The sequence below is a fragment of the Labeo rohita genome, chromosome 17, assembly GCF_022985175.1.
Source record: "Labeo rohita strain BAU-BD-2019 chromosome 17, IGBB_LRoh.1.0, whole genome shotgun sequence".
Classification (NCBI taxonomy): Eukaryota; Metazoa; Chordata; class Actinopteri; order Cypriniformes; family Cyprinidae; genus Labeo; species Labeo rohita.
In genome coordinates this window covers 32,764,257-32,836,345 of record NC_066885.1, presented here as the reverse complement: position 1 = coordinate 32,836,345, position 72,089 = coordinate 32,764,257, and positions in this window count along the sequence as shown.

Sequence of the window (72,089 nt, the reverse complement as noted above, 5' to 3'; positions counted from 1 at the left end):
TCTACTGTTTTTGGATAATCATCACTCGCCATTAATCAGTCTTTATACAACTACAAAAATGCTACAATACTTAGCTGTTTTATGGAAATGTACTATTAAAAAGCAGCAACTTCAAATGTCAAACATCCCAGTGCCACTGATATCATCACCAAAAACAATGGCAGTGAATACAAAACGGAAATCATGCATCTAAAGTTTTTTAAATAAAGAAAAAAGATTAACGAAGGTAAAATGTGGTAAAACAAAAAAAAAAAAAAAACAGTACAGGTACACATATCAGTAGTTATAATGACTATGTGACAGTGCCATGACGGTGATTTCTAAGCAATCAATATTATCTGTAACATCTGTGATCAATTTACCAAATGTATATCACCTTTCTGGCTGTCATAAACTTCTACTTAAACTTTTAGCTTCTTCAATTTGTGTAAATATATATCTATTACATGCATTACATTTTACCAAGAGCCAAGTGCTATACTTGGTCAAAATAGCAAACATCACTTTCACAAATTCAATATGAGGTATGAAATATAGAGAAAAGATGGAAAACTGTACAAACTGGACTTCTTCCCTTTTGTCCAGCTTCTTAATTAAATAAATTTCAGTGATATGAGATTTACCAGAATATAAACAAATGTAAAAATCTTGTTTAAAAACATTAACATTGTATCAGTATAGTTTTGATGTGCATTGGTTTGTCGTGGCTTTATTATTTTACAACTGGCTCTTAAAAAAAAAAAATATTGTGCTTAATCTGTAAAAAACAACTATTCTGGTTGCAGTAAAAATGGAAATAAAATTATGCCAAAAATCTGGATCAATGTTACAGTAACAGGGACCAATACTCACTATTAAATAGTTGCTTATTAACATGCCTAATATTAACATATTGGCTGTTTATTAGCAAAGCATTTATTCTAGATGACCATATTCTACACTGTAAAAAATAAAAAAGCTTAAAATAATTTGTTACCCTGCTGCCTTAAAATTTTAAGATCAGTTAACTAAAATAAGTTTAGTTGTACTAACAACTTAGATATTTGTGTTTGCTAAACTTAACAGATGGGTAAGTAACCCAGCTGCCTTAAAATTTTAAGTTAATTCAACTTAAATATCTAAGTTGTCACTTAGTATAATTTAACATTTCAAGTTGAATAAACTTTTTTTTTTTTTGAGTTAACTGAACTTAAAATTTTAAAGCAGCCAGGTTACAAATTATTTTAAGTTGACTCAACAAATTGTTTTTTACAGTGTACATCCCTAATCCCACTCAATATCTAAACTTTTCGTCTACCTTATTAATTATTATTAAGCAGCAAATTTGGAGTTTATTAAAGCAAAAGTCGTACTGGTTTGCTAATAGTGAGAACTGGACCTTAAAATAAAGTGTGACTCGTTTACTTTATTTGAAACGTGATATATACTTCTGGACACTTTGAATAGATGGTCTGTGTAGAGCCACGCGTTTGATGAGGCAGTACCAGAACAGCTTGAAGTCACTGCTTGCCTGGGTGTGATAAAAACTATTTGCAGAAGGATCTTCTGACTTAATGCATATTGCACTCCAAGACAAGAGCACTTGTTGTTTGATGTCTGTGGATCTAAGCATTTTCAGTGCAAGGTTGCTGAATCAATCCAATATATCCAGCCTTATTTCTGCCGGCATAAATGCCATCCCACAGAGAAGAGTCATGTCTGAGATCATTTTCCATATATCATTCACTATCCATAACACTATATCCAGAAAATGACTTTTTTCAAAAGTCATTCATCTAACCAAACCAAATGATATACACCATCAGGTAAACAGAATGAAATTATCATTCAGTTATTCTTTTTGTTTTTCCAATGGCACAGCAAGTGTCTGGGCTGCACTTCCTTGAATATTCTCTTGTAATGTCCATATCTGTCTTTTTATATGACTACTGATAAGGCAGGTGGCTTGGCCTGTGTGTTTTGCTGGGGATACGGCAAAATAACAGCTATAATAAAGCCATAACTCAGCAGAGTCATTAGAGGAACGTTACAGCGGTCGTCACACCTGCTGCTTTCTCTCTCTCTCATTTTTTTTTTTTTTTTTTTTTTTTACATCAGACACAGGCTGTACTTTATGGCCCAGTCTCTCAGTTTAGTTTGGTGAAAGCTGAACAGATCAACACTGTAAAATGCTGCACCGCCAGCCAGTTGTTAAAACATGGCTTTATAGCAATTATCTGTGTTAATGGGTCAGTCAAAATCATGCTGTTATCAAGTATAAAGGCCTCGGTTGAGATTGTTTGAGTATTTTTTTGCTTTGCCGTGCGTTTTTTTTTTTTTTTAATTATTAATTAATTTATTAATTTATTTATTTAGGACATCTGATATCTGTAGAAAATCAGTTGATAGGATCAGATAATTGTATTCGATTTTAAAACCAGATCACTGTAGTGCGTTGTTTTGACTCAGTTTTACCTATTATTATTATATTTATTTTTTTATTTTAGTAACACATTTATGGTCGTCTTTATGAAAATGCTTCAAAACCTAGTGCTCCAAAAATAAAAGTTTTGTGGCGTTGCCCTGCCCCCTTGTGGTAAGATTGTGATGTCAAGTAAGAATTTTAAAGCTAGCGATTAATTGTATTCCTCATTTTTAGACTGATCTGTCAGTGTGAGCTAAAACAAAACTGAGTGTATGAATTATTTTCATAAAAAAAACATGCCATTTAAATAGATAACAATGTAGACTTTAACAACCAACCCATTCATCCACCCACTCAGTGATCATTGCTAAACTGCCACATAAGTTCAGGAAAAAAACGTTTTATTTTTCTGTCACCATAGGGACTAGCATTTGAATAAATGAGTCAGGGAAGTAAAAAACTTGCAGGTGTTAATAACAATGCCAGGCTGAGATAGACAGAAGCATTTATCATGAATAAATTTGACAGTAGTTCACAGGTTATCTCATGTTATTTTACAAGGGCACACCACACATTCACTAGCTTTGAACATTGGTTTAAACATTGGTAAGGACTATTTATTGGTGTTATTAGGGTCAACAGCACATAAGGATGTATAAGGTGAATATATTTGTGTGTGTTTGTGTATCGTTCAAAGGTATGGGGTTGTACTACTTTTGAATGTTTTGGAATCTGAAAGATGCTCAACCAAGGCTGCATTTATTTGATCATAAATATAGTTAAAATGGTAATATTCTGAAATATTATTACAATTTATAATAAATGTTTTCTATTGTAATATATTTTAAAATGTAATTTATTCTGGTTATACGAAGCTGCATTTGGCTGATTTCGTGCTCAGAAAACATTTCTTTTAATTATCAATGTTGAAAATAGTTGTGCTGCTTAATATTTTTGTGGAAACCATAATCACAATACATATTTTAGGGTTCTTTAATGAATAGAATGTACATGTTTATTTGAAATTAATTTTCAGAATGTGACAGGACAGGCTGGAAGTAAAAGTAAGTGTAACTCTTGAGTTACAATTTCTATAAAAAAGCTAATTAAAGTAAATTAAGGAGATGAGACTGAAGGTATTCCCCTTATGAAAAAGAAGTTTATTCAAGTGTGCTATTAGTATAATTCTTTGAAACTAAAAATAGGAAAGTATACTTTGTGTACTTTTCAAGTACCTCGCAGAGATATACTTAAAATGACATTCAAGTATACTTGACTTATACTTCCAAAAAGTCTAAATATATTTAAGCTATGCTATACTAAGCTCTGAGAATCCATGTTTTCATTGTTATACGGTAGGGGGCGCTATTACACGTCTTCTGTACAGAATTTCCAAAAAACAAAGCAAAGAAGAAACCGAAACAACAGATGCTTCCACCTGTAATCTAACGTGATCATCAGACATAAAAAAACCATTAAAACTGTGTAATGTTATGGAATAAAGTGTTGACCCATGAAGAGGTAATAATGCTTGTCAAGCTTTGGGGTGTTGATCGATTCCATTTAGATTTTGATTATCATTCTGAATCCAGTTTAGTCATTTTTTATTTATGAAACTTACCCACATTCAAGTGTTTAAAAAGAATGCATGAAGCTAAAATAAAATGTTTTTGTTCACAAGCAGATGCCCTGTTCTTTCTTTTGATGTTTTGTATGCTCAGATATTCATATAACAAAATATATACAAATTAATATGCAAATAGGCATACTTGCAGTATGAAACTGTATGGGGAAGGAGAGTTACAAGTCCTGCCAAGGATCACCTATCCCTCAAGTGAGAGCAGTATTACTCACTAGGGGTCGACCAATATGTGTTTTTCAGGGCCAATGCCGATAGCGATTATTACAGATCAAGTAGACCGATAACCGATATTTTGAACCGATATATATGTCTAGTGTAAAAATATTAATTAATGTCAAAATTAAGAATAACAAGGGCTCTGATGAAAACTGCCTTCCCTGGTGTTAACTGAGTGTAGAAACTTCCACACTGCACTTCTTTCTCTTGTCTACCTCATCCGTGCATCCATCTACAATAAGGGTAATATAAAGAGAGAGTTAAAAGTGGGGCCACTGTATCCCTGCTGACTGTATGCTTCACGATTAAGCCAATTATACTGTACTACAGCTAAACAGCTTCAGTAATGAACGTTAGAAATGTATGTGTAAAACCGTTACCTCTTGTAATTCCTCATTAATTCTTTTCTGATGACTAAAACATAACCTAAAATAGCAGAGTTGACTATTCAATTCATCTAATGTCTTCATAGCTCCATTGTTGAAGTTGTTAAGAAGACCACTATTTTCATGAAACTATAACAATAATAGCCTATTATAGGCACACTTAGTTCAATAGCCTGTTGAAATGTATACATTTTGTGCCTATGTGACACTAGAAATTTCAGTTAGTTTTATTTTAGAGTACAGTGCAAATGAAGACATAAAACAATTTCATTTATCTTTTAATCAAATGAGAGTTAAACTCTTTATTTTTGACAAACAAATGGGTTTACTATTAAAATGGATGATTATTCTTTTAAACAAAATTGTAAAAATTGTTGTAGTAGTACTAGTATTACATATATTCTACTGCACCACAGTAATATATCTCTGACAAATTATTTAAGCTAAACAGAACTTAAATTTTGACAGGTTGCCATGAGGACCTTTTGAGTTTCTGTAACTATATGTAATTATATGTAATGTAATTATATGAAATGACGATAGATTTACTCACATGAAACGGTCAAATGCTCATGAGGTGACCCTCAGAGCAGATCTGGAGATGTTCATGTATTTATGTCCTCATTTAGTGAGACAACTGACACGGCTGAAATCACCACGAGCATCATCATGCGCTTCCGTATGTGTAAACAAAACCATGCGTCTGTTCCATTCACATTCACAAAGACACGCAGAACATGCAGGATTCATATTTAATTGGTATTTTTGCAGCTTAATATTTACAGACACTAGTCCATATCGCGACTCAATTTAGGCTAAGAGTACTACTGCTGACCTACTTTTGATTAACTCATCCAAACTTTGACAAATTCTGTGACATTCCGCGTTATACAGTAAATTCCATTTATGACTGGATTCCGTGATTCCGGCTGCAGTTTCCGCATTGCGAAAATCATAGATAATATTGAGGTGTTTTGCAACTTCAGTGTGTCGTTAGTGGATTGAGATTTATTGCAACTTCAGCAACGTCTGCTGCTGCCTTAACTTCGAGAGACAACTGATGCGTGAGTGTTCACTGCAGCCTCCGGTTAGCAAGTGCTTTCGGTGTGAGAGAGTGTTCTGTGTTGACTGGTCGGACTCGTGACTCTCAACAAATCAGACTGGCGGTGTGCGGAGATTGCTCTTGGCCACAGAGTGGTGAGTTCTGACAGGCTGCATCAGCATCAGAGCCAAATAGCACGTTTCAAAATTAAATAATTTTATTGGCGAATCAGCTTTAAAAATGACTGATTCTGATAATCATAAAATACCTAATGTCGACCCCTATTACTCATTATATTTAATGTGTCTTTATTGTAGCCTGTTCAAGAATTGCACCTAAATGACTGCACTCAGTTCCCAAACTGGAGCTCTGTGCTGCCCTCACAGTGCTGCCTAGTTCACTAAATTACTGGAGCGAGAGCTTACCTTGCCTTTCAGCCAAACTACCCTTTGGAGTGACTCACACCCTTTGGACCGGTCACACTCCAAGTCCTGGTCTTTGTTGGCACCCAAATGGCAGAAATTCAGGAGCTCACTGATCGATTTTCATGGCAGTATGTTGACTCAGCGAAAATCCTGCAGATGACTTTACTAACCGGTGGCTGTGATTTTAAAACCAGAAAGATAAGAAATGCACTCTTCAATTAGAAAAAAAATTCCTACCTTTAATGAATTATAAGGGCAATAAATAAATAAATAAATAAATAATTATTATAGCTTGCCGAGGACATATTATTATAAATTATAGTAAATAAATAATTAATAGTAAAATAATCTTTCAATAATTGTATTTGAAGTAAAGTGCTCAGTTAATTGAGGTTTTGATTTTAGGTCATATTGTCCAGCCCTAAGTTTAAGACATTGATGCTTACGTATAGACCAGCCACAGGCTGATCTACAAGTGAGCGACATCTTGTGGTACCATCAGAGAGAGGCACAAAATCATTTTTCAGAACATTTTTGTTCACCGGTCCTGGCTGGTGGAATGATCTTCCCACCCCCATCCAGAATGTTGAATCCCTGACCATTTTCAAGTAGCAGCTGAAAAGTCTTCACTTTTGTCAACATTCGACTGCATCCTAAAACTAAAAAGAAGAAAAAAGATTGCTTTCTCTTTCTTTAATCCCTCCCTGGCTAGCTTGTACTACTCTGAACAACGACTGAAACTTTGTATTACAAACATTTCCTGTATTTATTTGCCTTTTTATGATTAATCACTTGTTATATTTCTCAGTTGTAAGTGGCTTTAGATAAAAGCATCAGCTAAATGAATAAACATAAATGTAGACCTGTAGCTAGCCTGATTGTTGTCTCAGAGGTTCTAGATGAAACTGAGAACTGTTCCCAAGTACCAAACTAAGCACCTATTCAGAAACAAATGTACTTCTCATATTTGGGGGCAGCTGTACGAAAGGCTGCACAGATAACTGAACAATCGCAAATGCGCAAATGTGGTGCAGACTGACGCGCTTTAACACAACCTGAGCACAAAACAATAGGCAATGAACAGCACTCTGTTATGTGAGACAAGCAAAAAAAGAGAAGGGAGTGCAGTATGTGGGCTGTGTGGATGAGTTTTCCATCTTAATTTAATCTTCATTTCTGTCTATTTAATAATTACGATTACTGTGTGCTATATTGTAATTTATTGCCAATGTATAGATGATGTGCTGCGGGATTCATTAAACTTCTCCTTTGTTAATTGTTTATGCATGCAGTGTATATTAATGTTTGCCTATGCTTACTTCAGCTGTTCATTAAATACCCTCAATTCAGTGATTGGTCTGGTACTTTGTCACCACTCCTACAAGGAGCATATCACAGAGAAACATCTACATCTATAGTCTCCTAATGGATCATGCAGTCAAAAAGCAAGTGGGCAGTTCTTAATCCACTTTTTTTGCTTATGAATGTGCCTTTTCTCCTACACTCAAGAAATGTTCAAAAACTTGTATTCATGTCCCCATTATCGCCTTCAGCAAGAGTGCTGAAGGGGATATGAGTGGGATCTAATACACCAGATATACAGTTGTGCTCAAAATTATTCATACCCTTGGTACATATGATTAAAGAAGGCTGTGAAAAAAAGTCCACAATGTTTATCCATTTGATCTTTCATTCTAAAATTTCATTCTCATTTGCAAGACACTACTGGAACTTCAAACGGGCCTGCGTTCTATGGTCAGATAAAAAAAAAAAGAAAAAAAAAAGCTTTTTAGCATAAAACACTCAGGATGGGTTTGGTGTGTACAATGAAATATACTGCTGTATCTTTAATGGTGTGGGCCTATTTTTCTGCCAAAGATCTTGGATATCTTGTTCAGATAAATGGCATCATGGATTCTAACAAATACCAACAGATAAAATATTAAAAACTGACTGTCCCTGCTAGAAATCTTATAATGGGACATGGTTGGATCCTTAAACTGGACAATGATCCACAAACAAACAAACATCAAAACAAAAATGGGTCACTGGGAACAAAACCAAGCTTCTGCCATGACCGACCCAGTTCTCTGACCTGAACCCAATAGAAAATGAGTGAGGTGAACTGAAGAGGAGAAGCACCAACATGGAACTGGAAATCTGAAGGGTCTGGAGAGATTTAGTATAAAGAAATGATCTCTGATCTCTTGTCAGGTGTTCTCTAAATGTATGAGGCATTATAGGTGAAGACTCAGAGCTGTTATCTTAGCAAAAGGAGGTTGCAAAAAGTATTGAATAAAAGGGTATGATTAATTGTGGCCAATGAGTATTAGAATTTTTTTTTTTTATAATTGAGATTTATCTCCCATTTTAAATTCTTAGTCTACAATGAAAGGTTAGATTTTTGTCCATTTTTAAATAAAAGATCAAAAGGATTAATGATACAGACTAAATCAACAATGAACTGACTTCAACTGAAAAAAATGACTGTTCGTTTTTGTCCTCTTGCATTACTGACAAACTATTTACCTGTTTGACACTGTAAAGCTGATTTGACACAATCTGTGTTGTATAAAGCGCTATGTAAATAAATGTGATGATTTGCAGTGATAATTCAGCTTTAAAAAAAAGGATGTGTGTATCAGTATTTACACACACACCTCTGTTTTACGTTATCCTGTGTTCTTAATAAAAATTTGATGGTCTGAAGCATGCCTCGATCCCAAAAGCTTAATAGTGCATTACAGAGATGCATCCTGCTGCAAAAGGCTATGAAAGCATCACTAAAGACCTAGTCTTTGTATCCACTATCAAAAAAACACTAAAGGAGAAAATGAAAGGAGAACACTTTGCAAACTACTGCTGTGAAAAAAATACCCACTGAGCAAACGACCTCCAAACGACGTCATTTCAACGTCTTTGTCGTAATATAGACATGATCTGCACGTCGGGTAGACGACTCATGTTTGTTGGGTATTGAGTCCTGGCCAAGCGCACCTGGATGTTGCACACTTCTGGGAAAATATTTTGTGGACAGTTGACACAAAGGATACAGCTGAGGGAAAACGGTACCTCACACCAATAACAAAACCTTGTTCCAACTGTTTTGATGCCTCAGGGTCAGGACAATGAATTCAAAAGCATCAAAGTGTATTGTACTGCAGAATTCTATTTATTTTTATTTCTAAATCCCTAAATGTGCCCTTGTGAAAAAACCAGCATATGCTAGTAGGTATGTTTTGATGCTGGGTTAAGCTGGTCCTTAGCTGGTCTATGCTGGTCCTTTGCTGGTTTATGCTGGTCATGTTGCTGGTCAATGACCAGCATAAACCAGCAAAGGACCATCTTAAACCAGCATCAAAACATACCGACCAGCATATGCTGGTTTTTTCACCAGGGTGAGTGGGAAATACAGCATTTATACAGCAGGTCCCTGATCCTCCTGTCAACATTTTTTATTGCTGGGCATCACAGGAACTTCACTTTGATGGTTTGAATCTTACCTAACAGGTAGATCACTCAGGGTATCCTGGAGAGAAGAGGTGTCCAAATCAAATCACATGCATACTGCTGTGAGGACTCAAATCTTGTCGAGTGGAGTGTGGAGTCAATGCTCTGCAAAGTATACAGAAAGCATTGGTAACTGGTCTTAAATGAGAACAAGAAAGTGCACATTACACCTCTCTTTATCTACTTAAATAGCTTTGGTGCTCACAGAGTTTAAGTTCAAGATATTGATGTTTGCATACAGAACGGCCCATACAGATTTTTATTTAATGACGGTTGCTGCGTCATACCCGTTTTAATGAAATAAATTTTGAAACTTAACAAAACACAAAACTGGTTGCGATTAAGCGGTACCTTGACACAAAGCTCAAACACAATTATTATTAACATGCCCTTACATGGCAGAGAGTGCATTTGAAACGATGTATTAACTTTACATACCTTAATGACCAAGAGAAAGACAAAAGCAGTTCTTTCAGCCATCACTTGTCATAAACATCTGATAAGTGAGAGCTTATGCGCTACTTGTACCCCATACGCCCCCTCGTGGATATTTGCGTACATGACTCAAGAAAATTTCATCAATTTATGCAAAGTTCACTTTTATATTGCTTTTGCACCCTATTGTGATAAAAAAAAGAAAAAAAAAAAAGTCCATCCACTCTGTTCCCCGTTCTGTTTTCGTAACGATTCACAAACAAAATCTCAAAATGAGCCATATAGAAATGTACTCCAATGTGACATCAAATTGGAAAAGACCCTGGCCATGACTGGTACCACCAGTGTCTTGAGCATTTAAATCAGCATTCAACAAAGAAATGTATTCTTATAGAGCTACTAAGGTTATTCAGCCAAGAGCAGTAAATTATTTTCTGTTTTTATTTTTATTTTTTTTAAATGTTATTATTATTATTATTTTTATTCATATTAACAGCATAGTTAGCAGTGGGTACTCTCTCACAAATCTAATGTGCATATGCAATTTCTTTCCCATGTTTCTGTTCACAGATATAACCAATTGTGTTTATGACATAACCTTGCATGTACTTGACGCAAAATGGCCAGCAAAAAGAAAGTCATTTTATATCATCCAGTCTGTCATCCGACTGGTCCTGTCGAAGTTTGCCACTCATTATTGTCAGGATATAAGTATGTACAGGATGTACTGTATGTAAGGAAGTCATGACCTTTATTTCTATAAATGCAAAATGGGGTTCACAAGGGTTTTTTAATGTTAAAAAAAAGTTATGCAACAACCATGAAGCACTTGTACACAAGCTTTACATTTCTTAAAATAAAGCATTTATCTTTACTGAATTTCAAACACGTATTTAATCCCTTTCTTGTGTGTTTGGAAAATATACAATGCTGGGTATTTCAAGATAATTTTAATCTAGCAACCCCTGATCTTTTGAAATGCTATTTAATGCAATTTAAATGATAGTTTCAGTATTTATAACAATACTGAAATAAATAAATAAATAAATAATACATACATACATACATTTAACATGTTTTTTATTTTTATTTTTTTCTTAAAAAATTAAAGACGTCTGACAACAATTTCCATACCTAAATGAGACATACTGTGCACTCCACAAATATTGGCACCCTTGGTAAATATGAGCAAAGGCGGCTGTAAAATTAAATCTGAGTTATTTATTCTTTTAATCTTTTATTAAAAAAAAAAAAAAAAATCACTAAATTCTAACCTTTCATTGAAGTAAAACAATTGAAAGTTGGGCAGAAATCTCATTATGAAATAAGTGGGGTTTTTTTGTTGTTTGTTTTTTTCAATGCATGTTGGCCATAATTATTGGCACCCCTAGAAATTCTTATGAGTAAAATGTCTCTGAAGTTTATTTCCATTCATATTTCCATTTTTAGCACACCAGGGTGATTAGGAGCATAAAATTGTCCAGCCATGACTTCCAGTTGCACAGTATTATAAATATGAGAAACACAAAGGCCAAATTCCGTTAAGGAGTAAAACCAAAGAATAAAGTTCTGATCTGTGTGACAAGATTGCTGAGCTTCACAAAAGTGGCTGTAGAAAAAAAGCTAAAGCATTGAAAATCCCCATATTTTATAATGGGTCATGGTTGGATCTTACATCAGGACAATGATCCAAAACAAACAAAAATGTGTCAATGAGCACAAAATGAAGCTTCTGCCATGCCCGTCCCAGTTGTCTGACCTGAACCCTGTAGAAAATGAGTGGGGTGAACTAAAGAGGGGAAGCACCAACATGGAGCTGGGAATCTGAAGGATCTGGAGTTATTCTGTATGACATAGTGGTCTCTGATCTCTTGCCAGGTGTTTTCCAAACTCATCAAGCATTATACGAGAGACTTAGAGCTGTTATCTTGGGAAAATGTCTTTACAATAATTGGATTCCAATAACTGTGGTCAACATGAACTAGAGAAAAAAAAAACATGTATTTCATAATGAGATCCCCACCCCCCCATGTTCCATTGTTTTACAATATTTGTGAAGGGCACTGTATAAGAAAATCACCACTTAGTATCCTGAGCTAGAGTAACCTCTGTCCACAGAACCACAGACTTGAGAGCAGCACATCAACATCAAGGCACAACAACATCTCAGAATGCAGGACGAGTTTGAATTTAGCTGAAGGTATCTTTATGTTCCTTCTCTCGCAGTTTCACGTCTCGCCTCCTGTCCTCCTACTGACCTGTCCATTAATGGTAAAAAAAACTTTAATGTTAAAAAAACAACCTCCGAGCAAACATTTTTAGTCTTTAAAAAAGATCTCCCATGTTTCTTATTTTGGACTCTTTCTTATGTCTCAATTGTGTATTTTATTTCTCTTAAGGAATTTTAGGAGAAACATCTGAGACACCGATGATACTAAAATAAGAAATATATGAGAATCACAACTAAGTCTCCTGAGCTTAGGAAAAGCAACCACTGAGCAATAAACTTTTCCCCTGGATGCTTACAATTGACAGTAAATCAATACTGCACAAACTGACAGTTGGCATTCTGACTTTTAGCTGCTGTTTGCGCTCAAGTTCATTAGATGTGTTACCAGCACATTAAGTGGAAGCTTTCTGTTTTACTATTCACTACAAAGATAGCACTTCCAGTTTCAATTATAGGCCCATTAAACAGCCATTAGGCAGAGTATTTCCACTTCTTAAATATTTTCTTTATTTTTATTAATTACCTCATCAAGCTGATGAGATACAGGCTGAACAATAGGATTGGAAAAAGATGGATTCAAACATAGGTTTGTCACGTCAAAGTCTAGATCCCCACCACTCCTGTTGTCAGATTTTTATTTTATTTATTTATTTATTGTCTGGCTCAACCTGAGAGTGGTGCGCAGAGTTAGTGCAAATAGCCTTTGCCTACAAGACAGGCTTAGCTCCATGGAGGGTTAGGTTTAGTTAGTGGGTGGAGTTATGGGTAAACCTTATGGTTTAATATGAATTGTTATATGTTAATATGTTAATATGAATAAAAATAATAATAATAATAACATTAAACATTTTTGTATTTCTTTTTCATGAGATGAGCCATGAGCCAGTCCAGAAGATGGTGTCATATACACATAAAGAACTTACATCTTTTATCCTGCACCAAGTGTCAGGATTCAAATGGTTTACTCAAGGCTGAATTTCAACATATTGAAATGAAAAGGAATCAAAATTATTTACTTATTACTTTGTCATTCATTTCTGATTTCCTGATATCCATGATACACAAGAACACAGATTGCAGAGGCTTTCTCTTAACTGAGCTGCAGTCGTGTTTTCTTATGAGATTGCCTTTGTCAACACTATACGGTCTATGAGCTGGTTTCCTTTGCATATCCTCCAGCCAACTGAATTAATCTAAGTGCATTTTTGTGACAGTGTAACACACAAGTCGGTATGGGTGTTTAATGCACAAATTGTATGAATTTTGTGGAAAAAGAGTTCAAAGACATTTCTTAAATACTCATAGTCTGTGCAACTGTAATTTGGGGATTCCCCTATCAAACTCAGTATCCTAAACTTGAAAATACAGTGCAAAGTAAAGCTTTTGACAGTTACAGTCAATACTAGCCATGATGTTGTGTATCAATAAACCAATGTTAGCCTAACAACGATTTACTCTTTAAAGGGGTCATCGGATGCCCATTTTCCATAAGTTGATATGATTCCTTAGGGTCTTAATGAAAAGTCTATAATATACTTTGGTTAAAAATTCTTGATAATTGTTTAAAACAACACCCTTTTTACCTTGCCAAAATCAGTTCTACAAAAATCATCCCATTCTGGTCGAGGCTGCTTTAAATGCAAATGAGCTCTGCTCGCCCCTCCCATCTCTTCTCTCTGTGGATTGACGAGCCTGTTTACTTTAGCCGTGTTTAGTCGCTAAACTTGCTAACTAGCACATTAATAGGAAAGGCGATCGAAAAGATTAATAAAAAACCCTTATACTCACTTCTGCTGTAAGTGAAGCTGGATCACGAATGATTCACGCAAACATAGACGGATATATGTAGATCGGGAGGCGCATTCCCTTCACAAACAAACGTAATCCACTGCATCTTCAGCAGCTCAGATGTTGGGAGTAAATGACAACCACTATGTTTATTATTACATCCAGCAACACAACACCTCAATCGCTCAATTCTTGTCTACCTAACATCCCTGCTCCGGCATCAAAACATGGAGGTTGAACTGTTCCTGCTGATCTTAGGTAAGACGCTCATGTCAGTCAACTATCGTGGGAGCGGCCTCTGTCTGTGTGACGCAACAACGACAGGCATCTGAGAATGTCTCGAATTGAAAAAGGGGATATTATTTTTACAGATTAATTAAAAACCACTGCATTGATTTTTATAGTTATAGGGTACATTTGTACATACACTGCCAACACACATTAATGTTTAAACAACATGTAAAAGTGAACTTAGCATCTGATGACCCCTTTAACAGATCCTACTGTACATACAATTAGTATTGTGGAGCAGAAAGACAGAGTTAAAACACAATACAACAAAAGACACAAACAGTTTTTGCACACACAGTTTTGCCAACACATTATGCCTATATTTGCACATAATTTCAGACCTCCGTATAATTTAATACCTTAGCCATAACATGTGAAATCACATTGTACTTAATATTGCTATATAGCTAAATCTCTTAACTCTTAATGTCTTTTTAATCAGTATGCATGAAATACGCTGTTTTGTTGAAAGACTATGCTAAAAATAAATGAATTGTACATGCTTGGATCATTAACCATAAAACCACATTTTTGGTTTTAAAATGAAGCAGAGCGTTACTCTTGTTCTTTATTTTCAGTGGATTTAGGTCTCCCTAATAGTACTGATCATGGTAAATCTGTATGAAATTACTTTCAGTTCTGATGTCCTGCATATGGTTACCTGTGGGAAATAGTATCCGGCTTCTCACAGACTTCCCACAGATTAGCCAATATATATTAATCCTTCCATTTCTCTTTGTCACCGAATGAAAAGCAATCATTTGAAAGAGGATACATAAAAGCTTGAACATGAGAAAGCTGGAAGAGCTGTAATAAAAAAAAGGTGCTCTGTCCTGCTCTGAATTACAAATAAAGCTTCTTTTATTTCTATCATTACCTTCTTATATATATGTTACATGTTCCTTGTATTTGCCCCTGTCTGCTGTGTGCCTTTTTTGTCTCCATAGCTACCCTAATTAGTTGCCATGGACCAGGGGTCACCAGACATAGGCAGTTTCTTAATATGCGGTCTTATGCGATTTTGCGTCCTTGTGTTCTCGCTCTACATCATCATCAGAGAATCCCTGGCCCAATGCTCTGCTTGTTTCACCCTGGCCTCTCACTCTGCCTGCTCCGCCCCGGTCTCCTGCTCTGCCTATTCTGCCCTGGCCTCCTGCTCTGCTTGCTCTGCCCTGGCCTCCTGCTCTGCTTGTTTCGCCCTGGCCTACCGATTTGCCGATTCCGCCCTGGCCTCCAGAACTGCCGGCTCTGTCCTGGCCTCCCGCTCTGCTTGCTCCGCCCTGGCCACCTGCTCTGCTTGCTCTGCCCTGGCCTCCTGCTCTTCCCTGGCCTCCCGCTCTGCTTATTCTGCCCTGGACCCCTGCTCTGCTTGCTCCGACTTGGCCTCCTACACTGCCTGCTCCGTCCTGGTCTCCTGCTGTGCCGACTCCGCCCTGGCCTCCCGAACTGTCTGCTCCATTCTGGCCTCCTGTACTGCTTGCTCCACCATAGTCTCCTGCTCTGCCAATTCCCCCTTGGGCTCTCGCGCTGCTTGCTCCGCCCTGGCCTGCTGCACTGCCTACTCTGCCCTGGCCCCCTGTTCTGCTTGCTCTGCCCTGGCCTCCTGCTCTGCTTGCTCCACCCTAGCCTGCTGCACTGCCTTCTCTGCCCTGGCCCCCTGCTCTGCTTGCTAAGCCCTGGCCTCCTGCTCTGCTCTGCTTTGACTTGGCCTCCTGCTCTGCCTGCTCTGCCCTGGCCTCCCGCTCTGCTTGCTCCGCCCTGGCTGCCTGCTCTGCCCTGGCCTCATGCTCTGCTTGCTCCGACTTGGCCTCCTACACTGCCTGCTCCACCCTGGTCTCCCACTGTGCTTGCTCCGCTCTGGCGTCCTGCTCTGCCAGCTCCCCCTTGGCTTGTTTTGCCCTGGCCTCCCTAACTGCGATTCTGCCCTGGCCTCCAGAACTGCTTGCTCTGCCCTAGCCTCCCGCTCTGCTTGCTCTGCCCTGGCCTGCTGCACTGCCTGCTCCGCCCTGGCCTCCTGCTCTGCTTGCTTCGACTTGGCCTCCTGCTCTGCCCTGGCCTCCTGCACTGCCTGCTCTGCCCTGACCTCTTGCACTGCCTGCTCTGCCCTGACCTCTTGCACTGCCTGCTCCACCCTAGTCTCCTGCTCTGCCTACTCCGCCCTGGTCTCCCGCTGTGCTTGCTCCACCCTGACGTCCTGTTTGCCTGCTCCGCCCTGGCCTCCGGCTCTGCTTGCTCCGCCCTGGCCTGCTGAACTGCCTGCTCTGCCCTGGCCCCCTGCTCTGCCCTGGCCTCCTGCTCTGCTTGCTCCACCCTGGCCTGCTGCACTGCCTTCTCTGCCCTGGCCCCCTGCTCTGCTTGCTAAGCCCTGGCCTCCTGCTCTGCTTGCTCTGCCCTGTCCTCGTGCTCTGCTCTGCTTCGACTTAGCCTCCTGCTCTGCTCTGGCCTCCCACTCTGCTTGCTCCACCCTGGCTGCCTGCTCTGCTTGCTCTGCCCTGGCCTCCTGCACTGCCTGCGCTGCGCTGGCCTCATGCTCTGCCTGCTCCACCCTGGCCTCCTGCTCTGCCTGCTCCGCCTTGGCCTCCCACTCTGCTTGGTCCACCCTGGCCTCCTGCTTTGCCTGCTCCACCCTGGTCACTTGCTCCACCTCAGTCTCCACGCCCTTCTCCACTCCATGGGCCTGACCCGCCATCCTTCCCCCTGTTCCTACTCCGCTCCACCACCCTCCTGGACTTTTGTTTTGCTGCTTGTTTTGCCCTGGCCTCCCGATCTGCAGATTCCGACCTGGCCTCCAGAACTGCCTGCTCTACCCTGGCCTCCCGCTCTGCTTGCTCTGCCCTGGCCTGCTGCACTGCCTGCTCCGCCCTGGCCTCCTGCTCTGCCCTGGCCTCCTGATCTGCTTGCTCTTCCCTGGCCTCCTGCTCTGCTTGCTTCGACTTGGCCTCTTGCTCTGCCTGCTCTGCCCTGGCCTCCCGCTCTGCTTGTTCTGCCCTGGCCGCCTGCTCTGCTTGCTCTGCCCTGGCCTCCTGCTCTGCTTGCTCCATGCTGACCGCCTGCTCTGCTTGCTCTGCCCTGGCCACCTGCTCTGCTTGCTCTGCCCTGGCCTCCTGCACTGCTTGCTCCACCCTGGCCTCCTGCTCTGGTCACTTGCTGCACCTCAGTCTCTACGCCCTTCTCCACTCCATGGGCCTGGCCCACCATCCTTCCTCCTGTTCCAACTCCGCTCCACCACCCTCTTGGACTTTTGTTGCGTATGTTCTGTCTTGTGCTTTTGGAGTGTCTGGAATCTACTCCTTAGGTGCAATCTGCTCCCCTTTCTGCTGTGTGCCTTGTTTGTCTCCATAGCTACCCTCATTAGTTGCCATAGTAACTCTTATTTCCTATAATAACACATTGGCTGTTGCATAATCATCCTGCACATGCTAAACTTGTATATAAATATGTTAATTTTAAAGAAATTTCACATTGCCCTGCCTTTTATTTTATATTTGTTTGAATTCGTTATAGATTTTCAAAGTCATCATCCCTTTTCAAATAAGGTATTTGACTTTGAGCACATCCCAAATAGGAAGACATAATAATTTGAAGGTAAAACAGTAGTAAAACTTGAGAGCTTGCTGATCTGAATGTGAGAACTTGTCATATTAATATTCATATTTGTAAGTTGAAATCTGCACTTACAGGTCTGATCGGAAAAGCTGAATCTTTCGATTTGCACACACAGACAATAATCAAAACACCCTTGTTTTGAATTCGAAGTTCTAAATGAATAGCTACAAATGCGTAAAATGACCTTCACATAAACAAAATGACAGACGCAAATGTGTACGACATATTTACTATTGCACTTTACTTTCGTTTTGCTATACAACTTTAAGTCGGCACTTACAATCTCTCAGATCTGGCAGTGCAACTTCAAATCGTAGCGCTTTGACTTTTGCTGCTCCTTTTGCGATATTCCTGTAGCAAAACACATTTGTGCACTTGTAAATGCAGACGAGAGAGCAGAGCCGGGGGCGGGGCTGGGGTGCGAATTAAGTCATTTTATTGGTCGATGCCTTTTTTTATGCATTATGTATCAGTTATTTGTAAAACGCTGGAAACTATTTTCATTGAATATCATTAGCTTTTACAGGATTTTAAGACACTGCATTCATCTTGTCATTCAGGTATTATCTGTTACACAAATAATGCAACATATTTTATATCCTACTGCGTATTGCAGAGTAATATCGCTGTATCAGAGCCGCTGAGAAACAGAGTTGCGACATGCTTTGATCTCGCCTCCACGCGGTCGCGTTGTTCATGAAGCACTCAGTAGTTCCAAACTCCCTGCTGTCACTCGGTTTGAATGGGATTAATCAGGACAGACAGCAGTTTCACTATATTCACAGCAATTGCTAGTAATTATTAACACATAATGTGCATTGGCTGTGCATTGATAACTACGCTGACTATGCTTTACAATAGCATTTTATTCTGGGGAATAAGACAACATGTTCTCATACTCCTTGGCAGTCAAATGTGACCAAACACCTTAAGTGTAACTTAATAAAATAATTGTACTACATTTTAGCTCAGTTCTGTTTAGTTAATTTGAGGAGATTTTGGTACTAAATAATATGCGCAATAATGATCAATGAATGACTATTTAAAATATAACATTTTCTAATATGCTTATTATTTATATTACAATTTATGTAGTACTTAGGGTTAAAATAGAGAAAATATTTTTAAATTCCATTGCAAAGAGGCAAGTTAGAGGCATTTGGTGGCCAGAAAGATAATATTCATATGTAATGTCATGGTTTAACCACTAGATGCCCGTATGGCTGTTTAATTATTTAGCTCTACTGTAGTTGCTCAAAACAGTATTGCCAGTCATAACTGCTTTTTTTTAAATATACATTTAGACATTATCAAGCACTCGATTTTTGTGTTTGATTGTTTGATTTGATTTGATTTTTTTTTAAAATGTTGCATTAAAAAAGTTTATTAATGACATCCCATGTTATTTTATGATATGCACATAAGCATACAACACAAGTCAGTATTAATAAAGGCAAGCAAATAAGGAATATAACACAATAAAAAGTTTAAATTATTTTAAAACAAACTCAGAAATAATAAAAACAACAGAGTTATGTCGAAACTCCGGTACAGCGATATTACTCTGCAGTATGCAGGATACATAAACACATATGAAAGATGTTGCATTATTTGTCTAATAGATATTACCTAAATGACAAGATGAATGCAGTGTCTTAAAATCCTGTAAAAGCTAAGGATATTCAGTGAAAACAGTTTACAGCGTTTTCCAAATAACTGATACATATGCGTGATCTGAGAGGTTGAAAGTGCCGACTTGACGTTGTATAGCGAAACGAAAGTGAAGTGCAAAAGTAAACATGTCGTACACATTTGTGTCTGTCATTTTGTCTATGTGAATGTCATTTTACACATTTGCAGCTATTAATTTACAGCTTCGAATTCAAAACACGGGTGTTTTGATTATTGTCTGTGCAAAGCGAAAGATTCAGCTTTTCAGATCAGAGCTGTGAGTGCAGATTTCAACTTACAAATACGAATATTATGACAAGTTCTCACATTCAGATCAACAAGCTCTCGACTTTTGCTACAGTTTTACCTTCATAACATAACCTTATAAGAAGGAAAGTCCTCCATTTCCATTAACCCAGTCACAAGTTCAGTATTTATTATTGTAGCTTGATATGACACACTGCAGTTTACATACAATCTATGCACCTTCTCTGTGCGAACTGAATGTTTCAAATCATGTAAAACCTTACTTTAAACATCATTAAGTTTCCTAGAAGGATTATATTACTTTTTTACAACATGGTATCAGTTTATTAAGGTAAAATAGACAAAAAGGCCAGTAAATCAAATAGGTCTCATTTACAGATATAATATTAACATGAAGGAATATAATATTAATAATTTCTTATTTTAACCCTAAATAATATATTTGTGTTACACAAATTTACAGCTAGGTTGTCAGAAAAATTAATTATTATGAACATTTAATTGACATGCGAGTTGCAGAAGTGTGCTCTGGAAAGGCGTTCAGCTGAGGACAGCTGGTGCAGTGAGGCACTATTTCCTTAGCTCTTCTATTTATTTTCAATTCAGGATTTATAAGCTGCCATCTGCTGTTGGGTGTGCTCACGCTGATTATTTACCCAGAGAAAATATAGCAGTGAAAAATTCATGCGTGCGTGTACTGAGCTTTGTCCATCTGACCCCGTGGTCACTGGCAGAATGAGAAAGCAGGGTCATGGTGCTGTGAGATGAGGTCAGCATTTGAGGCAGTGTGGATAGGGTTCTGATCTCGACTCGTGACATCACCTCTCCACCTCTATTAGCCCTCTTAACAGAACAGATATGAGACAGGAGATCCAGGAGATGGTCTAATGCGTCCATTTTGTGCCTGGATTGGAAAGAAAAAATATAGGGTTTGTCCAGCAGATGGCAGTAAAACATGTATATTTTGTATATAAGTATATACTGTTTTGTTATAACTGCATGTCAAAATATGCCACTGTTTATAAGTTTGCTGGTTCACTGGAGGCCAGTGACCTTAATATGTGTTTCAGTAACTGGACATGTATTTGCATTGCAATATACTGTAATTTGGATTTATTATTATTATTATTATTTTAAAGAAGTCTCTATTATTATTATTTTTAATAATAATATTATTATTAAAAATAAAATAACTGTTTTCTATTTTTAAAATAGAATTAAATAAAATTTCACGTATTCCTGTGATGAAAAAGTTACATTTTGAGCATTATTATTCCAGTCTTCAGTGTCATATGATCCTTCAGAAATCATTTTAATATGCTGATTTTGTGCTCTATTATTAGTAGTAGTATATTATATTATATTCATAATTATCATATCATTGAGTAATATCATAATTATTCAATTGTTAAAGGTGCTTAATTATTAATAATTGTTGTTAGCAATGTTGGATTTCCCACCTTAACATTTCTCTGTAAAAGGATTGATTGATTCATTGATTGATTGATTTAGATCATTTTAATATGTCCTTGTTGAATAAATCTACACTCTTTCTTTCTTTCTTTCTTTCAATCAAACACAACTTTGATAATAATCAGAAATGTTTTTTGAGCATCAAGTATTAGAATGATTTCTCAAGTATCATGTGGATCGCTACTTAACTTTGCCATCATAGGAATAGATTACAATAAAATATACTAATGAATATTAAAATTGAAAACAGTTCTTTTAAATTTAGTAACATTTTAATCATAGTATTGCTGTTTTACTGTATTTTTGGTTAAATAAACGCAGGCTTGGTGAGCAGAAGAGACTTTGTTCATAATTATTCCAAATGTTTTACTGGTAGTGTATATTTGCACATAGCTTTCTCACAGTTTTTTCTTACGTGACTCAGTTGTGTTTTAGAGAATGGAGTATTCTTCTTCAGTCCCCAGAAATCTGTGGTTAGCAATAACTGTAAAGTTCATGTGGAAAGATGGTGTCCAAACAGCTGGTAAAAAGGATCCCTCTGCATCTGGCAGGGAGTCCATACTGCCCTGCCAACAGATTAAGTGGTCACTAAAACCATAAAATGAAATTTTCGTGTTTCGTATGAAAGCATAATTTCCATATCCGTAAGCTCTCTGTTAACCACTTGTCTAAATATTCATAAATCATCACTGAATTCCTGCTTTTATTAGAGAAGTATGAACTTGAAGAAAAATACTAGGTAGATGTGGATGATCTCCACACAAAAGAAACAAGATGATACAATATTACTGTATTATACTGTGTATTCAGTATTACAGAATCACATATCCTTGTTTGATTATCATGAAGATGATGGTGATGAGGATAAAAAATACAATGATTTTTTGAAATTGTAAATGAGGCAAAAATTAGTTTGTGAAGTTTAACATGCTGAATATGACAATTACATTACTTTTTGTGTATAGTACACAGCATATAGTAGTGACAGTGCATATGAAAACTAAAACAAAAATAAATAAATGTTGATAGCTTGTACAAGCTTATCTGTTGTTACATACCACGGGGATAACAACAACAGTTGATCATAAACAGTTACCAACAGTGAGTCATCCAAAACTTCAGAAGTGCACATTGATTTTTCTCTTTTATGACTAGACCCATAATGTTCTGGAATGTTCAGAAAAGCACTAGAATAATACAGAACATTCCAAAATGTTACAGAAAGATCTAGAATTTTCCCATCCTTGCAAAAATAAAGAACATGCAACATGCAAAATTTGTACAAAAACTTATCTGTTTGCTAAACTAATATTTCATAATTAATGACAAAAGACCTAAATATTTACCAAAATATTAATGCTACATGAAAATAAACAATACAATAATAATGAACAAAAACTAATTTTCATTTCATTTTGTTATTGCAGTATGTTTAAAAAAACAACATCATCAACTTAGCAATTTTAATTCAGTGTGTTACTTGCCATTTCTTTCTGAAATCAGTTTCTGATTGAAAATTTAAATCATTTTTTCAGTGAACAGGTACAGAAGCAATTTTGCGATTTTAAGTTTTGCGATAAAAAGACAAGCATTTATCATATATCCGTTACCCTTCTGGATGGCATGAAATAACAGACGCTGCACACACAGGGAATCTCTGCTTTTCCATTAAGCTCTTTTATGTGCCGTATTGTCTTTGGAAGTGAAACACCTCTGTGAAAGAGGGAGGACTCCATTCCCCACCTCCCACATAATGAGGAGACCTTCACAGGTTATATCCTCACCCTCAGCTGGGATTGTCATTTCCTCTTGCCATTGACCTGCACGTCGCATGGCTGAGTCATACAGGAATCAAGGTGAAGAAGAACAAACACAAAGACCGGGAAAAATGGGAAATCTGTGTTGCAAGTGCTGTTCAGCTGTGCTGAACTCAAGTGGACTTTGCCAATGACAGAGGTTTGGAAAACTCATCACCTGCAGCTGGACCGGGGCCCCAGTTAAACATGGGTGGTCACCAACAAAACGTCTCCAAATAAACGGTTTTGCATGATGCGACCGGTATCTGTTGTCAAATGTTGAATGGCGCCCATGCAGTGGCCTTACTGCCACTTCCCTGTTGAAAGATAAAATTATGTATGACGCAACAGAGTGCTATTTGATGACCGCCAGGGAAAATAAAGATGAACAAGCCAATTTGTGTGCAAACTTGGTAGGTTGGCCGGACTGGGACTGAATACGCAGGATATATTTGGAATAAAATAATAAACCCTTCAAAGCCATGGGGGGACCGTATGTCTTCTGCGGAGTGTTTGTTCTTCCTCTCTGTCATTCGCTGACTCAGAGGCTACAATTTAGAACTAACAAACACAGAGAAATATAAATTCAACTGTGTCAGGCTAAATCTTTTTAAAGGACCTGAACAACCTGTGTCCTTGCAATATCCAGTCAAAGTATCACCTAAAAACCCACAAAGAATCAAAGAATTAAAAAGAATCAATCAAATTAGCACTCCATAAAGTAACTAAGTAAGTAATGTATTTATTTAGTCAGTGGTGTGCTTTCACTTATGAACATATACGGGATAGATTTATGCATTTTCCAGATTTATGAAGGTTTATGATTTATGAAAAAAAAAGCAATCAATAACAAGACAAGTGATATGCATTGTGAATAATACAACAAATTAGAAAGTGTGTTTAAAATAAGATTTAAAACACCATGCTCTATTGGTAATGCATGGTTTTGTAATGAAACACAATGAATTAAGTTGATTACAATAAATAATTTTATAAGATTTATAATTATTTAATTATATTAACTTTTATATTACTCCCATTCTTTACTTTGCAAAGAAGTAACACATCACATTAAGATGCATTACTAAACCAGTCCACTAGAGGTCAGAAATATCAACAGAAACTTGTGCATGATGAATGAATGAAATTGACTTTTAAATTTCCTTTCAAACATTTGACTGACTCATAGGTAAAATAACGAAGCCTTACAGCTGTTTTTTTCCCTCTTTAGCAAAGGTGAAATACATCTGACGTAACGCATGTACTGAATTCTGATAAATTCCTTTAAAATGAACCATAGTGCACAAAATCTGTATTTTGCAGTCAGTTGATATAATTCTAAATCCATGAAAATGCTGATAAAATGATACTAGAGTATGAGAAGAGCACAGCACATGTGAATCCTGTGCAGGCAAGCAGTCTTCTCTGTTCTAATTTAGCTGGTTTCGATCAGCATGGATCAGTCCCAAAGGATTTCTGCAGCCTTTAACTTCTGCCTTTCTGAAATAACAGGCAGCCACATGTCTTTCAGAAACCTTAGTAATGGATTCTCCTGAATCACAGCTGTATGTTGCCAGAGTCTATGAGAAACAGTTAAGATTCTGTCTTTAAAGACAATTTGAATTTATTATAGTGCCACTGCTGAATTTACTGTGTAGTGTTTGTAAATTACTTTCACATCGCAGTTGGCAGGTGGAATAATTCAGTGGACATAGAGCAATGTAGGAACTACAGATATTAATATTATAAATATTAAGATTCTCTTAGCATTCTTAGTGAACTTTTTGTACTTGTTTTAACAGGACATTCTTTATGTTTCTGATGGTGAAATCTTTTCTGCATTGATACTGTGACATTCTTTTTATCTATTTAAATATTATTTTAATGTTCCTTATGACATGTTTTATAGCTTCCATATTTTTCATTAGTTTCATTAGTATTGTTTCCTCAGGTTTGGTGTTTATGTATAGTGTTTATATTAGTGTAAAACACAGTTGAACATCACACACATGTACTGTATAGACACAAATATACATAGCATCTTATTTTTGGAGCCGTAGCAAAGTCTTTAGGCCAATATAAGGCTTTCCTCCAACATTATACTGCTTGGCCTCCAATCAAACCGGCTTTATAATATTTAAAGATTCTCCAGAGCCCACAAAGTCAAAAGAGCAATGGAGGGAAAATCATGAGTATCCGCCAACCACACACACACTCTCACTGAGCACATCCTGCTAAACTGCAGTAAATCTTAAGGAGAGCAGAAGTCCATGTGGAAGATACAATCATCTAAGACCAATAAAATACATATCTCTCTAAATGCAACAATCATCTGCATGTCAGAGCTACATTAGAACAAAATACTGGTTTTCTGTTTTATTTTTCTCTATAATTTATTCCTGTGATGCAAAGCTGAATTTTCATCAGCCATTACTCTAGTCTTCAGTGCTACATGATCCTTTAGAAATCATTTTAATATGCTGATTTATTAGTAATGTTGGGAACAGTTGTGCTGCTTTTTTTGAACCTGTAATACTTTTTCAGGATTTTTTGAAAAATAAAAAGTTAAAAAGAACAGTAAATAGAAATATTTTATGACAATGCTGTTCAAAAGTTTGGGATCAGTAATTTTCTTCTTTTTTTAATACTTTTAATCAACAAGGATGTGTTAAATGGATAAAAAAGTGATTAAAGATTAGTGTTGTTACAAAAGTTTTCCATCTTAAACTTTTTATTCATCAAATAATCCTAAGAAAAAAAAATATCACAGGCTCCAAAAAATATTAAGCAGCTTTCAAATTCACCTTTGCATCACAGAAATAAATTCCATTCTAAAGTATTAGAACAGAAAATTGCATTTTTAAATTGCAATATTTCACAATATTGCTTATTTTTCAGTTTTGATCAAATAAATGCAGCTTTGACAAGCATAAGAGGCTTCTTATATATATATATATATATATATATATATACATATATATGCAAAGAGCAAAGCACAAATGAGAATGTAATACCTTGTTATCTTTTTGGACCTGTGAAATATTCACAATAAAAAATAAATAAATGTACACAAAGAAAACAAAGTTGTTTGAAAAATTGAATGTTGAATTGATTCTTTTCATTCGTGGTGGGTGGTAAGTGGTGATCTTGCCTAAAACACATTGTATGGAAGTAAATAAATCATTTGTTACATGAATTCAAACGGCCTGTTTGCTAGTAAGATGCTAATCAGAAGCTACTCTGCAAACAATGTCACTGGTTTCTCCACCCTTACACTTGAAAAAAGGGGGGTTGAAAAAAGGGGTATTTACAGAGAAGCCATTACAAAACAACAACAACAACAACAACAAAAAAAAAAAAAAAAAAAAAAAAAAAAAACCAAAACACTGACCAGTTATTAAAGGAGCCCTTTTTTAAATTGTGAAGAGCATTAAAGCAAGCAAACCTAAAGAACAATTTTTTCCCACTACAGATCTCTTGTGGAATGTAAAATTTCAGTGGATGTTGAAAGTTCCTCGTGGATGCATAGATACCCATAAAAAATTATCTTTGTATCAATGCTTAGTTTTTTAGTTTTGACAAGAATGTACAATATGCTTTAAATTATAGTGGTGCCAGCGTGTGACCTCATGCTGGAAGGTACATCATTACTGTGGCCAGAATTCCGTCCTAAAGCCCATGTGAGAAAGGTCATTTCCGATAGTCCACTTTGACCTGCAGGTTCATAATGAGGCCTGTTTAAACAAGTTCTGTTTACTGTAAATATCCTAAAATAGCCTCATCGCCTGCTGTGCTGCTTTGAATGACAGCTGAAAATGACAGTTTGGGTATGTAGTAATGTGGGGAGCCCAAGTTATTAATGTGTTGGTACACTTTCCATCAAATGCAACGGATGTCTGGAGTCATGTAAGGGCACAGGAGAGTAGTGGCTGCATGGCAGACAGGGTGGGGGAAACATTGCAGTACTGGTCTGGGGCCAGTGACCTCAGCACTCTGTGGTGTTATTGGCCCAGAGGATCTGATGGCTTGTGCGGTTTGGCTGGGCTCTATAGAGCCCACGACGGTGTTATCTATTAGCTGGTTTCTTCAGAATGAGAGGTGATGAAAGCAGTACAGCCTCACGCTGGGTCAGCCGATGGTGAAGAGACTGCTGTGATCGTAGCACATGGTGGAGAACGCGGGCAGATTCTGATGTTTATTCGGAGAGAGAGTTAGAGTGTGTTCGCAACAACATTTACATCATTAGTCTTGTGGGTGGTCTCTTCTGGCCGAGCGTCAACAGATACATGCCCCGTTATGGAAAGGTTCAGCGGAATCTGGATTCAGGCCCCTGAGAAAGTATTGACAACCAGCAAGAGCATGTGTTGCTGACAATTTTGAGTTTGATCGACAAATTTATATTGGATGTCGGTCTGCTTGTATGCAGATTTTCCTTTTCCAGCGCACTCTCGAGCAGACATGAATAAATAATAAAGCACAATAGACTATAAATGACCTTATAATGCAGCCAGTAATTTACTTGTAGTACACTGTTTGCTTGTGTGATCTTGTCCATGTAGAGCGCACTCTTAGAAAAAGGTGCAAACGTTGTCACTGAGTTGGTGCCCTTTCAAAAGCTGCTAATATGTACCATTTTAATATGAATATGAGCCTTTATGGCAATGTTTCCCAGCCCTGTATCTGGAGGCACACCAACAGTCCACATTTTGGGTGTCTCCCTTATCTGACCCATCCATTTCTGGTTTTGGTGTCTGATGAGTTGAATCAGACATGTTTGAAAATGTATACTGTTGGTGTACACTTTAGGGGTAAGGTACCAAGATACAGTGCCTTGCAAAAGTATTCATTTTCATTTTTTTTTTTTTTTTATAACATTTTGTTATATTGCCGCCTTATGGTGAACTGATTTAAATTGTTCTAGTCTACACTCTATACACCATAAATGACAAAGAACAAAACAAGTTTGTAACAATTTTGCAAATTTATTAGAAATAAAACACTGAAATGATTCATAAATATTCATACCCTTTTCTGGGACACTTGAAAGTTAGCTTAGGAGCAATCATATCGCTTGTAGATGTTACTACACTTCGAGTGGAGTTAAATTGTGGCAAATTCATTCGAATTAGCATAATTTGGAAAGGCACACACCTCTCAGAAAAGATGAAAGCTGAAAATGCGTATCAGAGCAAAACCAAGCCCTGAGGTCAAAATAACTGCCTGTAGAGCTTAGAAAAAGGCTTGTGTCAAGGCACAGATCTGGGGAAGAGTTCAGAAAAAAAACTGTTGCATTGAAGGTTCACAAAAGAATGAAGCCTCCATTTTTCATAATCGAAGATAATTGGAACAACTAGGACTCTTCATAGAGCTGGCCTCTTGGCCAAACTGAGCAATTAATGGAGAATGAGCTTGGTTAAACTGGTGACCAAGAAGCTGAAGGTCACTCTTGTTGAGCTCCATGATCATACATTCAGATGGAAGAAACTTACAGAAGGACAAACATCATTGCAACACTCCACCAATCTGGTCTTTATAGTGGTGTGGCCAAACTCAATCCTTTCCTTAGTGAAGAAACATGAAAACCCTCTTGGAATTTACAAAAATCACCTAAAAGATGCTCTGGTGATCCTCAGTTCCAAGCATCATGTATGGAGGAAACCAAGCAATCAAATATTTCTGGAGAAAAATGAAAATGTCTGGCAGCCCCCATCCAAGGTGACAGATCTTGAGAGTTGAAGAGGTGAGGCGAAGAATGGCAGATAATTGCCAAATGCAGATGTGCAAAACTTGTTGCATTATAACCAAAAAGATTTGACGCTGTAAAGGTGCTTCAACTAAGTGAATGCTTATGTAATGTACTAATTTCAGTGTTTTATTTTTAATACATTTGCAAAGTTGTCACAAATCTGTTTTTTGCTTTGTCATTATGTTGTATGGAGTCAAAACTGATGTGGGAAAAAGTAATTTAAAGCAGTGTAACATAAGGCTGCAACATAACAAAATGTGAAAAAATGGAGGGGTGTGAATACTTTCGCAAGGCACAGTGTACATTCTGAAAGGGCATAGCGTGTAATGCACCTTTATTGTTGCTTGTCTGATAATTCTTCCTGGAGGGAGTTTTAGTGTCACAATGTCTATGTTATGTGACTTGCTCATTACAAATGAACAGACATCCCCCACTTCCTCTGAAGACATTTAAACACAGAGCAAGAAAAAGTGGAAGTGAAAGAAACAGCACGGATGAAGACGTCGATCGGAGCATATGGATGCCATTTGTAAGAAGCGGTGAGAACGTATAGGTCAGTCTGCCCTTTGGTATCTCTCTATCCATCTGTTTTCACATTACTTGCAAATTATAGCGTCCTCCAGACCCAAATGAACATAAATCAGCACCACGAACGTGCAGAAGTTTTCCCCGCTGTCATAAAACAATGATTTAGGGTCGGTCTTGTGAAAATATGCCGCTGCGAATTCGCCCCTGCGCCCCAGCAGTAGGAACACAAAGCACCATCTCATCTGAGTAATTTATGGCCTCCCTGGGAGATGTGGATGATTAGGGGCTAGGCCACCAACAGGCAGAAAAACAGTAGGAACTCCAATAAGACCCACTGGAAAACTTGGGTCAAATTTATCAGACAATTCAACAAAATCAATTTCTGTTTGGAAAGAGGTGAGCGAGGGAAGATATATGGTGTTTTTAGTATACTGGTACATCTCTGGAACATTTGCTCACTGGGCATTTGTGTGTTTTGGAGTTGCTAAATTAAATAGTCGTAGCTGAGGACATGTGATGTATTGGACGCCTTGGCGGCCAAATAAAATATACGATTGGATGATCCAGGTTTTTCGGAAATAAAATAGAAGATTCCAGATATTTAGGAAAATGATGTCACCCCCAAATTGTTCGATTTTTGGGAAGGAGCGCTTTTCATGGACTAAAGATAACGCAGCTCTGCTCATAGAAGAGCATGCAAAAACGTTCTGCCATGTGCATGTTGCCTCTGGGGGGCCGGCTGCTTTTACAAGCCTCCTTGTTGGGCTAGAGGTGGCAGGCTAAACTTCATAGTGGCTTCCTGGACCCTGGTTATTGTGATTAGCCTCATGCTCCTGCTCAGAGGAGGAAATGCAGGGACGAAAACACGCTTGTAACAACAACCAGCTACATTTATAGAGGTGAGAACCCCGTCAGAGCTAACACGTATTTTCACTCACAAAACCAGCACGTGTGTCCTCCAAAAATAAACATCATGGCTCCTAACGACGGGAACAAATGATTGGATTTAAGATTGACGTCATAAAATATCTTTTTGCAAAGCAGTGAATTATAGCCGTCATAACACAACCGGCTTAAATTTGGTGAGTGGTTGCATAGGTGGAGAAAGCAAGAAGAATGAGAAGTTCACCGCTGCACCACATCTGGAGCAACCCTCGCCATCACAGTAAAGTGCGGGTGGAAGATGACTGACCTCAAACAAATGGTGATTTCATTGCGAGTGGATACACATGCTAAACATCTTATTCTAGTCTCGTCATGTCGGCATCCACCTGAACTGCTGCTGCAGTGCGTGGCTTAGCTGAGCAGGTACTGTTTTTAGATCTATTTTAACAACTGCTGCCACAAGTCCCTGGACAGTCATAGGTTCAGTGTGTGAGGGCCTCACAAGATGTCTACTGCTTTCTCTCCACCACAGGTGTCTCTCTATCTCAGAATACATCTGGACAATGTTATCTGATGCTGCCTCCTTCGCTGCTTTCTTTTAAATTAGTTCAAGAGGTCTCCTTTTCGAGATCCACGAATGGTGATAAGCAGAAAGCTTTATCTGTCACACTTAGAATTATATAGCCAGAACTGAGTGACTCAGTAGATCAGGCCAATACTAAAGCCTCCCAAGCAGAGGGGCTCATGTAGGGGTGTGCGATATGAGATTTTTTTTTTTTATCGTGGACGATAAAAATGTCTCCACGATCTGCTTTCTGAGAAATATCGTCTCATTATACTGTACAACGCGACATACATTCACATCAGCGTTAACTCAGCTTTAGAGTTACACTCACGGGACACTGCACTTATTCACAATCACAAAAGTACATTATTTGCTTTAAAGCCTTGCCAGTTAAACATTTTATTCGCGTTCTCGTCCGACGTGCGCTTCTTCACTGCGCGTACACCTGAAACGCGCGCACATTAAAATGTGGATAACCAAACAGAAATGATCAAATAGACAACGTTTAACAGAAAAAAGAAACTCATCCAGGTTTAAAACAACCTGAGAGTGAAACACTATGACAGAATTGACAGATGACAGAATTTTTATTTTTGGGTGAACTATTCTTTTAAATGTTATCAAAACAAAACATAAAGAGAAAAATTACTCACTGCTCTTGATTGAAGAACTTTAATACAGCTGCTTTAATGAGAATCAATGTACAATTGATGTATATAGTGTATAAATATATGATGTTTCTTTTTTTATACTTGTTCCTTTAATTTCTTGAACGCTACTGCTAAATACACCTACTATACGTTAAAAATAAAGCACGGTTGGTATTCTGTTTTTATTTTTTAATAACAAAGATAAAATAATTACAAAGATTTTTATCTTCGCTCACTTTGGCCTAAATATCTGCTATTCTTTTTTTATTTTATACTTTGTTACCTTGAAAGTCTTTGTTTTTAGTTTGGCTGTACTGCTTAGACAATATGCAAAATAGTAAAACCAACATGACAAAAGAATCATGATAAAATCGTTAATCGTGATATTTCTGAAAAAAATCGTGATATTATATTTTTGACATATCGCCCACCCCTAGGCTCATGGGAACATTTCTTTCTCATCTGTTGCTCATGAAACATGTATTTGCAGAAAATCGTGCCTGCTCCATAACTGTTTGCTTGATAGATCTGTAAGAGAACCTCCTCTTCTCTTTTCATTTGTTGTGTAACCAAAGCAGTCTGTGGTATCAGTTGTTCAATCTAAAAGAAATTTGTTTGCATGTTTTAAGCAAAGCTGAGAGACAAGTGGGCGCTGCATTTCATATGCTCACAGGTTCATGAGTTCAGCCCAGGTGTGTTATGGAAAATATGAGCCCACGAAACTGGCTCAATGAGAAGGAAAAAGACTCTCCCCAAATTCATACAACAAAGTTGGAAGCATTCTCTGGAATGTAGATTAGATATATTTGTTTTCACATGAATTACTAGAATGGCTGAATGCATTAATTGAAGGGGGTTTCTACATACTTGTGAAATGGATTTTGTATATATGGCACTATTTGGTACTGGAAGGAGCATAAAAAAATATAATGAACTTACCATGGTAAAAGAAAAACATTTCTTCAGTGAAATTTATATGCTTATTTTTTAAGATGCACTACAGAGAAAGTGCATGCACACATCCTACAATTTCTTTATTCTTCACTTAGAATTCCTACATACAACTAAGCTGAATATTCAACATTCGTTTGTTTCTGGTAGAAAAAGGTCTGCTGTGAGCTTAATTCGTATCCATCCAATTTTACCTCTGTTAATGAATATGCTCTTTTACTTAATGCTTTTAATTAATGATGATGAATTCTGAATGTAATATGCATTATTGGTTGCGTGCATTTTAGCTAAAGCTAAAATGTATTGGTATCTAGGGTGTATATGTTGGCTATATGTAGATGTACATACTATATTTGTTGATATCACGGCAAGATAAAGAATGCATATCAAGTGTAGGCAGGGTTTTATGTTTGCTTACTATTTAAGGACAATAAATGTCAGCAATAAACATTAGATAATCTATTGGGTCCAGTAAATAGAGGCTTGGACTTTGGCTTCTGGTGCTTTAACTAGACAGCAAAAGAACAGCAGGAAATGACAGTGAGGTAAATTGAGAATTGTATCCAGTAGATGGCGCTATTGTTGTTAGATTAAATTCTTTTAAGGATTCTAATGGTCTGTCTGTGTATGTGATAACTGGGGAAAAAATTTGTCCACAGAAGTGACAGAACCTCTACTTAGGGACATCTGGACAATGTATTCATATGTAGAAACAGTATATAAATAAATTATGCAAAAAAAAAAGGGTTAGGTCGTGGGTTTGTGTTAGTCTACAGTATATATAATTAGTGGTTTAGAAAAAATATATATGGTGTATATTTATTTAGTATGTGTGTCTTGTCAGGTATGACAAAATAATATAATTCCCTGAAATTTTTGATCTTATGAAGACTTTTTTTGTGTTGTGTTTAGGGGTAGGGATAGAATATACAGGTTGTACAGTACAAAATCATTGTGTCTATAGAAAGTTCCCATAGAACATGGAAAAAGTGTATGTGCACCTACTTAACCATATTTCAGGTAACAATTTTACCCCCCCCACACACACACACAAAAACCCTCATTTTAAAAAAGTTTTTTTTTTTTTTTTTGGATTTTTGTTTTCGTTTTTTGGCGACAAAATGGTTTGTTATGGTTAGGGTGTGGGTGATGTGGGTTAGGTTTGTGTTTATAAGTAGTTGTATAAAAAAAACAACAAAAAAAAAAAAAACAAAACATTACATTATTATAAAAAGTCTATGGAATGTCCGAATTTAGATAACCAAGGTCATTTAGAGAAATAGTTACAGAGCAGTTGAAATGTTCTTCCCTTTCATGTTGTTCCTGTAATCATTAGCATAAGTCATAGCTCTGGGAATAACTGGAAACAATTAATTGATTTAAATGCTTCATTGGCAACTAAATGAATAGAACAACAGTCTCTGGTATTTATTTATTTAAAAGATTTTTTATTTAAATTATTTAAATGATGTTTGTGTAAACCTTAAACTTTATAATCTATTTTATTGGTCATAAGACAGAAATTTACCTTTGACAAATTGCCTTACTTGCACAATATACACAAAAAACACCACTGATATATATATATATATATATATATATGTGTGTGTGTGTTTGTGTGTGTGTGTGTGTGTGTGTAGAAACAGACGAGGGGATAGTACACATCCCTGCATAATTTAAAATAAGGCAGTCAAACAGAATGTTATTGACACAGACCTGCTGAAACTGTTAAAATTCCTCCAAAATTCTATAATAAAAAACAAACAAACAAACAAAAAACCTCCAGCTACTAGCTACTAAATCACTTAAACACTTTATAAGGAACTGAAGCTGGATAGTTTTAAATGTAAAATAGAAATCTAAAAATTCTACAGAATTCTACATAAGTATCAGTTGTTGAACTGTATTTAAAAGAGTAAGAGAGACATCCACAGTGCTCCGACTGACTTGGTAAACAAATTACAAGGTATGTATTTGCCTATTTCAGATGACAATTCTGTCTTTTTTTCTTTTGACTACACAAAAGAGCACAACATAAAATAAATTCAGAACCACAATAGAAGAACTACAGTAAAAAAAAGGGCTTGTCAGAGTCAGCTTAATGATATTGAGATGAATAAATTATTATAAAATGGTTGGCTAAAATAGTCAAATGAACAAATGAACTTCACTAGGTGAAAACATATACATAAATGCTAAAAAGTTTAAATATGCTTCTCAGGTTTCTTGATAATGACGTAAGTTAATGTACTTTTGTTTTCATTCCTGTGATCACCGCGTGTACAAGACCCAGCGATGCAGCATATTTGAACGACCATAACATGGTCTTTCAGCAAGTGGTGTCACACTTAGTGAGATTCAGCAGGGTGGATAATTCAGGCCCTGTGCCACCCACAGATGGGCAACCAGACACACATGCACAATATGCATATACATGCATTAATTAACTCATTCCAGTGAATGTATACATATACAGTTTATAGTCTGAGAAAACTTTGTTTTTCATTTTTTAACTGAATACATAATTCAAGACGTTGTAATCAAAAATATAATATATTTTTTAGACCAATTTCCCAATGCTTGAGAACTGCAGTCTATGTGTGCTAAATTGAGGATAACAGTCCTTTGCTTTGGCACATTTAATGACTACATCTACTAAATGGCTTGAATTCTTGAATGGCTTGAAAAAAACAAAAAAACAATTTGCATGCATTTACATACTATTTTTTTAAAACTGGTAAACTTTGCTGCAGTAACAGTGTACTGAAAATAAATAAATAAATAAATAACAGATAACAACATGTACTGTAGCTGAACACACAGATGTTAGTCTTTCAATTTGGTTAATATCTGTACAAAAGGTGACAACTAATCTTGTAATATAAACATGGATCATGTAGCAAATGCTGCAGTGAATTCTAGACAGTAGAGAGCTGCCATTCTTGTTTTGTAAAGAATGCCTCCTGTTGTTAGTGTTTTTAAGGTCATTACTTTATCAGTAAAACAATGTGTCTGCTGGGTGACAATCTTTGCTAGTGTTGTGGAAGAATGACTTGATTTGAGACGTGTGAAGAGTTTTGGTAGTTATAGTGGATTTGGATCTAAAAATTCCCACTATCCATCAAAGTAAAGCACAAACAGTTGTGTCTTTTTTAATGTATTTGCCTTATATTGACCATTATTCTCTCTTTAACACACTTTTTAAATACATTTTATAATAGATTTCTGCTTAAATTTGTTAGTTTTTTTAGTTTTTTTTTTTTTTTCGTTGAATACAAAAATATATTTGAAGAATGTTGGTAATCAAACTGATGGTAGCCATTGACTTCCATAGTATTTTTAATTAATGAATTTATTTTGCCCCTGACTATGGAAATCAATGGCTACCATCAACTGTGTGGTTTCCAACGTTCTTCTAAATATCTTCTTTTGTGTTCAACAGAAAAAAAGAAACTCGGACATGTTTGGAACAGCATGAGGGCGAGCAAATGATGACAGAATTTTCATTTTTGTTTTGGGTGAACTATTCCTTTAACTCATTTCATTTCATTTCAGTAATCTGCTATAACCATCTGATCTGGTGTGAGCTGATTGACACATCACAATTACAAATATTATTCAAAATAAGAAGCGAGTAATTGTGGTTCATGTACATTTGTTGGCAAGACACTGAGAAGGCGCTACGCAGATGATATGAGGCGCCAGGCGGTTCGATACAGTCTAACCTTATAAGACTATTGCGCTAAAGTAATGTGTAACTGGAGGAAAATGTCCCCTTAGAACTGCAATCATGCGTTTAAATGAGTCACATTGTCTGTTACAGCACTGTTAGTTCAGGCAGTTCCAAACTTGTTTTACCTGGGAATCAGGAGTGGCTTTGCTGTGACATTCACCATCTTACTAAAAACAACCAGCACTGCAGATGGTGACTATAGCATTACCAGCTGGTTTTAAATGCTATATGATTTCATGATAGGAAACTGGGCAAAATAACAACATAGGCCAAGGTTTACTATGACCCCATATGTAATTTGCTTGCATAATCTAACAAATTGTGTGCACGCTTTGTGGGCGTATCGCGGGTTATTGACTATAATTTTTGCACACACAGCCGCAGTGAAAATTGGTTGTACAGACCCACTTTTAAAACAGATATCTGCGTGTCATAGTATACATTGTAGTGCACAATGTAGCCATGATGCACTTAGGGGAACAGATTTTTAATGATAACTTGCAAACAGTTGTGCCAAAAGAGCTCTGTAGTTATACGGACAATGCACAAATTAAAGAACATAGACGCAGCCGGATCACTTCCACAAAGACCAACGCAATTATTTGGGGGTGTTAATGGCATAAATGGACTGCTGCAAACCTCAGTAAATCCCATTGCATGTTTTATTTAAATACTTATCTCCCAGAAGTATTGCGTCTGAAAGGAAAACACCTGCAAATGCATATGCAGTAAGATAAAAAATAAATGTATCCAGTTACTGTAGCCCTTTTCACTTTAGAAAATGTTGACAGTAACTTTAGAATGTCAAAAATGGGTTTATGCTGGCACAAGCTGTTAGTAAATTTGTTTTCAACAACATGTGAAACAACAGCAAATGAATAGTTGTATATTTCACCTATGTAGATTTTATTTCACCTGTTTTTAATTCACTCACAATTCTTCATGGATTGTAGTTCTTTCATGTAAGCCATTAAATTATTGTTCTTTGTCTTTTTGTCTGATTTTCAAATACTTTTCTGCTTGACATAAAAGTCTGTAATATTGTAATTCACCTCATAGCTTGGGTTATGGCTTATAATGCTTTAGGGTTAGTTCACCCAAAAATGAAAATTAGCCCATTATTTCTTAGGTTTATATGACTTCCTTCTTTCAGACAAATGCAATTGGAGTTATATTAAAAGTTATCCTGGCACTTCCAAGCTCTATCATGGCAATGGGCTGGTGTTTCTCTTCATCAGTCCCAAACAAGTCTAATAAAGTGCATTGTCCATAATAAAAAATGGGGGTGAATAAAAGCCTCCTGTAGCGAATCAATGCGTTTTTGTAAGAAAATATCCATATTTAAAACACTAACAGTTGTACACAGAAGCAGCTCCAGGCAGATGACGTAAGACGTTGGCGTTATGCGCCAGTGAGAAAACCACCGTTTGTTTACAGGAGCAAAGGAAGCAAAGTTTCCTTACTTTAGCAGTGGAAAACTTAGAAATCTATATAAACTCTTGGTTTATATCGAAATCCTCTGACATTTTTCTTTACAAATCCTCGTTCTATCCTTCTAATTTGTGTCCGTTGTTTTGTTTTGGTTTCTCCATGGCGCGTCCGCATTCGTCACTGAGCGGCGCATGCGCACTACTGCCATATTATGTAATCCACCCGGAGCTGCTTCTGTGTACAACTATTAGTGCAAACTAGATTAAAGCGAATATTACGTTTTAGATGTGGATATTTTTCTTACAAAAATTCATCAGTTCGCTACAGAAGGCCTTTATTCACCCCCCGGAACCATGTGAGGCACTTTTTATTATAGATGGATGCACTTTATTGGACTTATTTTGGACTGATGAAGAGAAACACCTGCCTATGCCGTTCTAGAGCTTGGAAGTGCCAGGATAATTTGCATTCTTCCAGTTACATTCATCTGAAAGAAGGAAGTCATATATACCTAGGATGCCTGGAGGATAAGTAAATAATGTGTTAATTTTTAATTTTGGTTGAACTAACCCTTTTAACAAAGACTTTTGTTTTGTTTAAATCCCTTTAGGAAAAAAGGGTGGAAACTACTGTAACTATATCGTGAATTTGGCTGCTGAATGGAATTGAATGCTGTATTAACTAACCAGAAGCCAGGACTGGAACTGTTAAAGACACATGAACAATGTTTCCAAAGATTTCGCTTCATTTTGATCCATCAGTTTGTGCTTGTACAGAAGTTTATTTTCACTGTTCATTTCAGATTGCAGGTGCCAGTCTTCTTCTAATTACTAGTTACATCCAAATTTGAACAGAGCCATCAGAAGCAACGTGTTATATCAAATTCCAATTCTCTTGCCTCATTTGCAGTCACATGAAGCAGTGAGATCATTTGCACAAGTCATCCCTCATATTGTCCGTCACTCACTATTTGTCAGCCATTTGTAAGTCACACTTTGGTTTAAAAGGGGCCAGGCTTTTGCCGGGAGAGGCATTCCCACAAAGGGTGGAATCTTCTGGAGAAACCCTATGATTATATCCATATCAATGTCTCTGTGAGACTGCAGAGATGTTTAGAAGGATGGATCCAACAAATCGTGGTTATTAGAAAGAGTACGGCGCATCTTAAAATGATTATATCAGGTTTTTGTCTATTATGCCTTTGCTCTACACAGACAGTCCCTGATGCCAGATGCAAAAAATTATTATTCTAAATCAAAACAGAACACAGTTTTTTTTAGCTGAATATTTACTAATGTCAAGGCTATAGAAGCTTGTTCAAACCCAGCCAAAGCAGTTGATCCTGCTGCAGTTATTTATGACTACACATTTCAGCAGAAAGGTTTCTTTGATGATCTTACTCTATAGCTTGTTTTTCTCTCTTCTTGGCTGACTTGAAATGCCTTCATCCTGTCTGACATTACAGTCATCTCTCTGTGGTCAAGCTGTTAGCCTGATGCTGTCATGACTGCAGATGAGGGTCGTTCTGAACACTGCACTGCATTTGTGTAATTCATAATGTGAAAGTTTTGACCAAAGGAATATAAAAGGCAAAACACTAAAAAAAAAAAAAGATATATATATATATATACATATATATATACATACATACATATATATATATATATATGTATATATTGTACACACACAAAAACATAAAAACACAGACACACACACACACACACACGCACACACACACACACACCACATCAGTCAATATCTGTCTTTCCAGTGTAACCAAATCAGTGTCAAATGTACTTCAGCTCATCTGGACCTTGATGTCCATGAAAACCAACATGTTTAAATGACCTCATTCCGAAGACAGCTGGATCCTTAACCTACAATCCCCATCACAATAAATATCCTAAACTTTTAAGAGATAAGGAAAGAAAGACATTTGTGGGCTGCTTCCAAAGTACACATTGTCATGTCTAATCCATCTTAGTTGAATTTACAAGGGCTGCTACTGGTGAGCAACCACAGAGACTCTGTTTATAGCTTTTAAATTTGAGTCCTGCTCCTCATTTCATTCCTCAATTCATTAATGAAAAAAAGGGGGAACAGAAAGACACCAAGGTGGTAGGTTTGCTACTTTTGAAGTCATGTAGCTTTTTGATAGTAAAGCTATATTTTTGATAAGGTAACAGGGCAATATTTCACCAATAAATCAATGTAAATAGTCTCTGATGGATGGCTGTTTAGAATGTGAAAGTGCTCTTCATGTATATATGTGACCCTGGACCACAAAACCAGTCATAAGGGTCCATTTTTATAGATTAATACATCATCTATAAGCTGAATAAATAAGCAATATTAAAAATGGTTTGTTAGAATAGGTCAATAATTGGCCGAGATACAGCTATTCGAAAATCTGACATCTGAGAAAACAAAAATAATTAAATAAATAAAATAGATAATAATAATAAAAAATACAAAATATTGAGAAAATTGCCTTTAAAGTTCAAATTAAGTTCTTAGCAATGCATATTACTAATCAAAAATTAAGTTTGGATATATTTACAGTAGGAAATTTACAAAATATCTTCATGAAACAAGATCTTTACTTAATATCCTAAAGATTTTTTGCATAAAAGAAAAATCAATAATTTAGACCCATACTATGTATTTTACTACAAATATACCTATGTGACTTATGACTGATTTTGTGGTCCAGGGTCACATATGATTCTTTGTGTCAGTTCTTTTCACTGATTCAGCTCGAACAGCCCGTAAATCTTCGAACTTACCATGCTGATTTGAGTTTTGAATATATCTATGAGAGATGTTCAAATATAAGTGATTCATTCAGTCATTCAGCTGAACCTTTTTTTGCAGTTACAGCACAGAGATGTTTTTTTTTTTTTTTTTTTTTTTTTTGTACATTATTCAATCAGTTCTGCCTGCCTTTACAACACTCTTGCACTCTGTTTTATCATGTATCAAGATAAGTCATCATCACCACTTTGCCAGTTATATGCAACTAACAGAAAAAAACAACAGCAAATGAATTTATGAACACACATTCAGGTGAGGTGTTGCATATGGCCATCATAATCAGTAAAAGCACTTTACTATGTCAAAATGACAAAATAACACCCCCAAACAGTTACTATCTATGATTTCAGACCAACACACATCTAGCATTTGTCTTTCTGTGAAATGGATTAAACATTTTGTTATGACATTAACTTAAGCTGTGATATTATATTAGGCACACTTGGCACAAGATAAAAATGATATGGCTGATTATGAATTAGGATGAAAAATGGGTTAAATTGGGATAAACATACTGTAGCTCTGTGTGTATGTTTGTTCCATATCACACCTCAGTATTAGAGTATCACACGTTAATTTCTTATGGTCTTGTCCATTCTGATTAGGATTACAACCTTGAAAGAACACTTTTAAAAACACAACCAAAAACTCAATGAATCAAATCTGAAATTGTATGATTATAAAAAAAAAGTTTTAAAAGTTTTTTTTTTTTTTTTTTTTTTTTTAAAGTCTCTAAGTAAGTCTCCAATGTAAGTCTCTACTTTTGCTTAATGACACATTTTTTTAATTAAATAAATAATCTATAAAAATGGTCCAAAATTACTAAACATGGAAGAAGTGTCTATAAAAGCATCCTTTCATATATCACACTGTCCAGAGATTTTGTCAACACTATCCCACGACCAATTCGTACATATTTTACAAGGTGGCTAATTCATATGGTTTAGCCACCTTGTAAAATATGTACAAATTGGCATGAGATCAGGTTGATTTTGCTCTGCCCTGCCTGAATGCTTATAATGCCTGAAACATTTATTGATTGTGAGTGATCGAATAAGCTATTGGAAATTTAGGATATTAAAAAAAAAGTTCACAATGTTCAGACAGCCTCATATTAGCAACAACTAAATGTAAAAATGCTACTATTCCCATTCCCATTTCTTTCTGACTTTGAGGTTTATGTTGGTAGATTTATGATGTGTGTGATCTTTGTTTCCTACATATGTCCATGACATCAGATGATATCTGCAAAGGACATTAGATGTATATTTTTTCCTTTTGTGTTTGTGAGAAGTATACTTTTTTTTTTTCCACGTATGACCCAAAAAATGGCATAGATGTCTAAAGCAAGCATCTACCATGCTCTTTGACTCGAGAGAAGGACCATCTCTGCCTCTGAGCAATAGCCATGAGTCCCCAGAGACAAACAAGGTCAAAAAGTGCCAAGCTGGAATATAGGAACAAGGTTTCCAATAAAACAAGCCAACTCTGACCGGAATGCACGGTCGAAAAATGAAAACCAGGCCACCTCCTGGTATCATGTTCAAAATGATGAAAATGAGTACCAGATCAAGTGGCGGCTGCAAACACGGCAGTTTGGGCCCTCTCACGACTGAAAGATATAGAGGCGATCAGCTAAATTTAGACAATGCTGCACCTTGTTAGTGTGCAGGAAGTCTGTGTGCAGAGAAAACAGTAAGAGGGAGTTTTAGAAGGGTTCCATATGCCTCAATCCTATTGGTCATTGAAGCATAAGCCAGTTGCAACTTGGTCAAAACCTCAAAAATGGATAGACTTTCAGAGAACGCTATGCTGAAAACCTTCGATTTTTTTTTCTTTCCTTATTTAATACAATATGTCATATGAAGCCCTTGGCTTTAATTTCTGAAGATTGGGTATCCGTTGTCCCGTTCAAGGAAATGTGATTTGAGGAGAGGTGAACTGTTTAAGTGGTCATGCATTTACCATGAAATATGCACTTATTAAGGATGAAAGATTAGGTTACACTTTTGCCACAAATGCTTAATGTGGAGTCCAAACTACAAACATTCAGCCAACCTTTCCTCTTAGTGGCTCTAATGTGATTTCTTGTTTATGAGTAAAGCAAATTCAGGACCATCGGTCAGACAGAACAAAACACGATTTTTAGATCTTAAAAGTCACACAATTGAAACAATCTGATGATTCTTTAAGAATTTTGTAATCTGAGATATTATTTTGATGGTCCCCTTTAGACATTGTTAGGACCCACTTTATATTAAGTGTCCTTAACTACTGCGTACATACATTTCAATTAATAATTTAATTCAGTGCACTTATTGTGTACATGCATGTTTTTACATTATACTTATATCTGAAAATACTTACATATTTAATCAATTTTGTAGTTACCTGTACTCCTTAAACCTATTCCACCTCAATAGCAGCAAAAGTGTTTTGCAATTCAACATGAACACAATAGGTACATTATTATTATTTTTTTAAATTATTCTTATTATTAATGCATTGTATTTAAAGACACCTAATATAAAGTGGAACTCATTCTGCTAATTATAATTAACTTTGCAACTACATGTCAGGTTCTTTGTGGCGAAAGAAGGTTCTTCAGATTATAAGAAAGAGATTTGCTGTGAAGAACAGTTCAAAGCACCATTATTTGTAAGAGTGTATTTACTTAATATCTGCTAACATTGTATTTTGATGGTCCTTCAATAGACATTCCTCGAACTTTTGCAACGTCATACTAACCCTAACCCTAACCTAACAATCTACTACTACTAATACTCTAATGAGAGTTAGCTGACATGTAGACGTGCAAAGTTAAAGTTACCAATAATTAACTGAATTTATAAAGGGAGCCATCAAAAGAAAGTGTAACCAGACGACTTCATTTTATTTTCATCAAATTGAGATCCATGTCTGAGAGAAAAAAAAAAAAAGAAGAAAAGAGAGAGAGAACAAAGATCATGAGAGTCCCATACAAGATGAGTGGTCGTTTTAATTATTAACATGTGACTTTTAAGCATGCAATTTAAAATTGTCTAGTTAAATATATTTTGTCAGCATTGCTGCAGAACAGTTCACTAAATTCACTTATTTACATATGTATTATTATGTGACTAATTAAGAGTATTGCATATTGATTTGTGCTATAAAGGTTTACAATTATATATGAGCGATTCCAGTCAGGCGTACACATCTCTTCATAAATATTCTAATTTGAAACTATATTGTACATATTTTTTATGTCTCAAGACTGGTTCAGATGTCTTCTGCCGAATCAGTGTGTGGGTGTTGCAAAGCCTGTCTGTGCTCATGTCTGCTCTCACAGTTTGGTGGACTCGCAGAAATACAGAGGCAGTGTGTCATCATCAGGCTGATGGGAATGCTTCGCTGTCACGAGATGACTGAGAGCTCTGAAAAGTGTTCCCTCTGCACGGTTCACTGCCAGAGTACTTAGATATGTCCCATCGGCAGAGCACAGGCCCGGTCCTGCTCCTTTTCTCTTGCTTTCTCTCTCACACCTGTGAGATTCCAGTAAACACATTCACTGCCTCTTCCTTTGTATTTCTGTTTTAGCTGGATGACTCTCCTTTTTTGTGCCACGTTTTGCTATGAAAATGCACAAGGCACACAAATTTCCTGATTGAATGGCTATGCATATGCAAGTACGCACAACCTATTTGAATTGAGTCACGAGGTCATAGTAGGGTTGTGTGTGTGTGTGTTTGCGTACGCATGTGTTTCTTACAGGAAGTAAAAGTGCCCCGTAGCCAGGCGCTAAAAGAACAATCTGATTTCCCTCCAGTGACATCATTAGCCAAACAGGTTTTCACGGCTATCAGCCAGCAGAGCAGTTGGGTGTTTGAACTGAAGACTTGAAAGGGTCTAAACAGCACGTTCTCATTTCAGGTAACTTAACCTAGACCATCGGTTTGGGCTCTTCTACAGGCCCCGCAAATACCTGTTGTGAGAGCTCTGGTACGGTCTGTTTGTCGTTAAGTAGGCTACAAATTCCCTCGGGACAAATGCATGTACTTCCTTCACACTTTTGTCATAGTTCATAATCTGCGGTAGATTATGCACTAAATAGATTTTGAAGGGGTTTCCAAATCACCCCCTAAAAGGTTAGCTGGAGTTACCACCAATAACATACACCTCTGACCTGCTTTGTGGCCGATGACGCAAATGTTCAGTGCCTCATGACTGGGGACTCATTGTCCAGCTTATTGAGAGTTATCTTCTTGAACAACATTTATGAGATGTTTATCTATTGGAAGCAATATTGTTTTGTAAATGCCTATTGTAATTCAAATGGTTTAAGTAAAAGCAAACAGCAGCTTTAAATAACTCAATTACACAATTAGGTGCATAGCAATATTAAACCAATGCGTCCCACATGTTTGCGCTAAAGTAAACGGTGCAAGTAACTGGCCAGTTCATGTAAACACAGTAAAAATACTTCTGAAGCTCTCTGCAATGGCAAATCCCAAAGAGACGGAGCCTATGATCAGAGCTCTTCAACCTTTGGAAAAATAAACCTTGTGCACAGCATTGTCAAATCAGATGGAATATCCTGTTGTGTCAATCCAAGGGCTGTCCTGACCCACCAAATGCTCTCGGTGATTCATTACTTTCTCCCTTCGTTGACCTTTGTATAGTTTTAAGGCTTTATTTATTTACGATCCCAAATGAGTAGCTAATGTGATTGTTTCCCTTTACTTTTGCATTTATGCATTTGCATATATGAATTTGTATCCAAAGCATCTTACACTGCATGGTATATATTTTATCAGCTCATGCATTTCCCTGGAACCAAACCCATGACCTTGGGAGTGCTAGAAACACGCTCCACTACAGGAATAGCAAGTTGCATGTGTTTTTAATTGTTGTTAGATATATTTAAAACATCTTTAAAACTTAGTTTGATATATATATAGCTCTGGGATTAAAGTAATAGCTGCCCAAAAATATATTTTATTCACCCTCTTGTCATTGTGAACCCATATCATTTAAATCATTTATCAATTTAAATTCTATATTTATTTTTTATTTATTTATTTATTTATTTATTTTGCGCTGTAGGACCCATCATATCCTTTTGGTATTATACATAATATACATATAGTGCATAAATAATATGTTACTCTGAATGCGAATATGAATTTGCATCTGCAGTAGCCGTAGTTTGACCTGAATATCTCCATCAGTCTGACTCCTGTCTCATTTCCTGCAGCTGCCCACCATCCAAGTCATAATTAGAGTCTGAGTAAATGGAGAGATAGGTTGTACTCTGCGTGCTGTAGGGAAATTGTTGTATTGTTTATTTGCTTCTGTAATTTCTCCCAACTGAAGAAATATCTATAGCCTTAGCAACAAAGCAGTTGAAGTTTACAACTCTGGGTACATCACATCGCCGCTGGAAACAGATGCGAGTCTAGCCTGATAGAGACATAGCAGTTACTGTTATGGAGCTTCATTAAATAATTGTACTTTCACAGTAGGACGTTCTGCACGGACATAGTTTTGTACTCATAATAAAAAAAAAATGCATTTGTGCTCTAAATTGGTAAACTCAACAATGATACGCCAAAGGGCTAGATGCTAGGAACAAAAGTGGCAAAGAGAACACAATGGTTGTGTGTTTGAAGTGCCAAGAGTATTTTGGTGGTATGTGGATGGAGCCCCCAGCCGGAGTCTTGGCGGTGTGGCGCCTACTGGGGCGACCCAAAACACCCTTACTGGCCGAGATGTATTCCCGAGATTTTGAGCAACAGCAACATCAAAAACGAGCCTTGATCGTTTCTAATTGTAGGATTATTTAATGCTGTAGTCTGCTTTTATTTGGGGAAAAAGATATTATCATTCAACCACACTTATTTAATTGCAGCAATTGAAGGCATTCTGAGAGCAGGCTGAGCTTTCATCTGCAGTGGTAATGATCATTAGATAGGGACTGGCTGGCCAGACTGATCAGGAACAGTTAAAGAATGAAGATTTCTGCCTTCCTTTCCCTGTCCTCTTTGTGTTCTCTATCTCTCTCTGAACTGTTAATGTGACTCATGGTGTGGAATATCATGGATAGAACAGTGGAACAATGAAACTAGACTGGGCTTGGACTCTGGAAACATGCGTCTTTAAAAATTAACCCTCAGCACTGTTAAATATTACGTTCGTACGTTTAGATTTAGTCATTTAACAGACCCTTTTATCTAAGCAACTTAAATATTTATAGAGCTTGCATGCTGTTATAAATTGTATTAATTCCTCCAAACATGACTTTACCAAGCTTTATAAGTGTTTGATGTATGAAAAACATAATTAGGAAGGCTGCAGGATTGTGTAGAGTTTTTGTATACCATAGAGTTGTGTTCACGTTGCCAAATGAATCTAATTTGCAACTTACTTCTTTTCTTTATAGAAACATATTCTGGTGTGATGAAAAAATATGGCACACTTTAAAGTAAGGTTCTATTTGTTAACATTAGTTAATTACATTTGAATCTGAGCTAACATGAACTAACAATGAACAGTTATATATTAATTACTGTTATATTGTTAACAAAGATCAAGATTAATAAGTACTGTAAAAAAAGATATTGCTCCTTGTTAGTTAATGTATTAACTGATGTTAACTAATGCAATCTTTAAAATGTGTTACAAAATTTATATTTATATCGTTTGGACATGTCAGATGTTAGACTGTTGGTCAAAATCTAATTGTGGAGCATTGCAGGTGAAAATAATTAATCAATAATTAATCATAATTAATTGTCCGCTTTGCATATAGTTCTGGTTCTTCATAGTTTATTTTAGCACGATGTAGTTTACCGCCACAGGTGCTATAGTAACAAGAAATCAAATTTCAACGAAATATATAAAAAACTAGCAACTATCCCTAAACCAAACTCTTGCCCTTATCTTAACCATATACGTAGTTATTTGATATTACTCAATACGTATTGGTGTAATTACACTGTAACAACATTCCTTAAAGTAAAGTGTAACCAAATTTATTTCTTACCCTAACACTACTAATCAGTTGCTACAATGCTTTTAAAGATGCCTTCCCATTTTACTCTGTGAACGGAATATTATGCTAAAAAGAAATTGTGTTTTAGAACAATAAATACCCAGAAGTTAATCATAATGATATATTCTCCAGTTCCCGTCGACATGTGTTTGGCTACATCGTTATTTGAACAATTTGTATATATATGAATAATACCCCCAAAGTGTGACAGCATGTTTGTCCAACCGCCACAGTGATTTAAAAAGCATTTTATCATGATGATTTATGCAATTAAACATGAAGTTGCACTCTGCAAGCTCTGACAGACTATATCTTCTTATCCTCAAAGGTTTTCTATGGCCTGATAAAGTATTCTTATCACAGTCATTATGTGGTTAACTGTCTGGCCATGGAAAGAAAAAAAACCCCCTCTATGTTTAGATTTGGAGAACTATTTGACATAGTACAACCACTTGTGTTTATGTGTAGGCACCTCATTTTAGGGAGTCTCGCTTTAAACAGCAAAAATTCAAATAGATAACTCGTAGCTGGGATTGGTGTGTTAAAACATAAATACTGACATTCAGATTTGTCTTTTATCGTAAGTGTGAGAATAGTAATATTAATCCCAAATTAAAATCCCCAAAAGTTTGGCCGAGACGTAGTCTGTATGCCATTCACACCACGTTTACATTTTACCCGTTCTTGTGGGCGGTGCAGCCTAACCAGGTAATCGGGCAAATATTTAATATTTGTAAATAAATTCTCTCATTCAGGTCAACCACATTCGGATTGTGATCTAATCGAAAGAGATCCCATAGAAATCCAGGTAACTATCTTTTCTTGCCCTCAGTCAGCAAAGGGGTGTTTTGACATGGTTTATCTTCTTCATCGGCAGGTAATTTATATCAGCCCTTAGCTTCTCTGTCCCACTATCTCTCTCAAGAACTCAGCTTACAAGAAGGAGGTGAATGCTGGTGGCAGGTTCTCACACTTCTCTGTGGAGGAGGGGAAAAGTGAGCGGACTATCAGAGCGCCCTCATTGCGGGTAGTCTCTTGATGGCTTCTGATGCACCATAGTTCAACGTTTTCTCCAGTTCACACTTTTAGAGCACACAGAGATGAACTGTAAAACAGCATTATGGAGCTGGCAGCATTTGATAATGGTGGACAATACTTCTGCGTCATCTATCAAACGAGATGGCACGGTGCCGTCTTGACTGTTTATGAATAACCAGCTGAAATCGTAGGGGCTTTACCTGAATTCACCCTGCTGTTTCAAGTGCGTTAGTCATCTCTGGTGCCTAAACAGAGTGGTGCCAAATGAATTTGGAAATGTTTTCATGGAAAGGTGTTATCTAAACTACATCTAATGGAGAGACTGTACTTCTGGTTCCTTAGAGCACTATTAGACAGGTAGCAATTGGAGTGTGGCGCCAAAGCACTTCTTGGCAGTAGAAGTTTCTGTTTCAAAAAAGGACAACAGCATTAAGCGCGCAATACCAGTCCTGACAGATCTGATTTACTCTGCAAAGTGTTACGTGGAAATTTATGAATAAATATTTGGATTCATGTTGATTCAGAAGCAAGATTGGATATCTACAAAAGACTGTACAAAAACAAAGTGTAAAACAGCATGGAAGGGCAGCAAATGATGTTCTTTTCTTTTTAAACAGAGTGGCCTTGCTTTGCTTACAACATTCAAAGCTTACTGTGCGCATAAGCCGAGTGATCCTACATGTGTTTATGATAAATACAGTGGAAAAAATACTGAGAAAGGATTTGCAAAAAAAATTGAGACCTGCACTTTCAAAATGAAAAGAAATCCAAAATGTAGCCACATGAGGTTTTGTTCAAAGCTTTTTTGTGTGTTTGAGATGAGAAGAGGTTCCAAAAAGCCACCCACATTTTACCCATTTGTGAGCAGCCAAACAGCTACCAGCACCTATTTATGGATTAGGCATCTGCCAACTCAGAATTCTTCTCCTGGTGAAAAAAAGCCTTGAAAATGGGAGAAACATCCATCATACCACATTAGCTAGTTAATCATAAAAACAGGAGCATTATTTGATTGAAAGATGGTCCGGATTTATGCGGACCATTATGCTCCACTCTCTACAAGATGCTCTTGTTTTTCCTAAATTTCCATTGGTGATAGAGCATTTTTCCTGTTTGATGCTGTTTATTGCAATACCATCAGGAAAGAAATTGTGTAAAAAAAAAAAAGTACTTTTATTTCTTTTACATAATTGTCATAATTGGCTTCCAAAAATTTTCCAAGCTACATCAGATTTAATTGTATGCATTAAATGAGCAAGGCCTAATCACATTAATGCTGTTCGAGTTGCCTTTTCATGTACTGTACCAGTAAACCAGTATCATGCAAAAAGATTCTTTTGTGCTGATGGCGTAGTGAATTTGTAAGGAGGGAAAAAAATCCAGAATTTCAGGATTTACATGTTGTTAAAATTTTTGGCAAACTCAGCTTAATGCATTTTGTCTGATGACTCTGAAGTAGCCAAAAAAAAAAAAAAAAAACAGGAAGAGAGAAACATAGAAACATGATATCACTGTAATAAAAAATAAAAATTAGCGTAAAATTTATGGTAAAAACCTGGCAGCTGTGGTTTACTGGAAAAAAATATGTTAGCAACATTTTAGGTTTAACGAATTTAACTTAAATTTATATTTAAAAAAACGTATTTCCTTAACTGATATAATGTTAATATACCAACCTATTGAAGCACTGAACTTTTTGGAGTCAAATCATTCGCCATACGCGCTTTGAAGACCTGTTCTGAATTAATCTGAATTCCATTCTGGTTCAGAGTTTCAAAAAAGCTCTATTCATACTGTGTTCTTTGCTAGCTTTGTCTATATAATTTATTCATTGTTTGAAATGAAATCATTACAATTAATAGCCTATTAATAGCACAGCGTTTAATGCACAGGTAGTTCCAAGTCAGTTTGATCACGATTCTATATTAATGCATTGCTTTAATTGATGCAGACTCACCAACACACATCACTTGCACACAAACACAAACACACATACAGAGATAGAGAGAGAGGGCAGAATGCTAGAGCTAATGTGCCGTAACTGATGAAAATAACATTTTTATTCTGTCAAATATTGCATTGCAAAGAGCACTACTAGTTTTAACTTATAACTTGGCAAATGAACATGGAATAAGCAGGAAAATCAACGGCTTGCCATGCATTAAAGGATTTTAATTATGCTTCACGTCAGGTGGTTCTTTGCCTCTGCGTTGTGCATTTAAAGGGTTAGTTCACCCAAAAATAAAAATATTCTGTCATTAATTACTCACCCTTATGTTGTTCCAAACCTGTAAGACCTTCGTTCATCTTCAGAACACAATTTAAGATATTTTTGATGAAGTCTGAGAGCTCTCTGACCCTCCCATAGACAGCAAGGATATTACCATGTTCAAGGCCCAGAAAAGTACCAAGACAATCGAGAAAGTAGTCCATGTGACATCAGTGCTTCAACTGTAATTTTACAAAGCTATGAGAATACTTTTTTGCACAAAGAAAACAAAATAGCAATTTTTTTCCACATTTTTGTCTCTACTGCATCACTTGTGGATGTGCATTCACGAGAATACCATGGCGCATGTATGTGATGGCACCGGAGCTGACCCAGATCTGTCAAACACATGTGCCGTGTCTTGTTCATGCACGGAGAAAGACACACGGTGTATGAAAGCACTGAAATCTATTGATCTGGGTCAGCGCCTCCACACACATGTGCCATGGTACTCTCGTGAACACGAGTCCACAAGTGATGCAGTAGAGATGAAAATGTGGAATAAAGTCATTATTTTTGTTTTCTTTGTGCAAAAAAGTATTCTCACAGCTTCGTAAAATAACAGTAGAACCAATGACGTCACATGGACTACTTTGTCGATCTTCTTGGTACTTTTCTGTGTCTTGACAGTGGTAGTACCCTTGCTGTAAATGGGAGGGTTAGAGAGCTCTCGGACTTCATCAAAAATATTTTAATTTGTGTTCCATAGATGAAAGAAGGTTTTACGGGTTTAGAACAACATGAGGGTAAGTAATTAATGACAGAATTTTCAGGTGAACTAACCCTTTATAATGCACGTCAAGCTGTTAATTATCCCTTGCATGGCAAAACCTGTTCTTCCCTACCACCTCTGAGAGTTCCACCTTCATTGAAAGTCCTTTGGAACAGAGACCTGTGGACATCCCATCCTACTATTCCCACTATCAGGACATCTGCTGCCTGAAAAGGGCCTTGCAACCACCACCACACAGACCACTGAACTGTGCCATCAACCTCATTCTGGGTGAACCAGTGCCCCGTGGACAAACACTTTAGAACAGAATAGAACAATATCACAACAGAAGGCAATGGGGGAGTATGTAAATAAGGGACTCTAACAAGGCTACATCCGTCCTTTAACTTCCCTTGCTGTTTTAAGCTTCTTTGTCATAGCTATAAGGACAGATGCTGCTTGTGTCCATGCATTATTACTGGGCATTGAACAACATCAGAGTGAAGTACTGCTTTCCACTTGTCTAATCCCTGCCACTCTGAAGCAACTGTGTGGAGCCACTGATTTTACTAATCTGGGCTTGTGGAGTGCGTATAACCTCATTCGGATATGGAAGTGGGACGTCTTAGTAACACCTACGGAGGACTACATGTAAAGGGGTAATGCCGTGTGAACTGGTCAATGCCCATTCCATATTCTAAAGTTTTATGAATGAGATGTTTTGGGAGTACCTCCATCACTTCATCCTGATCTACACTGGTGATATCTTTGTGCAGTTGAGCACCAACTATGCCTCAGATAGGACTGTTGAGGCTACTACCACAGAGCCCACTCCACTGAGTTGTCCAGCCTTCACACGTAGTCACTTAGTCACAACTGACCACTCTTTTGTGGGCACTGGCCACCCAGGGACTGATCAGTGTCTCTTGCTCCAATAGGATTGTTTCTGGTGACTGCGAGTGGCAAGGGATGTCAGGGGATGTGGATTCCTAGGATGTAAAGGCTACACCATGTCCAAGATTCCTCGCCATACCACTTGGCAAATTGCTTCCATATTGGATGATTCCTCAGCTATGGCCACCAGAACCCGTGGAACCAATTCCCCAATTTGGCTGAATATACCCAGAATCCCTTTGACAACAAGTACAGGTCTCACCCCATTCCAATGCATCCTTGGGTCTCTTAAGCTGCCAGGGGTTCCAGTGGTGAATTTATGGTTCTCATGACCTTCAACGAGGAACATTAGGCCATTATCATCCAACAAGTTAACCTGGAAATATACCACCTTTACCTCTCTCCTCACTACAAGATTCACCCCACATTTTGATGTGTGACTCTTTAAGCATTATCAATCTTCATGTTTTTCCCACTGAGTGACTTTAACCCTCAGGAGCGGACCATGGTAGGTGTGTGTGGGGGGGCAGAAGGGTGTACTGTCACAGATTCACCAGGCTCCATAGTCATGTGCACTCAGAGTTTACTCTTCCCTGACTGGGAATCAACGTCACCTGTTCTCCATCAGCACTCCAATCAAAATGTACATAAAAGCATACACCACTACCCATTCAGGCTCTGACCTGGAATAGGACTGCAGACTCCTTATCGGATATCTTTACCTCGATGATAGACAGATATTGTCCTATGATCACTCCAGCTATCCCTTGTGTGTCTCTCCAGCGAGTCCCTTGTGTTACCCCAAAGCTCTCCAGGATCATTTTCCATAAACCCATCACCATCAACAAGTGTGTCCATACTCAGGTAGTGGTGTGATGCTCCCCTTCCTATTGTCTCCTTTACTGTTTGGTTCACCATCATCCTGCCAACAAAAACCACCATAGCCAATGCATCATCATCCCCATTCATGTTTACTGTTGTCTACTTACCTGCCAATACTATTCATTATTCATCTTGTTCAATAAATATCCAGTGTGTATTCAGTATCTGTAGATACATCCATGATGGCTATATTATTACCAAATATTAGGGATAATATAGCATATTGAGAGATTTACAAACCATACTAAAAAACTGGTCATTTTTACTGGGTAAAGGATTTTCAGCAAAGCACACTAACATGTTCCGTGCTTTTAATAATTCTTTGTAAATTGTATGTGAAATTTACTAGCCATTTCTGGGTGAAAATTGCTTTTAGACAAATTTTATTTCAGCGTATTTTTGATGTATCAAAGAATCTTTGTATTCATTTTAGGCTATCTCTGTAAAACAATTATAATAACCACTCTACTTCAGTCCGGAATTACAAGAATTCTTTTCCAGGTAACCAAAGTTCTGTCTAGCATTCCTCTCTCTTTCAGACCACCATTAAAGCTTTCATTTAAAAGATTGCTTCTTAAAACGTCAAAATTTGCTCACTGCTGCTATAGATGCAAAGCTTTTCCGTAAGACATCTTGGAATATTTTTACATGCCATTTCCTTCCAGTGAGGCCATTTCCCTGAGCTGCCATTAGTCACCATGCTGTTCTACAGGCAGTAGATTTATGAGGCTTGTAGCTGACCACTAGATCGGCTCAGCCCAGTACAGCTTAATGCAGTCAGACCAGCACCACAGACAAGCATCAGCTTACCGTAGACCCACTAACTCAAACAGGCAACCAGACAAAACAGAATAAATGCTTAGAGGAAACATTTAGAAATGCTAGTCTAAAAATACTGTAATATAGCCTCTCATAACACTCCAGTTAATGTATTCAGTTAATCTCCTAACCTAATGCATTCAAAATCTGTATGGTATTTACAAAAACAAAAGCAAAAATGTAAAAATTAAGTACAAAAGCAGAAGTTACACATTTTTACCTTATTTACGAGTGCATATTAGTACCTCACAGGTACTTATTAGTACCTAAACGATACATATTAGGGCCTTTTTAAAAAAAAGTATTGCCCCAAGTTACAACTTATGTACATTCATTTCTGAGAGTGAACGGAATTTAACTCACAATTGCTGAAAACAGTCCAAATTTATGAAACCTACCTATTTGTTGCTAACAAAACAACATAAATAGTACTCTGAAAAGTTTGCATACAAAATTTAATTTTACTTGCATAAACTTTCACTGTCATCCAAGATGTTCATATCTTTCTTCAGTCGTAAAGAAATTATGGTTTTTGAGGAAAGCATTTCAGGATTTTTCTTCATATAATGGCCTTATATAATGGTCCGAAACGTAGTTTAAATGCAGCTTCAAAGGGCTCTATATGATCCCAGCTGAGGAAGAAGGGTCTTTCTAGCGAAACAATCGGTCATTTTTTCCGAAAAATAAAAATGTGTATACTTTTCAAGCACAAAAGCTCGTGTAGCACAGGTTCTGGCATGAGCGTTCACGACATACTATTGAATCATGTCAAAAGGTCACGCAGAACGTAGGCGGATCTAAAGACCCAGTGTTTACAAAGCGAACACGCAAAGACTAAGAAAGTGCAAGTAAGTCAAACGCTGCTTACAAACAAAAAGGTACAATGTGTCAGACGATTCTGAAGTTGTAGGAGAAAATAAGATGGAGTTTTTCGGCTTACTTTACGTTTTTTTAGCCAGAGTACACAGACGATGAACTTAGACGTGATTCGTAGTAGTGATGGGAAGTTCGGATCATTTTACTGACTCGAACCTTTGAGTCTCATTCAGCAAAATGAACGAATCTTTTTTCGAGTCATTTCGTTAATTTTAGCAAAATCAGCGTCACATGACAGCCCCATAAAATGAACGAACGACTCAAAAAACCCAAAGATACGAAACAGGTGAACTAATTCTAGTGCAGAACCTAATAGGATGTTGCGCATGTGCGACTGAACGAATCACTCCCCAAGATGACTCGGTCTTTGCGAGTCACTTTAAAGATTCGTTCAAAATGATCGAATCGTTCATGAACGACCGGAGGATGCACATTCGAGAGCCTGTGCTACGCAAGCTTTTGTGCTTAAAAAGTATACAAATTTTTCTTTTTCGGAAAAAAAAAAAGACCATTTCGCTAGATAAGACCCTTCTTCCTCGGCTGGGATCGTTTAGATTCTTTTGAAGGCTCTTTTGAATACAATCCAAATGCTTACCAAACTGTGTTGTTCTGGTTACTAGAGGGGCGTGCGATTTTGGATGTGGTTCTACGGCAAGTTGTCAAATATACCATGATCTCACTTGCCCGTATTACTAGGGAAATGCTATCTGCTCAGCAGCCAACAATCACACCCAAACACACATACACACACACACATATGCTCACTTACACAGACAGACAGTGAAAGACCAACCATATACAGCACAAAGCTCTGGAATATCACAACACCAGCGAGATGAGAGAATGATGAAGGAAGTGCTTTTGAGTCTTTGTGGACTAGCCAAACAGAAAAAGAAATATTATCAATCAGGGCAAGACAGATTCCTCCAACCCCCTCCCTCCTTCTCTTGCGTTCTCTTTTAGCTTTAACAACGCTGATTTGAGTGACCTGGGGAAACAATTTAATGACCGCTGCTAGACTCAACGCTACAGGACTGGGTGGTCTGGTTGGCTCGTGGGGAACAGATTATCATGTACAGTGTGTGTAATGTGTGCTGCGCATTGGCGTTATAACTGAACAACAAACAGTCCTCCCTCACCCTTCCAGTGAACTGACTGATGAGGTCAAGAGTGTATTTACATACGTCTGCATTGGGAGCAAATTACAGACCTCCTGGAGTATTTCCCAGGCCCACTGCTTTGTGTTTCCAGATCAGGAGCAACATCATTTAATGTAATTACCTATCAGGAGTACAGTTAGATAATGGGAAAATGGGATTTCATTTTTGTTGCTGCACAAGTTAAATAAGACATACTAAATAAATAAATAAAAAAAGAGTCTAAACTAAAGCATATCACATAAAATTAAATTAATGTGCATTAAGCTACATTTTTCACGTACAGAAATTACACTAAGCATTTATTTTATCTAAAATATATGAGCACATACACTGACTACATATATTTATTCAAAAAGTGTCTTATGTTCACAAAGACTGCATTTATTTAATTGAAAACAGTAAAAACAGTTTAAAATAGCTGTTAAACATTTTTTTATAAAACAGCTGCTTTATATGTTTGTAAACTTACTTGCATGTATTTATGCATGATTAATTGTTACTATAATAATAAGTACATGTAACATGTGTAACAATGCCACATTAAAATAAAGTGTTACCAATAATTTATTTCAAAAAAGACTTTTGAATGGTAGTGTTCTAATGTAGAATGTCCTAATGTTCTCGAATGGCGGGGCCAACAGAATGGTGACCAAAATTAAAGTGTCTATTCTTGGTCTGCCCCCTGTGTAACCTTGCATACAAGTGTCCTTCTCTTTTTTTCTCATCAGTGTTTAATCAACTATTAAACATTCATCCACAATGCATACTCATACTTTTTCACTATCACCTCTCAATGTGGAATTCTCTTCTGTTGTTTTACTCCTACAATAAGGACAAATTGTGTTAACAGTATAGTTTAAAACTAATTGTTGTTATAGAAGACGTATTTGTGAATTTTGTACTGTTCTTAAAAAAAGATTATAAAGTATAAAACTGGATTGGGTAACATTTCTTGGGTAACTTATTTTGTGTGCCTGGGAGAGGACTGTATGCCCTGAGATGACGTTAAAACAACAAAATATTTCACAATAAAAATGGTTCAAAATGTCTTCTTCATGAATGGCTTGTGCATTTGAGTTTCGCAATTGCTTTTCATTTATTTGTACAATACAAATACAATAATTATTTCCCTAATTATTGTAAACACTAAGTTGCTATTTCATGTGGAATCACTCATGTTTGATGCCTGTTCTGATAAGGCACTTTTGAAGTTTCTGTGTATATGCTGTAATTGTTTCTTTGGAGTTCAGTAATAATCAAAATGACTCGTATTTCACAACTGGGAAAAAGGAACAGGCACTTCGCAAATGGGTTCTGAGCCAAAAAGTCCTAAACTTCTTTTCCTGAAACTAAAATTAGTCCCATAATGAGACGTGGTTGCTTCCTGTCCCCTAAACAAATCCTTCTATCTAGTGGTAATGTAATGACATAGATGACAATGAAAAATGAACAACAACAACAACAACAACAACAACAACAAAAAAACGTAAAATAAGCTTCTGATCTGATCTTGAACCAAACAGCTTTTTTAATCTTGAAGCTCTTGAAATTATCACAAGCCTCTGCTTTTGCCAAAGTATTTGGAAAGGGTTTTGATTTTCAACAAACTGATGTGAAATGGTTTGAATGTGTGAAACTAATAATTAAATAAAATAAAAACAATATATATTTGTCTTTCAACCATTTTTTTTTTTAAGTAAGTGTACAAAACATTGGTCATTTTACCAGTGGATCGCATTTAATTGCACATTAATCTCTTGTATTTCGACTAATGAGTCTGCATTAAATTTAACTGTAGAAGAGGAATTTTAAAGAGTCTCGACCATCTTTTGATCAGGCAGTGAAGCTCTTCGTGGGTTGGGTGGTTGACAAGTCTTTACAGTGTACAGTATAGTGTCCGGTTACCTTAAGGTTTGATTTTCGCCCCTCATTAGACATTCTCCATAGCGAGTAACGAGTCAAGTGATCCACTGGAGCAAAGGGTTGGTGAGAGATTGGCCCAAATGAAAACCAAATGAAATCATTCTGGTAGATGTGCCCTTTACTGGATGTAGTCTCTCACAATTATAGGCTGTCTTTTATGACCATTTCCCCTCAAAGAAAACCTTAAAAAGACAGTTACTACCTTCTGCCATGCACTTTCTCACACATCTAAGTACTGTGGTGCAAATGCTTTTGACAAAAGTACATTTAATATATAAAATATATCTAAATTCAACATAAAGTTTGTCTGCATCATTACATTTTGGATCATGTTTATCTGGGTTAACATTAAAAGGCATGGAAGTGCGCCCTATAATTTCTGTGCCATAGGCAGCACCAAATGAATGTCTTCACCAAAAATAATGCCTGATTGAAAAAGGTTCAGTGTTGCTATGTCAAACCACTCTGACAAGGAAAATAATATCGAAAGTGCCATATGGTGATACACTATTCTTGGAAAATAACCAATAAATAAAAAAAAAGTAAGCAAGCAAGTAAATAAATAGTTTGCATATGTGTTCCTTATTGTGTATAATATTTGATATGTCAGGTTTTTATGACACCTAATTCTAATCAGAGGCTTAAACTGAACAAAAATCTGCAATATGGTGCAGTTGCTGATGTTTATATGGCCAAAAGTAAAATGAAATTCTGATAGCTTATAATGTAAATCAATGAGATCTTTATAGCAGTACAGCAGATACATACATAAAATTGTATAAATATCAGTTGTCACCCTCTTGTCACTAAATTGCTTCAGTTAAGTATTAAACCTTGAAATATTACTAACAATATAAAAGTTATTCTGATGTTTACCTTATAAAAATCACTGAAGATTTACAGCAAAATGTTATGTGAACCATAAAATGAAGGTGGACGTTTGCACTATTACACTAAGTAGGGTTAGGTATCGTTTGAATTTGATCAATTCCAATTCCAATTCTGCTTATCGATACCGATTCTTATCGATTCCCAGATTCGATTCCAATGTGGTTAAAAAAAATTACGCCAATTAAAGCTGCAAGCAGCGTTGAAAGGGCCCTCACACCCGGGCTCACCACCACCCGGTGGCTTTAGGAGAACAGCGAACGGTAGGCAATAAGCATTTAAAGTGGTAAATATAGAAAGAGTACCTCGAAGTCATTTTTATGTGCCAAACATCCCGCTGCAAGGGGGCGCTATAACTATAACTGAATATTGGCATGTAGATGTGTTCAGGTTAGCACTTTTATTAGACATGAAGTTTGGAGAGATTGGATATTGCATGTTTAGGTTAGTGTAAAACAAGTAATTTCCTGTTGCCAGCAGGTGGCGCTATGATTATAACAGAATATCGGCCTATATATACAGGACTCTTATCGAACGTGTGAAGTTTGGGGCAGATCAGACATTGTGTGGCTGAGTTACAACACCTTCTATTCCCAACTTTATCAGTTCACCATGGACACGCCTTCAACGAAAACTCAAGATCTTCACAATTTAACACTGTAAAGGCCTTTAGAGTAGACTCACCAAATATAATGCCCAGATCAGACCTTGTATGCCTGAATTATAACAGCTTTCTTTTTCATGGCGAAACATCAAAGTTTATCAGGCCGTCGCAGACATGCCCTTCAATGAAAACTCAAGATCTTTACAATTTAACACCACAAAGGGCTTTAGATTAGGCTGAGGAAATTTGGTGTTGATCTGTGTAAGTCTCTAGGAGGAGTTTGTTTAAATACAACCCCTGAAATGGCAAAAACGGCACAAAACTTGCAGAGAAAATTCTAAATAACAGACTTCCTGGATTTTTTTTTTTTTTGTAGGTATTGGTGTGTTACATGTGTCTACCGAATTTTGTACATGTATCAACTTCGTTGAAATTTTATAGGTGGCACTATTGAGCCATTTTGCCACACCCACTTCTGAAACCCATATCAGATTTTCACAAAAGTTTCATAAGTTTTCAAGCATGTTTAGGCCCTCAAAAATGCGATTCATTTTGGAGAAGAATAAGAAGAAAAATCTGAGCAATTCCAATAGGGTCCTTACACAACTGGTGCTTGGGCCCTAAATACTTAGATATCAAACATATTTATTCTGTGTATCTTTTTGCCAACCGTTTAATTTCTGCTGAATGCCATGAACAAAAATCAGCTGCCTACATAAAAACTGGGCTCGATTAAGAGCTGTTTGTGGGCAAAATAGAGCTGCATGATCCTGAATAAACTGAGAATTTTATTTTATTATTTTATTTATTTATTTATTTTTGTAGTGGAGGTTGTAGTTCTCTCACACTTACACCATGTCCTAACTACACGCGACACTGCGACGTGACAGTTATCACAGCCATTCAGAAGGGCAGAAGTGAACTCCCAACAAAATGGGCAAGTTTCTAATGTAATTCATAAATATTAAACCTTTTTAACATTATTAAATGTGCATACTGAGTGACTGATACTGTCTTTGTTATGGAATACACTTGTTGGTTCGCATTGAGTTCACAGTTTTAATGTACACCATTGCTTTCATTTATTTTCAAGATCTGAGGTAAACTTTCTGGTGTTGCTTGCAGTATGGCTATAAAAGTCAGACAAAATGATATTCAAACATTAAACACATTCAACTTTGAAAAAAGCACATAATCCATTCCTGAGATTATTACTGTCATTGGTTTGTATGCTGTTGCTCCAGCAAATAGAAACCGTTTCTAAAATAGAAATTTCGTGTGTCGCCATCGCGGCTAGTTAGGACAAAAACTCAGATTAACATGGAAAAGATACCTTTTATTGCGTGTTGTGGCGTCGCATCGCAGGTAGTTAGGACACGGTGTTAGGAAGACAAAATTTCATTGAATTTATGAGCAATTCCAATATATATTATATTGTATGCATCAGTGTTTTTGAATGAATCTCTTGAATTAATGATTCAAAGACAAATACAACAGCCCATTTTCACCACCTAAGGAAAAAACAAAAAAGATGCACACGCAGGAACTGATAGGTGAAACTAAAATTTTAATTTTACAACATGTATCCAATTCTGAAATTGAAATTGATTTGCGATTCACAACCCTAACTAAAAGGTCTTTCACTAACTTTTGATCATGTTGATCATTTAGAGGCCTCGGAAATTTGTGTATTAAATATGATTCATTAATAGAGTTAATTGAAAAGTCTATAGCACTTGCAGAAATGTGTGGAATCTGGTCAACATGGGCAGGTTTCCTGCTGGTTTCTCCCGTTCTATTCTGCCACAGTTGTGCGTGCACACAAATATTCCTCCAGTCCATTGCCAGCAGAGTGTCCATGCCCAAATCACGCATGTTCTGCAAACAAACATGGCAAACCTGCGGAGGACTGTCCCAGGAATGGCCCAAGTACCACGCACACAGCAGCCGCTTCTGACAGCTGCTTCCTGTTCGCTAACTACACACAGCTGCCGTTTCCAGGAGAGGGCATCAGCATGTTGTAGACATCGCCAGGGGTCAAGGGGAAGAAAAATAATGTCATTTTAATAGTGACCAACAGCGGGACCACCAAGGCGTCCGTCGAGGGCATCTGGAAATATTGTGAGGGAAATATTAATAATCTGGGAAGAATTTAATGACAGTGACACTGACAGACTTTTCTTTCATTTACACTGACACGTATCACGAGCGCCTTGTTTAAACGATGTTCTTGCAAGAGTTCAAACAGATTTGCCTGCAGTTCTGGGAAAAAGACTGGTTATTTGGCTTCAGTTTCTTTGTAAATATTAGCTTAGGTTGTTATAGCTTTCTCCGCAAAATAAACGTTGTACATACTGAGCAGATTACCAAACTTATCTGACCTGGATATTGTTTAATAGCATGTGAACAAGTCTTTACCGCGCTTCATTGGCCGATCTAAGGAGACCACCCTTTAAACAAAAACGCATGCCTGGTTGTCATTGGTTTGCTCAGTTTGTGTCTTTTGTTAATGCACCATTAATGATGACAATCAGCTTGTTCGTGAGATGACAGACCCCCCGAAAAAGTGTTTATCTTCTTCTTCTTTTTTTTTTTTTTGACTTTTGTTTTGGTCACCAAATTCCTTATTTCGCATGAACAAAAAATCTATTGACGTGATGTTAACGTTGAGATATAGAAGTAATTTAAATAGATTTTGCATTACGCTAATCAGTATGGCACCTCGCTTCCCAGTAACTCTTTATTTGTATAGTCCACTTTAGACATTTGACTGTTATAAATAACTTTGTCAACTGGCACTCATTAGACTATTAGTAAACTGTCTGTTTTATCTGCTAGCACTTTATTTGGATGCCCCTCCAACGGACATAAGAAACTTTCCAAGTACATGTCAACTTATTCTACTAACCCTGACTCTAATCCTCTAGTTGCATAGTTACTTATAGTTAGTAGAATATCTAAAGTGGACTATCCAAATAAAGTGTAACCCACTCCTCCAACAAAAACAAGCTACAACAGGCTATCAGGATGTTGTATTTCAAACGCTAAACGCATAAATGGAACCAAAGAGGTATAAGAAATGAAGACATTACATTATATATTAGAGAGGACGGTACGTTTTTATTTCTCCAGAGAGATTGTAAGAGACAGTTGATAGGTCATTATGCGGCAGCAGGGCTTGTAACGGGAGGTGGGTTGTAACAGCACACACAGTGGTCTCTCGGGAGCCCGAAGTCTGTTGCTCTACCCAATTAGACTCTAAAATATTGCTGTTTCTGAAAGGCCTTTGGTCCAGGAGTGCACGGGGAGATGCTTTTACACCTCCTTATTGTAAACCTTGCAGTTTGATCAGGTGCTGACTGGCCCGGCTCTCCTCAGCATACCGTCCAGAATCTGGCCCCGGCTGCACGCTGAAGGGGCCTCTGCGGATCAGTGCCATTTACTGTGGACATCTGTTCTGGGTTAGAAGGCCACTGGAAGTCCAAGTGCATATGGAAGTCCCTTTTCACAGCAGAGGGAATCGTTCCTCCGTGGCTGCTTGGGATGTTCTTGGGTAAGAGTGGGGCATCTTGGCTACTGCAGTGTCAAACACACGCTCGCACACGTCGAGAGGACAATGGCGTAACAGTGCGGCATTAACATCCCACCGTGGCGCTCCTCGCCGCATGCTCTGTTTTTCTTCCTGCACATTCCTGTTAGTTTAGTTTACTGCAGCAGCATGACTGGTGAGGTCATTTATGGCACAACATGGTGGGAATTCATTTATAATGGTAAAACCTCAGCTCTTCAGATGAGATCTGCAGCGTCTACATCTTCCCTTTTCTCTCTAATCCTTCTGTGAACTCTTCCGCTTCTTCTCGCGGGTGTTCGGCGGATAATGAAATGTCTTGTTTGCGTGTATATTTGTGTGAGGATACGAGAGAGCAGGGAGTTGTGCAGTGGCTCTTTAGGGAGTGTGAGGTTATAGGTCATTGCACACACTCCCCTGCCACTGACTTCAACATCTACAAGGACAGGTTAAATGAATTTGCTGCAGAGACATTTTGTGTGAAACATCAGCAGATGCTACTCCAGACATCTGTCTAAGAAGAATGATAATAATAAGCCTGTATATATAATGGATTTTAAAGGTATTCTTACAATGTCCAAAAAAACAAAAAAAACAAAAACCTTGCTAAAAATATAATACTTGCTATTTATTTTGCAACTATTTGTGAAATTTACTAGCAATTTCTAAGTGAAAATTGTTTCAAAGCAAATCTTACAGCAAACTGATTTCAGTGTATAGTATCATAATGCATACATAATGGAACATAAGAAAATATATAATATGTATCATCTCCTGAACAATAGTAGTAGTTGTAATAAAGTTAGAACTTTTACAGTTATTTATCATTTCTTTGTCAAAAAATGCTTTCAATGACTACATCCAATTCTTTCCTCACTCAGTCACAAACAATGCCATGCTGCACATTTACATACTTTAGAAAGCTGTTAAATGTAAGTTCAAAACCTAGCATAATGCAAAAAATGAAAAATACAGAAATACCATACCACACTGAAATATATTCTGAATTTAAGAGAGAAATACTGTCAAATCAATTTGATATTTGAACAACACACATGCTTGTCGTTTAGTTTCATTACCATCTATACAAAAGTGGAAAACTTAGCAATAATTTTGTACTGTAATGTAAACATACACTATGTTACATATATTGCAGTGAATTATGAGCAGTCGATAGTCTTATTCTTGTTTTGTACAAAATATCGTATGATGTGTAGACTATTGTTAGTGTTTTTTTAGGTTATCGTAGGAGTAACAAAGTGTATTTGTTGGCTGATAATCTTTTCTAGTGTTATGAAAGAATGAGCTGATTTAAGACACATATGAAATACTTTGGTAGTTTTAGTGCATTTTGAACGCTCTTCAAAAAATTAACACATTGTTTAATTTACATTCAAGTTATAATTGATTAATGTTCCAATAGTAATGTATTATAAGTCTCATATCTTGACATCATTTAAGATCTGCAGTATCTTACTACATTTTATGAGTGGCTGTTCATATCTGAGTGTTTCCCATTTCCTGTAATGTCAAGATACGACACATATAATACATTATAACTATGGAAAATATAATTCATTGTAAGTTGACATAATGTTTTCATCATGTTGAATAAAACATAATACTCCTAAAGAGATATAACCACAATTAGGCTGCTGATGTGATTATTCATGAGATGATACTACATATTACTGACTGATTGATTAATTGATCGATTAATAAGGCATTATGTATGTATTATAATGCAATATAAATACAGGCTTCACATAGTGTTACAAAAAAAAAAAAAAAAAAAGGCATTATGCATGCATTATATTGAATTAAGAATAGTCTTATAATACATCATGAAATCTGATTGATTGATTGATTGATTGATTGATTGGTTTTTAAGGCATGATATATGTATTATAATGCACTAAATACAGGCTTCATATAAGTGTCCAAAAAAGATTGCATTAGAGAAGTGTTATGGATTTTATATGTTTATATATATATATATATATATATATATACAGTATGTACATATATACATATATACATATATGTATATATGACATTATGCAAGCATTATACTGAATTAACAATACACCTATAATGCATTATGCAATCTTAATAGAAAATGTAGCAGCTCACTAGCAGCTTATTATTTATCCTGATAACAGTATGTTAAGTTAATGTATTTTACTGCTGCGTTCAAAGATAACAGAGGCATAGAATTTTTCTGTCTCCATTGGTGGGTATTTTGCAGGTTGCCCAGGCTTCTGTCTTGTCCATCCCCCTGCTGCCGTTGAACTCGTGACCTTATTTCCATGGAGACATGTCAAGACAAAGATGGAGGGCAGCAGAGAGAGTTGGACGTCAGGCTGGAAACCTGTGTGGTCTTCAGAAATGTGTAGCCTAGTCCAACACACACATTCACTTCTGGCCCGAAACCTAGCTCTGATTCATAAGGAGGATTCATCTGCTTGGAAAACCAGCAGTGCCGTACGCAGCCACAGCCGTTGAAGGAGCGCAGAATCCCTGGACAACAAATTCCTTTTCAGTAATGTCAAATGTGAAAGCTGTCTAGATGTGGGGGGGGTTCATAACTCATATATATATTTTGAAAAGTCGTGTCTAGTTTATAAAGGTGTGTATATTTAAGCTTTTCAAGATGAGTAATGGTAGCGTAGGTCATGGTGCATGCAGGGTTGGACACCTCTCAAATAAAACAAAAACAAACACTGGCGCTCTCAGTTTTTTTTCCTCTAATAAAAAGCACACAATGTAAAAAGATTACGAGATGTTTTTAATGGCGTAACTTTAGCTAACTAGATGATGACACTCTGCCTAATCAATCTTGCTTACAACTAATCAATTTTAACAATGCGAAATGCCATGTCACGTCAGTGTGGACTAATACACGAAACGTAGTTTCCATTAAAAATGCTCTGATTCGCTGAAGTTCCTTGCTTGTGTGGCACGCCAGGCAAGGAAATGTTACTAATCACAACAGAAGAGCCATCACACTTTGACTCACAGCAGATCTTCATGCCTTATGAAAAACAGTTCCAGCGCTATGGCAGTTGATTCTGAGTCCTTGGTGTATGTTACAATGGGAGTTAAAGCAGCTGAGATGCATTAGAGGAAATGGCCTTGGAGTGAAAGACCAACCACAAGAGGAAAAAATTCACTACAGATCTCCTGCCACTCAGTGTATGACAGAGGAAATGCATCCCCCAATCTCCCATACTCAATCATGGATAACTACATTTTTTCTTGCAGGCTAATGTTAAAGTATTACATTATTCACCATAAAAGCTAGTGCACAATTTGGGGTAAAAGAAAATCCCGGGATGTGTTTTCTATTGAAACATGATGTAGAGTTGAAATCCGTGAAATCTTCCGTCACTTTCCATTTCCCATTCGACGGCGTCCTACCTGCACGCATCAAGTCTTTTCTACATCATCAGCCTCATGAGTTCAAGAGCTGAGGTCAGGTAAAACGGCCCTTCCAAACTCCCGCAAGGCATCTGCTGGAAGCGGACACTTTCCATTATGGCAGGACGTGCTGCAGGGGTCACTTGCTGCGAATAGGCTGCCTATTGTGCCACCTCCAACAGAGAGAAGTTCGGGTCAACAAACAGGTACAACTCAAAGAGGAAGTCAAATGCTGACTAACCATATTTCATCATATGTATAAATATACGGCGCACTACATCAATGTACCCAAAAGTACATTCGCCAAATCAAGTAAATCACAGAGCTGAATAAATCAGAGTCCAGCGGGGGTTGTTGAACTCAAGGGGGGCTCAGGGGGGTTAGTGATCCAATGGTCTACAACTTTCCACAGATGGAGAAATCGGAACAGAAAAAAAAATTAAATACATTTAAAACATTATACCACAGACAACTGAGTATACTGTATATGATTATATATTAAATTAATTCTTTGTGAAAAATTAATAAAAAAGAAAGGAAAATAAGTTCTATTTGTTTACCAATTAATACATTATCATTACTACTAATTAATACTAATGACACTACTTTCAATATATTATTTTGGTCACACTTTATTTTAAGGTCCAGTTCTCACTAACTATCAACTAACTATGACATTGGCCACAATACACTCCTAATTTAATAGTCAGTACAGAAGTTGTTAAGTTTAGGTGTGGGATATCATTAGATCTAGATATGGTCATGCAGAATAAAGCATTAATATGTGCATCATAAGTGCTAATAAACAGCCAATATGCTCGTAACATGTATGCCAGTTAATAATGAGAATTGGTTCTTAAAATACTTAAAGTATTATCATCATTCATATTCTGACAGTTACTATTTATTTTTTGCTTCGGTTTTACACTTTGCTGAATATGTATACAGTAAAACTTTTTTATGAAGCCCATATTTATAATACATTATAAGGGTATTCTTAAGGCATTACAATGAAAGCATAATGCTTTATATATATATATATATAAAAACTAATAATATGTTATATCATCTCATGAACAACAATTATCATACATTATAATATCTACGTATTTGTGGTTATGACTTTTAAGAGTATGATTATTTATAACACACAATGAACACCACTTGAACACTACTTTATTTATAATGGACTATATCGTATCTTGACATTGTTTATTTAAGATCTGCACAGTATCTTACTATATCTTGTGAGTGGTTATGTGTTGACTGTTATTTGAGTGTAGCCTATTAGGCTAATGTTCATTTTGATATGAGTTAGATAATACTTTCAACAGAAAAAAAATGCAGTGTTGATGTATAACATTGCATATATGCATAGCATATATTTAGCAGACATACTAATACTCTAATGACTACTACACTGTAAAACCCAATAGTTTACCTTACTTAGATATAATTAGTTATCTGTACTTAGTTACTATACTTACTAGGTTTTAATAAGTTACAGCTACTTTCAAGGCAAATAAAACAATTTACTTACTGCTTTGAGTGATGTTTACTTAAAATATTCAAATAACCACAAAGAAACCAATGACATAATATGACAATAAACCAGTGAGACGCAGCAGTGTACTAATATGTTGCTAATGTGCAACATAACAACAGAAGAAGAAGAAAAGAAAGTTTTTGAGATGGGGCCATTTTTAGTAGACTTTTCACTCACATTTTTCTTTCACTACTTGCATTCACTCATTTCCCAAAGTCATCTTAAAGGTTGAGTTTTCAATACAACTGAAATATTTGAGAGAACATCACATAAGCTGACTTCATAAATTAATGTTGATTTTCCTGATATATATTTTTTAATACTCACCATTATAGTGAATAGTGTTACTTTTGGTTGGGCACTTGGAACTTTGATTATGACTTAATATCTTCGTCAACGAACCTTTATTACGTGACGAAAACGAGACGAGACGCAACATAAATGCTGGTCATGTGACGATGATTATAATTAAATGTATAATGCAATATCGTTGACGAATAAAAACGAGACTAAACGTGGTTTACAAAATAAAAACTATGCTAAAATGTCTCTTCATTTTCGTTGAGCAAAACGAGACGAAACGAAAACTCATAACGTTATTTCGATTTGTTTAGTAATGGTAATATAATGCATTACTAATGAAATTTGGGTACTCGTTACAATCTCAGTAACGCAAGTTACAACAACATATTTTAACTCAAATTTAAGTGGTGAATTTACCAACACCGCAAAACAGCACCAGAGAAAAAAAATCTGCGTGTAAAATAGTTTGTCAATTTCCTGCTGCTGGAATTTGATGTTTAAGATGACTGCAGAGACGGATTCTACATGTGTGAGATGGACACGCTCCCGTTTTATTCATTTCATCAGAGAAAATAGTAAGAATGCATAATCAGGTGTACTCTATGTGCGACACCAAACTCTCAACAAGGAGAAATTGAACGAATAACTCCTGGAAACACTTGGATTGGTGCCACTGACACTAAGCTAACGTTGGGGGGAGAGAGAGAGAGAGAGAGAGAGAGAGAGAGAGAGAGAGAGAGAGAGAGAGAGAGAGAGAGATGCGGGGGAACGAAAGGAAAAGACTGAGTGACAGATGCTGCTGAGTTTGGTTCATGTTTGTGTGGCGCGGCGCTCGTCGAAAGTTCACGGAAAGAAAAACGAGATGACAGAAATAAAAGTAAACACTGCAATTTCGAATGATCTGTATGACCAAAAATGACTGAGTATTTTTTTGTTGTTTGTTTCCGCTGTTCGATCGCGCCGGCGCGTCACGCACACACATACAGCAAATGTTGCAGCCTGTTCATTATCAGAATAAAGTACAGTCAACAAACATATACACTGATTAATTAAAATAGTGCGTACTGCATAGTACAATCCGTGTCGTCCGGCATTATTTATAAATGTAATAATTTTGAGCTTATCTGTGTTTAACCTAAACCATAACGTTAATTTAGACCTACATACCGGTAGGCTATCTAAATATGATTTTATAATTTTATGCTATATAGACCTACCGCATTACCCTCCACTGGATGCATAATGAGCTGCAATAAACTACATTTTGGTATTTTATAATGCCTAGTCATACTTCCGTGGATATTTTGGTGAAAGTAACTCAAAAGTAGTGTAACACATTACAGTTCAGAGACAGTAATATTGTAACATAACTAACTCTTTTTAAAAGACAGTAACTAGTAATATATAATGTATTACATTTTGAAAGTAACTTGCCCAACACTGCTAAGCATCCCTTGTTGGCCAAATACTGCAGCTAGTTTTGTCAGACTAAAATAGAATTTTCATTGACTAAAACTAGACTAAATGTCATCAGTTTTCGTCACTAAAACTAGACGAAAATAGTCATGGATAATTCTGACTAAAATGCTCAGACTTTCAGTCGACTGAAACTTGACTAGACTAAAAAGAGTATGAACGTGACTACAACTAATAAAAACTAAAAGGACATCTTCACACAAAGACTAGACTAAAACAGGCCGTCAAAAACAACATTAATTTAACTGGGTTGATACAGTCTTTTAATATTTGGGGTAATGTGCGTGAGTCACACACAGACTTCAACATTCAGCAGGTGAATCACAACAATGGTAACAACTTCAAAACAATTTTATTTATTTTTATTAACTGCATCAATAACCATTTTATTGGCTTTTTTTTGTTGTTGTTGTGCTACTACTGATGCAAGACAGCAAATGAAATTGGCAAATACAGACAACAACAGTAAAGCAAAGCAATTGCATAATTTATTTGTCGCAATGCATTCTGGGAGTCAGTGAGTACCTATACTAAGTCAAGAGTAAACCTAAAGTAAAGAATCAAGTACCCCCAACAGTTCTTTGTTAGTTACTACAACTCTTGTGTAAGTAAACTATACTAAGTAAGCATTTGTCAGTACAATATAATATTCCTATTTCACTTTACTTAGTTTTTTTTAAGGCAGTCGGTTTCCACACTAATGTCAACTAACTACATTTTACAGTGTAGCTGACCTGTTGCAGAGTTACTTATCACCAGCTGTCTACACAACATTACAATACAAATAGTTCAAAGCAAATGTGTCATATTACACATTCATCTGACCAAAAATCTGATCTTATGATTGTTTAAAAAAAAAAATATATATATATATATATATATATATGTATATAGTTTTTGTTAATATTATTGCTACTTATAAATGGGATTTGTCTGCTTTACATAAATAAATAATAAATCATCATACTCTTACAAGCTGTAACCACAAATAAGTAATATTATAATACATTTAAACTGTTCTTATGAATATACATATTATAAGGTTTTTTATAAAGCATTATGCATTCATTATAATGTCTTAGGAATACCCTTATAATGTATTATAAATACGGGCTTCATAGAAAGTGTTATATATTCCACAGCTAAAAGGAAATCAGTTAAGCTCTCTCCTTTTATCTACAATTAATCTGTAGTTCTTATTCTGCACAGTTGTCCAGTTTCAGTAACTTAAACAGGTGAAACGTGTGAAAGCTTATCCTCGTCCTCTCTGAAGGAATGACTAGTGATGCGTTAATCCTTGGAATCTCAGGGTAAATAGCAGTGAGCTAGAATATCAAGAGGGTCTCTCTCAATATTTGGATAAAGGATTCAGGTAGGAAGCTTTTAGGGTTGTCTCAGCTTTGAGAAAAAACAAGCTTTGTGCTGCCAGGTCGCATTTTTCACTCACAGGATTAGAAAAAATGGACCTGCTCAGTCCTCAGTAGGATTTTTCGACATCCATTAAATACAAATTTACAGCTATACATATGTCTAAATTGTATTTTAATTGATGATGATAAAAGAAAATAACATTTAATATAATTATGCCTTATAGACATTCCCAATGTCCTGGTCTGGATGCAGTTAGTAATGAATGACTTGTCTATCTAGATTTATACAGTTGAAATGAAAACAAATATATGTAAATATTTAAATTATTTAAATGTAGTAATAAAAGTACATTTAAAAAGTAAATTTAAATCTCAAATATTACATTCTAGGCCAAGTAAGATATTGTCTAGCTGTAATATATAGTTTATAGTTATGTTTGTATTTGTGTGTGTGCGTGTGTGTGGTTCGAAAACCCTTTTTTTTTTTAATTCCCTTTTTCACTATATAAATAAAGGCTCCACTGATTTGCATGATACTGTACATATCATTTTGATACGATAATTTCACTATTAGTAACACCTATTGCAATACCATCAACCAATCAGATTGTGCCAGCAAAAGACTGTGACTGATTGTGGCAGCCTCTGTCAAAGTAATAGAGACGATGACAGGAATCGCGATAACAGGGATTTGTCAAAATGTGACAGAAGTAATTATGTATTTGTGTACTTTTGAGGGCAAATCAAGTCACAAGCAGAAATTCCCTTTTATTTCTGTTTGGGTGAATCACAAGTCAAGTTGACATAATAATTAGATCCATGA